Source organism: Ricinus communis, chromosome 5 (assembly GCF_019578655.1).
Source record: "Ricinus communis isolate WT05 ecotype wild-type chromosome 5, ASM1957865v1, whole genome shotgun sequence".
Classification (NCBI taxonomy): Eukaryota; Viridiplantae; Streptophyta; class Magnoliopsida; order Malpighiales; family Euphorbiaceae; genus Ricinus; species Ricinus communis.
The window spans coordinates 11542516-11600767 of NC_063260.1; the positions used below are offsets into that span (position 1 = coordinate 11542516).

The following is a 58252-nucleotide window of genomic DNA, read 5'->3' on the forward strand; positions in this document are numbered from 1 at the left end:
ATATTATAGCAATTGTATTTATATGTTTTTAAAATCATCTAAAGAAAAAATTGATGGATATGCTGATATCCAAAATCTCTTGAGAACTATTTAGAATTTAAAAAGAAAAAAGAAAAAGAAACCTTATTACTTTTATCAGTTTGCAAAGCGGTCGAGTCAATTTAGATTTGGTTTACCAGTCTATCTAACTAACCCTTCATAATTAGCTGTTAACCCTCTGCTTTTATTTTTAAGTGATGGGGAGAATTCAATGAAATGCAAAGACCGTTTTATCAAAGATGTTAATGGAGAGGTAAAACATGATGGAGAATTCTTTAATAAGCTATGGGAGGAAACTATTACTATCCAAAATTTAAAGAATTGATTAGGTCTTTTCCCTTTCTTACTCATCTCATCATGCTTAATATTTCAACAAACTCTTCCCGTCGTCTGACTGGTATTTTCTAGAATCAAATCTTTCGTAAGCCATGTGAGAGAACCGCAACCAAGAACTTGACACCATCTCCAACTCTGAAGCATTTTGTCTAAATCCTTCCCGCTTATATTAGATGGAAAGAACAAAAGAGAGAAAAAGAAAGGACGAGCAAGTTTCAACATATGAACAGGCGATGCATGCTCATAAACCTATTATTGAAACGGTCCTACATAAATCTTCTTAATTAACAGTGGAAAAGACTATACATACATATATATATATATAAATAAATATAAAGATATCCACCAGTCAAAAAGTCACTAACAATTGACTTAGTTATCAGTCGATTGTAATAATAAAAAGCTATCACAAATGATATAGTACATTTAGATGCGTGCCTAGGAATATATGACCCAAAAAGGACTACCAAAACAAATATATAATTGATTTACTTTATAAACTTCAATTCATAATTTTGAGGGAGAAAATATACACTGTAATTTACTAAAATAATTGGCGTGACTTTTGATGAATGACAATAGACTAAATAAAAAAATAAAAAATATAAGAGAAGGAAACGGAAATTGAAGAAATGAGAGTGATCAACAGCAGAAGAGAAGAGAAGAGAGGCAGAAAGAGAAAATTAATTGTCGTCCATGGCACGCCGAGGGTCGAACCCTTTACATCACATCCCACTAATAATAATTTCCTTTTCTTTCTGAAAAAAGAAGCCAAATGATTGGTAATGGCCTCACAAAACCCCGCTTTCTCTTTTGTCTCTCTCTCTTTTTTTCTTTATTTGGTTGTGTTTGTGTGTGAAGATTTTTAATTGCCAATTTGCCATAGGACTCAAAATGATAAAGAAAGCATGAAAATGTCATTTCAAAATGATGAAAGGATTCCATTGGCGTGCAAGCCTTTCATATTGGACTTAAGATGGGTTTTAATTCCTGCCTCTTGTTACACACTGTTGCATTTACATTGGTAATACTGATAATACTATATAGTTTTGGAGTAATTCATTTAATTATCTGAGACCTTTTGTTTTTACTCTTTTCTCTTGCACTCTTTCACTATTCCCACTGGAAATTCGTTTTGGTTTTATATTTTTATTGAAATCAAAAGTGTGAATAAAATTTTATTCAAAAATCATGAGTTAAGTTCTTTTGATTGAAAAATAAATTCATTAAGGAAAAGATAATTAAGTTGGATATTATTGCTCAATGGTACAATCTTCGCCTTAATTAACTTCAAATTCATACATAAAATACTTGTTATAAAATAATATGATAACTATAGGGTGAAAGAAAGGAAGAGGAATTAAAAGGAGAAGATAAAAATGGTTGGAAAGAAAAGGAAAAAAGAAAAAAGAGGAAAAGCACGAATCCCTCAAAAAATCCTGTTATATGGTCTATCCATCCAAAAAGGACTACTGAAATTAAAGTATCGAAAAGCTTGAATATGTAATGAAGTATACATAATTATATAAATGTTCCCAGAGTTGACCTGTCCACTATATATATATATATATATATATATATATATTAAAGGGTAGAATTATTCTGGTTCAGGTTTAAATAAATAAATAAAATAGCGACTCTTCTTTTGGTAAGCCAATTGAAAAATAAATATAATTTCTTTTTCTGCAAAACCTTAACTACAGTTTTTATTGGATGATGTGTGAATTGGGGGCGGTGATAGTGAAACTCTTATGATGGCCTTTTCCACACGCTTTTACCCCACTATTCTTTTGAAGTATGAAGGGAAAAAACAATCATTTTCTTTCTTGCTTTAATGAGTTAAAAGCCTATGCTTTTCCTTATCTATACAGTACAGATTAACCCACACAATAGGCAAAGGGCACAATTTATTCCCTAAATTGCTCGGGTACAATTGGACTCCCATACTTCAAAATGTCTCAAATAAACTTTTGAACTTTTTAAAAATGTACAATTAAACCCAAATTCTACTATTGTTAAAATATCAGTTAATTGTGGAGTGTACTTAATAATATATATGATGACATGTAAATATTCTATTTTATTTTTTTATCTAAAAAAAGTTAAAAATAGTAAAATAAATAAATAAAAACGCTTGTCCAGATTTAATGTATGTCTCCATTTATATACCAAACCGATAGATAATTGATATATATTTATTAATTTTAAATATATATATATATATGTGTGTCAATCTTCTAATACTAAAGCATAAAACACTCATAATAAATGTCACTCTTTTATTAGTTGTCTTGTATATACCAAAAATTACTCTATAAATAAATAAAATCACTTTTCTTTTTCTTCTTTTCTTCATATATTTCTTTAATCCATAACACATCTTTCCTCTTCTATGTTATCATTCTTCAAGCAAACAAACAAGCTCATGTAAAGCGAACAATAGTGAATGACGAGCAATAACAAATGGCTAGCCAATTAATTGCGGTGACAAGAATGAGAAGCGAACAGAAAAAAAATGAGCGACAATGAATGGCGAGTTTCCTCCCATTAGTCTTCAAATGGTTCTTATGATTTAAAGCCATCTCACATCGATTTTGCCCTTTGGAGGTGCATTATATATCACTTCTTTCAGTCTTCAAATGGTCTTTAGAACATTACGCTAATATATCATCTCTTGTTTGTTGTGCTTTTGGATTTGCTCCAATTCCATGTCATTTTTGTAATGCCCCTACTCGACCTTGGGTCTAATTATCCAATTTTGCTAATTCTCAATTTTTATTTTTTCACACCGTGGAGTCTAGTAACGCGAAGCTCTAACTGCTACGACTTTTATTATAATCCAACTCTTAGACATCCTGCATAACATTGGTGGGAAAAAAAATAAGAGTAAGTAAAATTTAGTGAGAGGATAAACAAATAACAAAGAGAAACAGACAAGGACTGAAATAAATATATATAATATTATACCGTTTTTCAAAATTTTCTGCTAAATAAAATACTGTTATTATTCTAAACATAAATATTTAATTAAAAACATTCTAGCTGGACAAATAAATTTATTATAAGACTAATTAAATAAAGAAGCACTTTCATATGTATCTAAAACTGCAAATCTTTTTCTGATATGAAATCAATTAACTGCATAATCTTGAATCCATCCAAAAAAATTCTGCTATCAATTTAAATTATGTTATCATACTAAGAAAAATCAATAACAAATAAAATAAATAATTCAATCGAAAACAATATACTCATAGATGTCCCCTACTGATCTCTGACAATTTTAGGCGCAAAGACCTCTTCACTGGCAACCCAAAGTGCAAATTCTAGTCATACGCGTGCAAAAAATAAGCCCTCAAAAGGCACCACATAGCATATGCTCCAAAAGCAGTGTGTATACTAAGTGTTATCTTAAAGACAATATAATCTAATAACATCCGACGTCCAAGATGTGATCTCATAGGTCATAGATCACATAAATGAGTGTATACTCATTTATCTAGCTATATAAAATCATAATTACATATAAAGTAAAACCAAAAATACCATTCTCTATCTCAATTTTTATAGAAAATAATAAAATATTAAAATGCGTTTAAAAAAACTAACTTTATGTAGAAACATTTTAACAATTCATAGGAATATAAATATAAATAGAATATTACTGAAAAAATACAATGTTATAAATTTATCCACTCACCTGGTATGCAGGACTCGACCGACTATATTTTCACTAAATTTTTCGTTAATTTCCTCCTAACTGCTATCAAACGCACAACCTTAAAATTCCACGCATAAACAAATTTTAACAATAAATTTTAACTCTATTTCTAATGATCCTTAAACGTCTATTACTGAAATCTTAATGTTATTCTAATCCTGTTTATTCTCTTTCTATTCTGATTAATTAATTCTATTAAAAATTCAGCAACATAACCAATTTCTCCATATCCATTTCTTGCTAAAAAAAAACCTTTTATAACCATAATCACACATATTAATAGTTAAGTTAAATCCTAAACTACTTACTATTCACAACTTATCACATTTCACAAAATATTAACAGCAAATTCAACTCAACGTAAATATTATTTAACTAAATTTTCCAACAAGATTACTACACAAGAATATTAACTATTTTAAATACTATCTATTTATAGTATACCTAAATTAATTTAATTAATCAACATAAATTAGCTACCAAGCTTAGTTCAGTCAAATTAAATATTTGATTGTCTACTAAAATCATTATTTATCAATAACTAACTTAAAATAATCATTTAATTTAATTTGAATGACTAGTTAACCCACTAAATAAATCTTTATTCACTAACCCTCCAATTAACTAAACATATCTCATTTAAATAATAAATTTTAAAAAAATCTAACTCAAATTTTTAAGTGTAGAGTAATGATACTTGCTTTTAATATGTACATTACTTAAATTCTTTACTTTAACATAGTCAATACATATAACATTTTACATCAATTATTAACTTATTATTTCCATATAATAAGCTATCAAACTATAATATCATTACTACAATTGTCATTCAAAACTAATTCTTTTAATTCAATTAATTTATTATCTATTTTCGTAATTTCTTTTATATTTCCATTAATATGAGATGAAAATAAGTTTTATAAAATTATTACTTCATATTTTTAAACTCTCATACATATTAACATATTCATCTATCAATTTACATGCAGTTTCAGATCTCAATACTAAAAAATTCATGACAAATATAATAAATATAAAAATATTCTAAATTTAATCTATCCATTTCAGAATCATATATATCCATCCTATAATTTATTGAAAATTTCCACTTATTTCCACTTGATCCAAGAATTAAAGCTACTGGAAGTTTACCATATAATATGAGAAAAAAATATTAGAAAAATAATTTTGACAACTTTAACTCGCCACTAGTCTCGCCACTTGGAGAGTGGGGCCCACGCACCGCCTTCCCAGTGGAGTCTATTAACCATCACAGACCAGCCGTGAATTTAAATATTTATCTGAAAGAGCATGATGAGGAAACTTTGGAGTGATAAGGTTATTAGGAGTGATAAGGCTGCAAGTGATCCTCTTATCATATTTAAGGGATGTATTTCAGTGATTTAGTTAATTCAAGATCAGCTCAATCATGGTCAAAGTGGTTATCTCCAGCTCATCATTTAGTTACAGCTGATTTTATGCAACAGATTGTATTTTTAAATTGATCTTCTTATCTAGTTAGTTGTGATAGCTTTACTATATATATTTTAGAATTCTTCCTCTAACAAATGCTTGCTCACGTTAATACAAAGAACAATTTCCAGTTTATCAAATTTCTTTTTGGTATCAGAGCGCCGAAGTGAGCAACAAAAAAAATCAACAAACATGAGTTCATTCTCACACAACATCAGCAACTTCATTACTCTTAAACTCAAACCTGATAACTATCCATTATGGAGAGAACAGGTTCTGGCACTTGCAGAAAGCCAAGATCTAATTGATCATCTTATAGGTGAAATAAACAACTCAGCAACAGACTCAACTACATAGACTGAGACCACTTCGACGAACAACAAGATGGTAGACTTGAGAAAATCAAATCGGCTACTTCGTGGATGGCCGATTGGCACACTTTCAGAAGAGGCACTTGGTCTTGTTATAGGCCAAGACACATCATAAGCAGTTTGGAGTGCTTTGAAGGAAGCATATGCTCAAGATTCTCAAGAAAGAGAATTCACTCTACGACAGCAACTCACCTATCTCTCGAAAAATGACAATATTAACATTGTTGAGCACATTCAAAAGTGCAAAGGGATCTGTGACAACCTCGCAGCCATTGGAAGTCCCGTTCCTCACAAGGAGAAGGTATTTTCCTTGCTCACTAGTCTTGGACCAAAATATGAATCATTTACCACAACCATGTTGAAGCCACCCAGACCATCCTACCCTGAACTTGTATCTCTGCTACAAGGTTACGAACAGAGACAAAACTGGTTCACCATACAAACACCGGCTCACCAACTAGCTTTCTATAGACAAAAAAAAATTCAGGCTTCACAAATCGCAGAAGTGATAAGTCACAAATAGTTATATTTATCGTGTTGAATTTCCTTGCAATTTGGTTGAATAATGTACTTAATTATGGAAATTATGTATATTCTGACTTAGGTGATGCAATATCAAGGATGGAGCAAAATCCAGCCTAAAGACATGTTTTAAGTCATCATTTATCAGAAACCAAGTCTTTTGGAGGAAGTGTGCGGAAGATCAACTGTCGACAAGGCATGACCACGCCTTGTAAGCTCCGCAGAAGCAGAAGACTCATAGGCGTGACCACGCTTGCACCCACGAGCCGCTAAAAGATGCTAAGGAGAGCTTCGAAATTTTCAGAGTTTTCATTATGGTGGACCTATCCCTAGTTAATCTCCTCTATTTTTGGAAGTGTTGGATTGATAGAACTTTCTTCCATGTATTTAAGGTTTTAATTTATTTAGATCACTTTTAATCTTATCCTTTCTTGTAGGGATAAGATTAAATAGGAAGCTTATTTCTTTTTTATAGGGATTCTATTAGGGTTTAGGGTTTTACTTCCTATATAAGGACGGCTAGATACTTTGAGCAGAGGCATTCAGATTCAGATTCAGATTCATATTCATATTCTTATTCTTCTTCTACTCTCTACAATTCTTGTGAATTCTTACTCCACCATGAGTGGCTAAGTTTTTAGTTTCTAATTCAAGAGTGAATAAATTCCAATTGTGATTTTGTGAGGCTTTGTGCTTAACAGAATTCTTCTTTAATTCAAGTATTCTTTATTTCTTGTTCTTATTATTTATGAATTATTGATATTGATTGAACTGACGACTCAACTTTGATATTGATTTTTCTATTGCTAAACTTTGAGTTTGTGATCCGTAATTGTCATGAACGATTGACACAAGTAGCGGAGGCGGCTCGCTGTGTGTGTGATTACGGCTTATTCGAATTACATAGCTTGCATGATAGGCTCTAAGGAAATAAAGGAACAAGGTTATTTCAATTGCAGTTATCTCAATTAAATTAATGTTGGTTTAGTCATTCTCATTATTCTTAATGCTATCATTAAGTTGAAATGGAACGCTATCGTGCCTAGTTGACTAATGGTAAGTTTTGATTTGGATGTTGGGTTCAAGTCAACTATATTAGGAGAATTACACTTGTTGCGGCTTTTTCGAATAAGTAGACTAAGTACTTGAATAGAAGAATTGATATTTTAGCCTATGATCATGATTACAATTGGATGGAATCAACACTCTTGAATTGGAAATTTGTTAAGATTGATTTTTATTTACTTTAAATATTCAGCCTTCATTATTTTCTGCCTATTTATAATTTTGATTCAAACATTCAAAAACCCCCCTTTTAATTTACTTTGAGAAGCTATTCACATTGGTTCTCTTGGGATTCGACCTGGTTTCACTTTTTCTACAAATTAGTTTAAGAAAATCAGTAATTTATTTTGAAGGGCTTCGACAACCCGTTCAAGAAGCCAAAATAGCTTCAACTCTAGTGGTCGAGGCTTTCAAGCACACAACCCAAGTTCCAGCAATCAAGGAAATCGCAATCAAGGTTATACAAACAGCAATAGGCAAGACCTCAGAGCCTGCAAACCACCTCCACCAGGACAAAGAAGGATGACACCAGAAAAAAGAGAGATGTATCGAAATGATACCTGCCAAATCTATGGTGTCGTAGGACATATTGTAAAGATATACTAGCACTTAGGTAAGCAGTCGTCAACTTTAAAATGCTGACAAATAAACGACCATATTTAGGCAATGACTCAGTACTCATAGGTAATGGTTCTTTGTTAGGTATTGACTCTATAGGTGATGCTAGTATTACCAATAGTGATAAAACTCTGCCTCTAAATGATGTCCTACATGTACCCAAACTAAAAAGGAATCTACTATCAGTTGGCCAACTTACAGATAACTACCTTGTTAATTGTGAATTTTCTAATGATGGTTTTTGTGTCAAGGAAAGGGAGACAGGTTACAAGGTGATGACAGGGCAATGTAAGGGTGATCTATACATTATTTCAAGTCCACATAAGTCACATTTCTCCCGTAGGTTCAAAGTTAGCACCATCAACTTGTGGCATCAACGATTGGGACATCCTCAAATGTCCACTCTTAACTTGTTACAATAAAAGGGTTTGATTGATGTTCAAGGCTCCAATAAGGCGCAATCTTTTTGTAATAGCTGTTAATTAGCTAAACTTTAGTAAATTACCTTTTTCATCTTCTGACAGTATTAGTTCTTCTGCTTTCAATAAAATACATTTTGACTTATAGGGTCCATCACATGTTTTATCACTTAGCCAATTTCGATATTATGCTTGCATTGTTGATGATTTCTCACGATATACTTGGCCCATCCCTTTGCGAGCTAAATATGATTTCTTTGATGCTTATTTGGCTTTTGAGAAATATGTTGCAAGGCAATTTGAAACAATTATGAAAATATTTCACTCCGATGAAGGTGGTGAATTTGTTAACTCCAGGCTTAGTTCTCATTTTCAAGCACAACGTTCATCAAATTTCTTTCCCACACACACCAGAGCAAACAGGTATGGTTGAGCGTCATCATCGTGTCATTCGAGAACTAGGTATGTCTATGATGTTTCACTGTAATGCTCCTTTATATTTGTGGGTTTCAGCCTTTCAAACTGCTGTGTGTTTTATCAATCGTTTGCCATCCACTACAGTTGATTCTGACACACCTTATTTTAAGCTTCATCAAGTTCATCCCAAATATTCCTTTCTTAGAGTTTTTGGCTCCAGATGCTTTCCATACACATGGGATACTCAAAAAATAAGTTTGATCTGAAGACTGTCCCATGTGTTTTCATAGGTTGCAGTGATCAATATAAAGGTTATAAGTGTTTTCATCCATCAACATAAAAAATCATCATCTCAAGACATGTTGTGTTCGATGAGAGTCAATTTTCCTTCAAGAACCATGCCCCTCATTTGATTAACTCTTCCACTAACAATTGGATAAGTATATCTGATTCTTGGACTGATCTTCCATTTACTAATGCTGATTCTTCCTCACAGGAATGCACTACTACTGATCCTTCCCTTCCGCTCCACTTAGCACAACAATCCATCACGCCTGAAATTGTCTTGAATGCACCTCTACCTCAATCAGTGTCTACTCCTATCTCAACACAAGGACAACTTAATACACTACTAAACCTAGCTCTCGTCAGTCCTGATCCACCTGACTCTTCTTCTCCAAATCATTCACCTTTCATTCTATCTTCACTCCCACCTCATTCTGATCATATTGCTTCATCATCTCCTTCTCTTGATCATTCACCTGGTGCATTCCCACCTGACCTTTCCTCTGAAGAGCCCGCATTACCTGTGCCCATTCCACCTCAACCTCACTCCATGATCACTCGCTCCCAAGATGGTATTTATAAACCCAATCCTAAGTATGCACTCTTAGCTATTGGATCAGACATTCCTCGCGTTCCTAAATCTATTAAGTCTGCACTCAAGCATGATGGTTGGCGATCTAAAATGAATGAAGAAATGCAGGCACTTCGTCATAATTAGACCTGGACATTGGTTCCTCGTGTCTCTTCTATGCATGTCATAGGATGTAAATGGGTTCTAAAACTGAAACTTAAACCTGATGGATCTCTGGACAGACTAAAGGCACGCCTCGTTGCCAAGGGATATCATCAAGTTGATGGCATCGACTACACTGACACGTTCTCCAGTTATCAAACTTGGTACTATTCGCCTTGTTCTCAGTCTTGCTCTCGTTGCTAAAGGATATTATCAAGTTAATGGCATTGACTATACTGACACGTTTTCCCCTGTCATCAAACCTGGTATTATTTGCCTTGTTCTCAGTCTTGCTCTCGTTCGCCACTGGGACATCAGACAACTAGACATCAAAAATGCCTTTCTATATGGAGTCATTATAGAAGATATCTATATGGAACAGCCCCCAGGCATGACTGATCTAGAGTTTTCTAATCATGTTTGCAAACTTCAACGAGCCCTTTATGGTCTCAAACAAGCACCTTGTGCCTGGTTTGATCGTTTCAGTACTTTTTTATTAAAATATGGTTTTATTTATAGTCTTGCTGATCTATCTCTGTTTATTCTTCATTGTTCCTCTGGCTCGCTAATCCTTCTGTTATATGTTGATGACATGCTTCTCACATGTTCAAATTCAAAATTTCTTTCCACTTTTATTCAGTTATTGCATCGGAGTTTGCTATGAAAGATCTTGGTCCCATTCATCATTTCTTTGGAATCGAAGTAACTTATACATCTTATGGCTTGCATTTGTCTCAATCTCACTATGCACTCACCATCCTAGAACGAGCTGAAATGGTTGATTGTAACCCTATGAGTACGCCATTTGAAGCCAAAACCAAAGGACTTCACAATCAGACTCCTCTTGATGATCCTACTTCATACCGTGTTATTATTGGAGCCCTTCAATATCTCACTTTGACTCGCCCTGACCTTACTTATAGTGTGAACTATATGTCTCAATATATGCATGCTCCCACTCAGTCTCATCTAAAAATGGCTAAACGCATCATGCGCTATATTAAAGGCACCCTCACTCTTGGTCTTGATCTTACCTCCAACACTACACTTGATCTTTGTGCCTTTTCAGGTTCACACTAGGCATGCTGCCCCATCACTCGTCGTTCCACTACTGGTTATTGCACCTTCCTTGGACGTAATCCCATCTCCTGATGTGTCAAGAAACAACATACAGTTTCACGCTCCAGCACCGAAGCTGAGTATCGAGCCATGGCACACACTGCTGCAAAGGTCACATGGCTGACTTATATTCTCCACGATCTTCAAGTCACACAGTCTCATCCTCCAATTTTGTTCTGTGACAACCTTAGTGCCTTACATATGACTATTAATCAAGTTTTGCATGCAAGAAGCAAGCACATTGAGCTTGATTATCACTTTGTTTGTGAAAGAGTTGCTCTTGATTTTCTTGTCACTAAATATATCCCGACTTCATCTCAAGTAGTTGACATCTTCACTAAGCATATGTCCAAAGCTACTCTTATTCTTTATCGTCCCAAACTACGCCTCCAGCCTCGGCTTAGTTTACGGGGGGATATTAACCATCACAGACCAGCCATGAATTCAAATGTTTGTCTGAAAGAGCATGGTAAGGATACTTTAGAGTGATAAGGTTATTAGGAGTGATAAGGCTGCAAGTGATCCTCTTATCATATCTAAGGGATATATTTTGGTGGTTTAGTTAATTCAAGATCAGCTCAATCATGGTCAAAGTGGCTATCTCCAGCTCATCATTTAGTTGCAGCTGATTTTATGCAACAAATTGTATTTTTGAATTGATCTTCTTATCTAGTTAGTTGTGATAGCTTTACTATATATATTTTAGACTTCTTCCTATAACAAATGCTTGCTCACGTTAATACAAAGAACAATTTCCAGTTTATCAAATTTCTTTTGAGTCGACGGGCGAGCTCCTCCAGATTTGTTGGCCACCTCAAGGGATTTCCAAAGCTAGTCTCACCTCTCCCAAGCTCTTCCTTAAACGCCAAAAACAAAGGCATTTCCGTTTCCTATCTCTCTGCTCCTAGCTCATCGTACCGATGTCGAAATAAGGTGATTCCGGTGCCGAATGAGCACTAAGATGACAAGCTTTCCAACGAGACTAACTTCAATTATATCTCCATTTTTGAGTGATTATAGTTTTTCTCTCTATTCAGGAAACTAGAGTTTTCTTTCTAAAATTATCTTTCTTTAGTTAGCCAACTGAAAAGTTGTTGTTCCTTTTGCTATAAATCTATAGATACTAAGAGCATTTAATTTGGTTAAGTTTTTGATAGGGTATGAGGTATTGATGTGGTTATGGAGAGAAGAAAAGGAAAAGAATTTAAAGAAGAGGGGAAAAAAAGAAGAAGAAGAAGAAGAAGAAGAAGGTGACGTGGTGGGGGGAAGATAAGTTCTCTTCTAGAAAAGCAAAATATGTATGTTTATGCACCCATTTATTTTATTTCATTTTTTTCTCTACTTTGGATAAATTTTCGTTAGACCCCTAAGCTTGATTTTTGTATTTCAATTTGGTCCTAGTTTCATTATATTTGGATTAAATTAGAATTATATAAAATGTAAAGTTCTTATTTTGACTTTACTTTTAACTGCTAGAATTACCAAACTACTCCTGCAGACTGCGTAATTTTACAAAAGTACCTAGAACAATATTGAACAAATAAACCCTTATTCTTTGACTTAATTAATTCTCAGTCCTCTTATTATCTAAAATACTAATCAAATTCCATCACTTATTTAACCTAAAACAATTAAGTCAAAATAATTCTAATTTCTTTTTTTTTTTTCTAAACTTATTATTATATAACACTATTGGCACTAAACAAATCCATAATAATATCTAATATTATATATATATATATATAGTAGCTCGTGACGATGCTTATTTTCCCATCACAGTGAAGTTTCATTTTCCCAGCGACAAACAATGTGGCAGGATATGAAGCAAGCATCGGAGGAATGGAAGCTTTGCTTGTCTTGGGAGTTAAAGAAGTAGAATATATATATATATATTGATTAACTCAACATAACTCACTTAAATTAATCCCTTTTTCAATATAATTCAAGATAATTTATTTAATCCCAGCACCAAAAACAAATAATCCTTTTGAGAAAAGAAATAAAGTTTAATAACTCTATGGTTATAATTTATTCAATTTAAAACAATCACTTTTACAAAAATCAAAATATCATCGTCATTGTCATAATTATCATTCCTTAAATATGGGTGTTCCAGTTTTAATGTTTGAAAAGAACAAATGCGGCGGCAACGACCGTGGTAGCGGGAGGTGGATAGAATGGTTGGGTTTAGGATGCATGCATTGTAATAACTTTTCTCAAAAAAAAAAAAAAAAAAAAAAACTTAAATTTTTCAGTTTTTATCTATTATATAATCTCACAAGGAATTTCTTGTCTTGTGGAAGAGTTGTTATGGTAGAAAATGTAAAAGAAAATTGAATGAGTTTGAATCTGGAAAAATTGATTACTGTATTTAATTTTTTCTTTTTATCTTTGTTATTTTTATTTTTATTTTTATTGATATTGAATATGATTTTATTTAGATGATTAGAAAATAAAAAATAAATAGAAAAATATGTATTAGTTTTTATTTTATTTATTAATTTTGGTTGTTTTAATTATTCTAGCAAAATTAAAATTAAATAGTATATAATGCAAAGTGTCATGTAAATTATAAGGGGCTCCGCTATTAACGAAGGAGTCAAACATGGTTATCAATTTAGGTGCAATTATAATTCTTTTGAAAAGTAAAGAGCCAATTTGAGATAAAATGAAACATACGGGTCTAATTGTCTCTTTTCAAATTGTACGGGGGCAATTTTCTACCATTTGCCGAAAAAATATGTGATGAACATTGCTTAGGGTGTGTCTATATATATATGTATATGGACGATGATGTATGATCCTACAATCCTGTTGTTGAAAGAATTTATCGATGCATGAAGGAATTGAAACTTTAATTGTTAATCACAACTTCAAATGTAAGCTTTTACTTTATAAGCTGAAATATAAAGAAACATTGTCATGTATAGTAATATCGTCATCCTAGAGACTATCCAAGACGAAGGAATGGCCAGGAAAGTTTTGTCTAATTCATCCAGGCTTACCTCCCAATCAAAGATGCCAAGAGTTTTTTGATTTTGTTTCATTATCTCCTTGTTAAAGCTCTTTAATATCACACTTGCCTTACACCCATATCTTAATCAATCACACCTACCAACATTAATGATTGGCTTAGGTAATTCATACATGTAATACAAACATTATAGAATTTATAGACCATAGGACACTTGAATTGGGAAAACGCCTTTTGGCACTTTTAACATCTTAACATAAAAATGACAAGAGTTTGGCGAAGATACTTTAGGATTTTGGCTAAATTGGGTTTGACTTATTACTGTTTAAAGATGAACCAAGATAAGCAACAACATGTGAAGAGGAAGCGCGTGACATCCTTATTAGGGATAACTGAATAATTCGTTTCTACTTAGGACAACTGAATGTCTTCATCCCAGAGGTCATTAGGAGACTTAAATGGGCCTTCATCGGAGACGAATTCCAGAGCAGGAAATCCTTTGCGTTGTGGAATTTGATTTATCTTGTCTATTTCATCTTGGCTTAGTTTCCAGTCAAATATGCCAAGATTTTCCTTCATCCTCTCCTTGTTGAAGCTCTTCACCAACACGCTTACCCCTTGCTCATATGCCCATCTTATACACACCTTAACATACATACATAACATCAAACAATTGACCTATAGAATCTTGAAAATGAGCTTTGTGTCTGACTCTGTTCATGTTTCTACTGTTTCGAGTTTGATTTTTATGTACATGACTTGGCTTGCTTCACCTTTTAAGCATAAACAGGAAAAAGAAAATAGAAAAGAGTTGGTTGGTACCTGGGCAATAGTTTTTCCTGTCGTATCTGCAATTTCTTTGAGGACCTTACAATCCATGACAAGGTTTGTGCCCCAGAGCGTTCCTTTGCCACCCAAAGGAGAGTAAGCACTTACATGTATGCCCTTCTGCTGACAGAATGTTCTCAGCTTCTTTTGTTGCCAGAGTGGGTTCATCTCCACCTTCACCATCAAACTCCAATATCATAATTTATTTTATTTTTCTTAAACAATATAAATCTAACAAAAAAAAAAATAGAATAATTATAACTAACTTGATTAACGGCAGGAATTATCTTTGCTGTAGCTAGCAGGATCTCAAGCTTCTTGATTGAAAAGTTGCTCACTCCAATGGATTTTGTCAGGCCAAGTTTTTGACACTGTTCCATAGCTTCCCACACCGACTTGAAATCCATCGGAAGAAGATCCTCTCTCTTAACCGGAAGCTCAGGTTCACCTGGCTTCAAGCTCACAGGCCAGTGAATCAGGTACAAGTCCAAGTACTCTAGTTTAAGATTCCTGCAGAACATGCACCACCAGCAGTGCGTACAGTTATAATGAAACATGACCTCCGTTCATATTTGCAAAATAATAAAACCATTGAAAGAACATCGGAGTGGGCTCGAAATTGTAACCTGTAGAACTTATTATAATATCACTCATCTAAAGTTCATAGTAATTTCTAACAAGATGTTTCAAATTCGAATTGCATTACTGATTGTTATAAGGGCGAGGAGAACAAGCAAAAATGTAATCACATGATTATGGACAAATTATTTGAAAAAAAAAGAAACAAAAAAAGAGAAAACAAACATTGTTCAGTAGGTATTACTTGAGAGTTTTTTGTAGGGCAGGGAGGACATGGTCATGATGAGCGTCGCTCAACCAAAGCTTGGATGTGATAAAGAGCTCGTCTCGAGAGCTTATTAGGCCATGGTGCAGGGCATCTGATATTGCTTGGCCAAGATGTTGCTCAGACTGGTACAGAGAAGCAGAATCAAAGTGTCTATAACCAAGTTTTAATGCATGAAGAATCGAGTCTTTCATGGTCTCAGATGACGCACCAAAAGGGAATTCAGCAGTTCCAAAACCTATAAGAGGAATTGATTTATCACTTGAATTAAGGGTTGCCTCAGGAACTTTACTCTCCATTTTTCCAACTAGATCTATATTTTCCTGTAAGTTCGCGTTGGTGTTCAATGTGTGTAGCATTGGTGTTTTTGTTGTTCACAGGGCAACAAAACACTATGTCGGTGTGAGGGCTGCCTGAATGACACAGGCGGTTGTGTTGTGTCTCTTTTATAAAAGCTGTATAATCTATTAAAAATATTTAAGAACTATATAAACTTCTGTCGGTTGGTTTTATCAAAAAAATTATTCACCAAAATGTAACTAAGCCCATTTATATTTCGCTTTTGACTTTTAAAACTCTTTCTCTCTGTATATATATTATATAATAAAAAAAATTCAAAAATTAAAGGCAAATTATCTTATGTTTTTCGACATTGAACCGGTAAATATTTATTACTTCTTAAAATCTCCTAATAATTATTGCTATAAATGTTATACTCTCTCTATCCATATTTAATAATAAGATTATTAATACACGTGCAAATAAACATTTTTATTATTTCTAATAACAACTCATCTGCTAGTAGAATATGGATTTTGAGTATGTGGTTCATTTCTTTCCTTCTCTTTTGTCTTTTATTTCTTTTAATTATACGGCGAATTCAATGCCACAAATTAAGACTAAGCGATAAAATAGATTTTATACTAAAAAGAATAGAAAACAAGGAAAGGTTTAATTATATAGTTTAAGTATTTTTCTTGTTTCTTATTCTTGGAGTTAAGAACTTAATATGTACCAATTCCATCTTTTTAGTTCAATTTTTAAATTAGCTATGTCCAGCATTGGGAAAGACAATAATAAAAATAAAAATAAAAAGAACACAAATAATTAAACCAAATATTCAAAACACAATTTGCTAGTCCACTAAAGGCGAATTTAAGAAATAATAAAAAACACTAATATCATTCTTGATTTTTGATTTTATTGCAGGATTGAAAAAAGCTTTTAATGTTTTAGAAAGTAATAATGAAGAACTTTTCAGCATATAATGAAATGTTAAAAAAAAAAATCTTTTTTTTTTAAGGTTAAAATGTTAAAAGAAGTTAATGAATAGTTTAAGGAGGAAGAACAGATGATGGTTCAAAGATTTTTATGATATTAATAATATAATATTAATTCTCGAGATTGAGATTGAGATTGGTGCGACGGCATTCTAGAAAATCTGTAATGTGATAATATAAGTTTCTTGAGATTGAGAATTCTGGGCCATAATGTCTTGGATTGAGATATTCTGCCGTATCTCTTACTTCATTACATTTCAAAGGTAGATAAAAAAAAAAAAATGCATAATCATTTTATTTTAAAGATTTTACTTTATATAATAAAAAAAATAAAAATTTATTTAAATTTAATATCACATATCTTTTTATTTTTAAATATAAAATAATTATTATTTATTCATATTATACTAATTACTTCTTATATCTAAACATATGTTTTACTATTCTTTTATTTTATAATTTTATACTAAAAACTCTTTTTTCATCAAATTTTTTATTAAAAATAAATTTAATTTTATACTATTTGCTCATTGATCTTTAATATAATATATATATTGTTCCTTTTAGTTTATTTATTATATTAAAATTCTATTATCTAATTTTTATACAAAAATCAATTTTAGTGTTTGTACAAAAATAATTCATTAGTATTTCTTATTATTCTAATCTTTAGTATCATCAAATGCTAATAAAGTTTAAATATCTTACAAGTACTTATATTAATTAAAATATTAAAAATTCATATAATTTTAATTTTATATTTTTAAAATAAAATAGATAGTATTACTATTATTAATTTTATTATAATATAATTGTAAAATATCTTAAATTATATTTTTCCATCAATTTATATTCTTATTTACATTAACTTTCAAAACGCAAGGAGATTTTAATATAATAAATAAAATATAGAAGGTAATTTATATATTATACAAAAGAATCAAAGGACAAATAATATAAAATCAAACCTTTTTAATTAACGATTTTCTAACAAAAATTTTAAAGCAAAGAACTTTTAGTATAAACTTACAAAATAGAATGATGAAAAAATATATTTTTTAAATATCAAGGAGTAATTAGTATAATATAGAAAATATATAGGAAAGATAGTAATTACCCCTTTAAATATTAATGATTTTATGTTTTCTTCTTTCTGTTTTTCTTTTCAACTTCTGTTATAGTAAATTTATTAAAATAAAGAGCCTATTATTAATTATTTATTAAATTATCAAAATTTTAGAAAAATATAGGCGCAGTGTGATTAAATTTAAAAGGAAAATAGTAAATAGTCGATATTCCTGAATCAATTTAGATAAAGTGACAAATATAATTTTTAAATCGCTTCTATAATAATTTAATTTTAAAGTGTATAAATTTTTATTATAAATAGCACTTATATAAAGAGTAAAATATTTTTTTATGTCTAATAAATTTTTATGTTTCATCATATATTTTATTTTATTTTTATAAATATAATAATTTTAATTTTTTTATTTATGTTTATCAATAGAAAAGTAAAAAGTATAAATATCAATTAAGTTAAATATATAGAAACTTGTAATGCATTTATTAAATATATAGTAGAAAATAAAATTTGGTCTTTTATATATATAGAAAGTCAAATTAACTCTTTATTTTATATTTATAAAAAAATAAAAAAATATTAAAATAATACTTTATGGTAGGAACTTTTAGATTAAAAAATATGCTATTAGTTGGATTGTTGTATCTGTTTCTGAAAATGGAAGATGAATGATTTAATTGTTTTGTTGAAAATAAGAATCAAAACAAAGTGTGGCTGAGAAATAATGATATAAACCTCTTTCTTGTTTGACCTATGCTCCCGAATAGTAGAAAGGCCCACTGAGCCCATAATAATTCCAAGCGACTGTCCTCTGACCTTTCCATTTTTTTAAAAGACAAAAGACTGGACCCCAAAAATAAATGAGCAGATTGGGATGGGCTCCTATCCTACACCAGTACCTGACTTGACTCATGAAAATTCATCTTCCTTTACAATAAGAAAAACTAGGGCGGCCTCGATCCATCCAATACAGCTATTTATAAATTATTAATATCGTAGTAAATATATTTTTTTAAAAATTTATCATATTAAACATAAATGGCTCCATATTGAATTGAGCTAATTTTTTTCAGTTCAATATAATTCGGTTTAGTATTATTTTTTATTTTAATATTTAAAAAAAATAAAACTTTAAATTTTACTTTTAATCAAATATATTAAAATAATAAAATTAACATCCGAATGAAACTAGTATGAGTATTGAAATTAGATAAAATTACAATCACATTCTTTAACAACTTACTTTACAATTTAATCCACTTATAAATATATTAATTTAATATTTAAATATAAACTATTAAAATATTTGTTATTGCTAGCACAATTATATTTTGTAGCATTAAAATAATAACCTACAAACTTTATATAACACTAAAATATAAGTCCAATTTTAAATGTGAGAAAAGCAGCTGGTTAGAGTCTATTAATTAATTGAGAGTTTAAGTGTGAGAAAATAAGCTTATAAATCAAGATTTGAGACATACAACTTATTGCTTTAGTAGATAGTATTAGTAACAAAGAAATTAGATGGTATTAGAGCTTTAGTAGATAGTAAGTAATATACTATACACTATACATCAAATATTACATATATATTATTAGATGTATGTAAAAAATTTAATTTTACAGTTTGATCCAGATCAGTACAAAACGGCTCGGTTGGAATATGGTTTTAGTATAGCTAGTACTAAAAGATCAGTATCATACCGTAATAGTAAAATATTTTCGAATCAGTTCAATTCAATTATAAATTTTTTAATTATTTCGATTTTAACATTTTTCAGTATATGATTATGGGTTCATATGTGAAAATTGCCAAAACCTATGCTAAAGCCTAACAAAAACAACAAACTACAAGGAAGCATATAAGCTTTTATTAAAAGAGAGGAGGATTACTCAGTAAAATATGTATTTGGATAAATTCCAAAGAGAAAAGAATTTCCAAATAAAAGGAAAAGAGTTGAAAACATCAAAGTAAAAACTGGTGCTTTCTATGAAATCAATTAGAAGATTTCCGGGTAATATTTATCAATTCAATACTAAAACCTTCAACTCTAACTGCTGTGGTCAAGGCAACTGTCAACTTGCGAGGAGAAATTCATAGCCCAGCAAAATAAATAAATGATCTAAGATTACGGATGACGATAAAATTGATTTTATAGTATTAATGAGGATATGATCTTCAGTGGTAAACTTTTTACATAATAACAAATGAATATACTTTTTATTTTTGAAAAATTAAATAAAAAAAACAAAAGTGTTTTTTCATTATAATATATCAACTCAGTTTATAAATCTTCTATAAAAATAACCACAATAATTCTCAACATGGACAAGCAATTACAGACAAATGCATATATAATAGCCTTTTATTTATCCTCAATCATCGACACCTGCAATGTCGTTTAGTAACAACTAAGAATAAAAAATACCTTTGATGCGGCTCTATATAATAGGAATTTATCAACCACTGACTTTCAACTATCGGGCAAATTGGGAAGAAAATTCTAACTCCAAGTCTATGTCGTATTTCTATATTATTATTGTGTTCTATAGTAAACACTATCGACATCAATATCATTATATTTAGGAATTCTAAATAAAGAAAAAGCAAGTTTCCATTAAGCAATTTCTTACTCTCTCATGGCCTTATAAACTCTTCCCCTTTCTTCTCCTCGATCCAATGGCAATGAACTAATAGTTGGTACGATCTGTTTCTAGTATTGTCAAAAAGGGCTAACTCGGCTATCGAAATCCAAAAGAGCAGAAAGACCCCCCATGGCGAGGTGCCTCTTTGTGGTCTTAGCTTGAGGATATTCACATGCCTTGAGTTTACAGCATGAGGACTATACCATGAACAGCTCTCGGCTCCCCTTGGTATCAGAGCCTTGGTGACAGAGAAGAGAAATCTAAACACCATGTCTATAGAAATTACTACCCACACTTCTGCTCTACAACTTTCTCCTTCATGTAAGAAAACCATATCTAACAAGATAGACCATCTTGTAGAAATCTCCCATATACCAGAAAATGTTCAAATAGAATACACCCTAGTACCCATTATGAACCCTTACAATATTTTCAAGAAACAAAACTTTGTCAGAAAAACCTTTAACCAGCTTATTCATAAACAACCCCTCACCATAAAAGAATATGTTCAATCTTCCTCACTTTCTCAGTGTTCACTTACTGCTACTTCTCAAGAGCAGTATGTTACTCTAGAAATCCCCACCTCTTTCATAGAACAATGGCGGAAACAAGGCTACTCTCATCTCCATCTTGGAGCCGTGAGACTTGTCCTTTCCTATCATGGAAGGATGGGATTGCCTGTTACAGCACGTATGTCGCTCCTGGACACTCGTTATCTCAAGTACGAGCATGCAGTGATTGGGACAATAGTCACAACACTCACATATCACATGCCTAATAGGACAACATATAATAATACACTCACATGCCTAATATGACAATATACAATAATACACTCACATGCCTAATAGGACAATATACAATAATTCTTTCCAGACTACCCTTGGTGTCGATTTTATCTCACGAACATCGAAGCATGAAACTTGAAGCAAACTCAGGGTCATATCTATGGAGTTTTGAACCGGGTAAGGAATCTCCATGGATATGACCCTGAGTTTGCTTCATTGTCAAAAGGTGAAGGCTTCTTTCTATGATCGATAGCACCATAAAACCATCTCACTTTTCTTTATCAATAGTCTAAGGTTGTATTGGGAGTGAGAAGGTTTGTTGAAAAATTGCCAAATAATGGAACATCATGTTCCGGGCAAAGTCAGTGACTTCTTTAGTTGTGAGGTTGTTGGGAAGATCTGGTGGTGAAGGAGGTTGTAGGTTGGTTCTGGAAGATGAAGAAGCCATAAAAATTATGGGGAGATTTATGGTAGAGGTGAGAAGGACTATAGGTTGATTCTGAGGTTTGGAAAGTCTGGATAAGAAATCTGGGATTAGGTTTCTTATCCCTTTTATATGCTCAACCTTAAAATCATACCTGCTGAACCATGACTTTAAACGCAATAGTTGGGGCTCAGGCAAAGTCTTCTGGTTGGATTCAAGAATCTTTGGGAAGGAAGAGTTGTCCATCCGAACCAGGAAGTGCCGATGCATATCCACATAATTGTTCCTTGTCGTGGAGCTTTTCTAGGAGGATGGCCCCCCATGCATAGTCAGATGCATCTGTTTGGAGAATAAGTTCTCCTATTGACGGGATTGTAAGAGGTGGCGGATTGTGAGCTAGCTCTTTTAGTCTTTTGACAGCTGTTGTTTGTTCCGCTCCTCATGGAGGAGGGTTCTTCTTGAGCATCTTTGAGAGGTGGCACGTGTAACTAGATAGGTGTGGAATGGCCTCTCGAACATAGTTCAGGATTCAAGGAATCATGAATTTGCTTCTTGATAAATTCCCTTCTGGAAAATTATCAAGTTCCTTTGTCAGGTGGGGACCATATGTGTACTGGCCATTCTTGAAATGCATTCCAAGAAATTCAATTTCTCGTTGGCCAATAGTGCTTTTCTTTTCTGACAGCATAATGCCATACTTCTGGATGATGGCAAGGAACTGTTGTAACAGTTGGTGATAGTCCTCTGCTGTTTCTGAGTATAGTAGGATGTCGTCGATGTAGATCAAAGAAAAGTAAAGGATAGGCCCAAAAATCTCAATTATGGTCTTCTGGAATTGAGATGGGGCCGTCTTGAGCCCAAAGGGCATAACAGTCCACTGGTATTGGGCATTAGGGATACAAAATGCAGTCTTGTATCTTTCTGTAGGCTGAATACCGAGTTGCCAAAAGCCCGCCTTTAGGTCAAATTTGGAATAGTATTGGGCCTTTTGGATATGGATCTTGAGATTTGAGATCCGAGGAAGAGGAAATTTGTTGTCTTGAAGGAAATGGTTTAAGGGCTTGTAGTCTATGACAAGCCTCTTTTTTCCTCGAATCCTTTCAGACCTTTTTTCCACATAAAAGGCTTGGCAAGCCCATTGTGAAGTAGTGGGCTCAATTAAACCTTGCTGTAACAGTGTCAGGCATTCTGATCGGGCAAGGGCTAGGTCTGTGGGAGACATCCCCATGTGTGTGGCTTTAGTAGGGTTAATGTCCTCATTAAGTTTGAAGGGGAGGCTGATATAGAATTGTGGATTTTTCCACAGAGGAAGAGGATGTTGAAAATGTGAATGAGATTCTGGACAGAACTGAAGGAATTTTTCTGTGTATGGTAGGAATGAAGGAATAGTATCATCTGATCTGATTTGAAGTTTGGTGTATGACTGTCTCTTGAACTTTATGCCGGTTGGAAGAATTTGGAGCTTTTGAGCTTGGTGATAAACATCAAACCCTATCAAGATATCCTTATTTGGAAGATCAATGATCCGAATCAAGAAGTATTCGAGATCGAGTGGTTTTGAAGGTTTGACCATTGGTTGCCCTGAAGAACTGATCATGGGGCTTCCAATACTCTGATAGGAGAACCATTGGGTTCATCATGCTTCTTTGTGCTCGTTATTAAGACAGGTTTGGAGTATTTTGAAGATAGGATCTGTATAGGAATGTATGGAACTGGAGGGGGTTTTGTAGTAATTTAAAAAGTTTCAGGAGGTGGAGAAGAGACAAAGAAAGAAGACAATAGGGTTGGAGAGAGAGGATATTGTATTACATCTTCTAGAATATTCTCCTGACTTTCTTCATGCAGACCAATCATCAAGATTGGTATTTCACTATCATCTGAGTCTGAAGAAGATTATTGTGAGGACTCTGTGGAGTCTGAGAACTCCATTTCTAACCCAAATAAGCTTTCTGGAGTAAGATCCTCTTGCTCCGAAAGTAGAGATTCTATCTCCGCTTCAAAAGAGTCTGGAAGAGATAAAGACATGCTGACTTGTTAAATCATCTTTGCTGATTTTTCTGGATTCCTAGGACAATTTTTTGCATAGTGTCCCTTTCTTTTGCAGATGAAACATCTGTCAGACTTGTACCCTTGATTCCGTTTCTTACGGAAGTATTTGAATCTCTTTGGGTTCTTTTCCCTCAACTTCGTTCTGCGTATATTTAAAATGATGTCCAGTTTCTTCTTATGATTTGAGCAGCAGTGCTTTGCACTTAATCTTGAGGTGGTTTTTGTTGCAAGCCTTTTGGACTATCAAGTCTCTCCGGGATAACCTTTTGAATAACTCTTGTTGATCACAGTCTCTTAATGGAAGAGTGTGAATTGCCAAATTCGCCAAGTGTAATAGAGGTGGTAGTCTCTTTGTTGCCACAATCATATTGTTGACCTCAGGTTGTATTTCATCCCAGGAGAGGTGATAAAGGTGTACTTTAGTGTATCGTCACCATCATGTCCTCCAATGACATAGTAGAGTTTGGACATAGCCGAATAGTGCTTTTCCAGATCCTTCATTTTTAATGAACAACATTTTCGATCAAAGAACTCTTGTTTACTGTCTTATGACAAGGTCATAACTCCCAAGGAAACTGGTTATGGAGGATTGATACTGCCTTTGAAGGAGTTGGCGAGTGACAAATTGAAGCCTAGTGTATTGATCAAACCAATCTCTTAAGCTTCCGGTAAACCTTGTGACAAATTCAGCAAGGACTTTTTTGAGTGTGGCCCCTTCAAGGGTCATCTGAAGATCAATCCATGCCAAGAATTCAGAAAGCTTATCCTTCATCAAAAGTGAACCAAGGTCCTGTGCTAGCTGGTTTTGACCTTGGGTTTGGAGCTCCAGTGGGAGCAAAGAATGACTGAGCATCCTCATCTTCAGGTTCCACTATTTCTGGACTGGGATCAGTAGCAGAAGTGTTCATGAGAATCTCAGTGATGTCCGCCATCTCTGAATTATCTGAAGAGGATTTTGAATCATACGGACTAATGAGAGATTGCTCTGGAAGTTTGTCTTTAGAGGCTAGAGGAGGAGGGATTTTCTTTGGCTGGGTTTCTGAGTTTTTTGGGTAAAGGTGAGAGAATGTGCCAAAGGGCTGATAAAGGGTTTCTTGTGGTTGTTCTGGTTGTGAAAGAAAAGGGAAAGAAGAATAGTACGAAGGAGCAATACGGTAAAGGATGGAATCATAGTAGACTGGTCTCTTGAAGATCATGCTCAATTTGATCTATTTGTTTCTTGGTGATCTCCTTTTCCTTTTGTATGAAGGCGGGTGTAATGGGCTGAGGTATCCGAAGCTCTCTATCCAGAGCCTGATACTTTGCTGTAAGCGATGAATAAAGTTGGGGTACTTCTTGTGAGAAAGTATCCAACTTATGATCCAGCTTTTGAGCCAGGTGTAAAGCTTGGTCCAGTTTCCCATCTATCTTTTTTAGATAGGTATTCTGGACGATTGAGTTGGAGGTTTGCCAGTTTAGCACCTCTTCTGGTGGTGTCAGCGGCTCTAGTGATCCAGAGAGAGAAATCCTTGAAGGAATGATTTCTGATCTCTTGTTCTCTGTTTTCCAAAGGAGGAAATCTCCTCTCTTTGAACATGTAGCACTCTTGAATTCTTTGGTTGTCTTCGATATGGAAGACAGAGATGAAGAACATCTAGAAGTTCGTGGCGTTATGGCTGTGGTTTCAAACCCTGTGGGAGCTGAGCTCTTGCAGGTTTCGTTTTCCAGCCTATAAACTCTTAGATCTTTCTGGATCTCTTTTCTGTAGGTTGCAGAAGGGGGTTTTCCATATTCAACCTTAAGTTGAGCCAGAAGTACCTTGAATTCATCGTAAGAGACATCAATGACTGTTTTTCCTTCTTTGGCAAGAAACTCAATTGCCTCATCGAACATTGGCAGAGGCTTTTTACTTTTCTTCTGGGAACCATCTGGATCCCGATCATCTGGCTTAGGATGAATTTCTGAACAAGAAGTATCCAGAGATATCTTCTTTGGGTTCTTCTTTGGATGCTGAAAACAGGGTTCAGCATAATCCATATCATTATTACACATGCATCCTGGCTTGCCATTGTATAGTCCTCATGCTGTAAACTCAAGGCATGTGAATATCCTCAAGCTAAGACCACAAAGAGGCACCTCGCCATGGGGGTCTTTCTCTTTGGATTTCGAGTTAGCCCTTTTTGACAATACCAGAAACAGATCGTAGCAACTATTAGTTCATTGCCATTGGATCGAGGAGAAGATAGGGGAAGAGTTTAGAAGGCCATGAGAGAGTAAGAAATTGCTTAATGGAAACTTGCTTTTTCTTTATTTAGAATTCCTTCCCCTTATATAGGGAGGAGAGACTTAACAAGAATGCAAAAGAAGACTAAGTGGGGATCCCACTCATTCCCCACTCTCCTACAATAATTCACTCCACTTACATATCACATGCCTAATAGGACAATATACAATAATACACTCACATGCCTAATAGGACAATATACAATAATTCACTCCACTCACATATCACATGCCTAATAGGACAATATACAATAATACACTCACATGCCTAATAGGACAATATACAATAATTCACTTAAAGTAATAAGAGTGGCCGACAGCTTCACATGCTCAGAAAATATCGTCATATTGATCATCATCCATTGGCTAGGAGTCTTGCCAAGGTAGGGTCATCCGTTGGAGTTGGAAGATCGGAGAACGAAATGTTCAATGGATTGTCCAGTTGATTGATGTCCATTGAATGTACATACTAATGGTGTTGAGACATTAGTCATCCTTGATTCATTTCACGTATTTGCTGTTTAGGTCTCCTGTGATTGTTGGCGAAGCAAGATGAAGAGGGCTATTAAGTGTTCTCCAATGGTAACAAATATTCTGAGTTGCATATGTATTTTCTGTCAGTCGGAGATAGGGCCTGTGTAATATGAAAATAGCATGGTATTCTGAAGCTTTGGAAATATTGTCTGAGAATAACCGATGCTCATGGATAAGTTTAAGGATATCTCTTGTCCATTGATTACTATAAAAAAATATTCTTACAAAACTGTATAAAATATTACTTTCGCATTCTACCATTATAGATTTATTTTTAGTTATAGATAATTAATACATATTATTTTAAATAATTCATCTACTAATATAAATTATTAAATAAATTTTAATTATTTATATAAATCAAAATTAAATTTTATGATTATTGAAGATTATATTTTAAAAATAAATAAACTTGATAAATAAAAATAATAAAATTATTACTAATTATATAATTAACTCATATAATATTTAATTATATTATTAATTATTAAAACAAAAATAATATTAATTGTTATACTGCCGAATGACTCATGTTACACTAGAATACCTTTTTATCTTCTCTTTTGTCTTGATTGGAGACAAGATTTAACTAAACCTTTTGTATAATGAATTAGATTTATTAAAACAATAGACTTCGTGAAGTTAGCTGTCAGTTTATCGTTTTATTTCTTGTCCGAATAGGGATTATTTTTCTTAGGTTACATTTTTTATTATTATTTATTAGAAGTCTAACAGACATAGGTTACAATATAAGGATTAATCCTTTCCCTGTTACTTATTATAAACACAGTAATTTACATTTTACACTAATATTGATCAGTAGCAGTAAATTTAAATTTAAAAGCCTTCCTAATTCTCATTACTGTGAATATTAAACAGGTAAATGCTTGATTAGCTCTTAGGTTAATTACGTATACTATTATATGAGATAGATATATAAATGTCTGTCATTGGATTTTTGCATTTGATTTCAATTTAATTATTAAATTTTAATTTATTTTAGTTTTAATTATAATATATAAACAAGTAAGAGAGTGGTGCATTGCATTTATTTTTAATCACTCATTCTGTGTTAATTATATTTATCATGTATTAGTTTTGATAGATTATGATTAAAATAAAATAAAATAAATTTGATTATTAAATTGAAATTACTTAAATGCAGCATTCGCATCATTTTAAATAATTTTCCTACATGGCATTGCTGAGGAGATTAAGTTCTGATAACCACCAAATTACCTACGCAATTAGGAGAACCATGAGAGCAGAATCCTGGCAGAGAAACTTCCTTAACGAAATAGGTACAATCCCAAAACGAAATATATTTATTCTCCAATTCCAATAAGTAAAAGGACGAGATAGCCTTACCAAGAAGATGTAATATAATTTAGATCACTCCTGTTCAACTCTTTTTTTAAATAACTATATTACAAAATAATATTTTAATACACTATTTATTTTTTAAATATAAAATAGAGAGTAAAAATAATAGTCGGATAAACATTTTTAGATATCTGACTCGATCAAACCATATTAAAACGAATTTCGATAATAATAAATAGATTTGGGACATATTTAAAATTTAATTTTATATTTGTACCGAGTTTGGGTCGGATTCAGACTTGAACCTGCGAATACCTATTACCCGAGTCAATTATATTAAAATTTACTATATTATATTATATTTATTATTTAAAATATTATTTAAAATTTTACAAAATTTATATTTCAATTGTATTAATATATTGAATATCTAATGTTAAATATTTAAATTTGATTAGTCTATATTTTGTATTCTTTTTTTACATTAATTTTTATTGATATAATTAGAATTTAATTATTGTAAACAGGTTCGATAAACGAGTATCTATTTAATTATCTGAATATTTATATAAACAGATAGGGTACCCGCTATCTATTTAAATATCCATAAACATATTTAATATTATTTAATTTATACAAATTTTAATCAGATTTGAATATTATACGAGTATTTCTATTCGGGTTTAGAACGAGTTGGGATAATAAAGACAGTTTTTTAAACGGGTTTGGGACGGGTTCAAATACATATATTTTAATTGGGTTCGGATTCGGATATCCTTAAATGTGCATATACTCCACCCATTGTGGGAGTCAATTTTGCTCTCCATATATGAAGAGCTAAGAGCATTTCCAATGCACTTTTTATATTTGTCAAAATTTTTATTTTAAGAGTCTTATCATAAAATAGTGCTTCAATGCACTCTTCATTATTTACATATGTAGTAGAGTTAATTTGACTCTCTACACATGGAGAGTCAAATTTCACTCTCTCCTCTATATTTAGTAAATGCACTATAAATTTTTATATATTTGACTTAATTAAAATTTGCAGTTCTTAACTTTCTATTAGTAAAAATTAAAAAGAAAAAAATAATTAAAGATATTAATATTCATGGAAATAAAGCAAGATATGGAATAAAATATAAAAGAGTTTAATAAACTTAAATAAAATATTTTATTCTTTATATGTGAATATCCCTTAAAATGCTATTTATAATAGAAATCATATTCTTTAAAATAAAGAGTACCATTAAAAATGCTCTAAACTACATTTCCTATTCTATATTTAATAAATGTACTATAGATTTTCAGACATTTAATTTGATTGATATTTATAATTTTTATTTTTCTATTAGCAAAAATTAAAAATTAAAACGGTTAATGCTTATAAAAATTAAAAATAACATATAAAATAAAATATAAAAAGTATATCAAAATTTAAATAAAATATTTTATTTTTTATATATAAAAATTTCTTAAAATATTTTTTATTATAATATATGGTCTAATATCACACGTCAAATACTCTTTATTTTCATAATAAATACTCTTTATGTTCCTCCACTCTGAAAACTGGTGATTCACGTGAAATACTCTTTATTTTCCTCCACTCTAAAAACGTGCGATTGATATTAGTTTTTTCTTTATAATTACATTATCAATTTGATCATTAACTTACAGGCACATATATCTTAACCGAATATATTATATTCTAAGAAATAAATTTATAACTAAGTTATATTTATTTAAAATATATTATTTATTAACTAAAAAATTAGTCATTTATTATTTGCAAAGAAGTTTATAATAAATGAAAGGAAATCCTTTGATCCACAATAAATATAAATCAAATTTTTATTTTGACATATAAAATTCTTATTTTGACATATTTACTTATTTTTGACACATGAGATTCAAGCTCACGTGTGATATTCTATTAATTAATTAATTAATAAATTACATTTGTAACTAAATACTGACTTTAATTCTAAAAAAATAAGATATTAATTATATTTTAATATTATATTAACTTATAAATAATTTTCTAATCAAACAATGATACTAATTTTATTATTAAGAAGCAATTAGCATATTAATTTATAATATTATATAACTTATTAATTTTTATAAATATATTTTTAATTTTAATATCTTAATAATATTCAATAAAAATTAATTTTTAATTATATAATAAATTTTTAATCTAAAATATAGTAATATATAATAGTTAAATAGTATAGAATTAATTAATAAGTATTTAGAATATTTTTATATTATTGCATTAATGAAACTCTAAAATTTTAAAAAAATTAAAAAAGACATTAAAAATAGTTAGTTTGTTATTATTTTTAAAATATTATTAAGTAATATTAAATATCAAAATTTTATTAAATTATAAAAATCGAAATAATAATAATGGTCGTACAACGTATATATAAGTGACTAGTTATTATTAGATTCAAATGCACTTTCATTTAAACGGTTAGCAATATATATTTAATATCAATATTATATTTGATTGAAATTATTAAAAAAATTATTTTATTTGAGAAAAATATATAAAAAAGAGTAAAATAAAATTAATAAAATTATAAGAGATATTTTAATACTATAAAATATATTAGCAAACTAATATAGAACTCACTTGAAAATCTATATATTTTATTAAAATTTAGTTTAGCTATAATTAATTACTTAGAAATTTAAATATGTCTAACTTTTTAAATTAATTTTCACTTTATTCAAAGTACATTAACTTTGAATTTACAATAAATTTCATATATTTTATAAATTTTAACTAAACACAATGTAAAAAATTTCTTTAGAGAAATTAAATTTAAAGTTAGTCTAGATAAAGTTGATCTCACCCAATTTGAACTAGACGTTAACGAGAAAAAAGCTCCGTATGTCGGTCTCTATTGCAGATCGCATATGCTTTCATAATGATATAATTTGTCTTCGTCATTTTTATTTTGCTTTGGATCAGCTGATATTTTTATTTTTATTTTATTTTGATTTTTTTTTTTACGTATTATATTTGTGTTGCTCCTCTAAATAAAATTATTGGCTTATAAAGAAAAATAGTTTCACAAAGTTTCCATAATACCATAGGTAACAGAAAATCCTAGATGTAGGAAGTTAAATTATCGTGCTGCATGCCTTTTCTTTTTAGTTCTTTCTTGCTCCAATAATTAGATAGAAGAGAAGAGCAAAGGCAAGAAAGAGTTTGAAGAGGCAAAACCATCAATAAATAAATCATATACAGAAAAATGGTGAGTATTCCAGTCAGCAGCTTAGGGCCAAGTGAGCTAAAATTTCCACTTCTAGGATTTGGAACAGCTCAATTTCCATTTAGTGCTGAAGCAGTGAAGGAATCAATTATTAATGCAATTGAAGTTGGATATAGACACTTCGATACAGCTCAAATCTATGAATCAGAGAAGCCTCTTGGCGATGCCATAGCTGACGCTTTGGAACGTGGCCTTATTAAGTCACGCGATGAGTTATTTATCACCTCTAAGTTATCTCCCGGTAGCGGCCACTCTCATCTCGTTCTCCCTGCACTACAACAGACTCTCAAGTAATCATTCATCTTTATACTTTTAGTACTTACCATATAAGAAATCAAATTATGAGTTCATGTTATTTTCGTATATAATGTTCAGTTTGGTTTTGTTATGTTATATTATAATTATTATTGTTGGAGCAGGAATCTTGGACTGGAGTACCTTGACTTATATCTCATTCATTTTCCTGTGAGTTTGAAGCCAGGAACTCACTTTCCTTTTAAACCAGCAGAAGATATTGTCATAATGGATATTGAATCTGTTTGGAAAGCCATGGAAGAGTGTCAAATTCTTGGCCTCACGAAATCAATAGGTGTTAGCAATTTTACCTGCAGGAAGATTGAGAAATTACTTGTGTCTGCAAGAATCCCTCCGGCCGTCAATCAAGTACTAATTTTGTTCTGCTTCACCCCCCCCCCCCCCCCCCCCCCCCCCCCCGCCTTTTTTTTTCAACTATTTATTTGATTTGTGTTGTTTTGTCAAGGTGGAGATGAACCCTTTATGGCAGCAGAAGAAGCTGAGGAAATTCTGCGAGGAAAAGGGTATCCAAATAACAGCTTTCTCTCCATTGGGAGGGAAAGGAACAATTTGGGGAAGCAATAGAGTGTTGGAATGTGAGGTGCTGAAAGAGATTGCCAGTGCTAAAGGAAAGACAGTGGCTCAGGTAACCATGACTTGTATAATTTGCAACCTGTTATTTATTTATATCAATAAGTAATGCTAATAATGTTCAATATTCAACTTCAGTAATTGTAATTGTAATTTGACCCCACGTCGGATGCGACCCCGTTTGATCATAGATAAATAATCATAAATTAATGTACAATCCTAAACAAATTGTTTATGGATCTTTCTTCATTAAGATCTCAAGAAAGATTTGATAGAGTTAATTAATATTTTGTGTGTTGACTAAGGTTTCCTTGAGATGGGTTTACGAGCAAGGTGTTAGTATCGTTGTGAAAAGCTTCAATAAGGAAAGAATGAAAGAAAACCTGGAGATATTTGAATGGGAGCTAAGCAAGGAAGAGTTGCAGAAGATAAATCAAATTCCACAGGAAAGAGTTGCTCTAGCAGAGATGTACGTCTCAGATGAAAGCCCTTACAAGTCCCTCATGGAACTTTGGGATGGAGAGTTGTAATTGTTCTTGCATAACAACTATAGATATTTGAAAGAATTATTTCATTTCTATTAACAATATTGATTATGCTTATCATTGATTTTCTTACCTTTTTTTTTCTTTTACTTTTGTTTGATCATCTATACAACGATTAATAGTTATTATCCGAACATGAGAAAACTATTTATTTAGATATATAATACTCATCATTTTTAAAATTAATAAAAAATAATTATATTTTATAATTTTTTATAATTTACAGTTGATAGCCGGTAAAATTAAACTATTTTTTAAAATTTTATTAATTATTTCTATTAATATATATTCTATTTTAATCATTAAAAATATAATTTATATTATATATATATATATATATATATATTATTTTAATAATAAAAATTAACAAAAATATTTTATAATAATTAAATATTATAATTAATTTATTTAACTCAATTGTATTTATTATTAAAGATATTTATAATTAATTTATTTAAACGTAGAATTAAACATCTAAACTCTACTAATAAAATAAATTTATAATTTTAAATGCTATACTTATAAATATTATAATTATTTAATTTTAAAATAAAAATAATTATATAATATAAATTTAAAAGAAATTATTATTAATAATTTTTAATAAAATTAATATATAAACTAAAATAATAGAATCAACCATTGACTCATAAATGATTGAGATTAATTCGTTAATATTTAAATTGTAAAAATGAGTTTGATATAACTGTCTGAAAAGAAACAACTACCGAGTATAACAAATCTTAAAGCCATGTGCTCACTTAGATTAATATTAATAGTTTCTTGTTAATTATATAACAGGCAGATGCAGATGCTTTGTAACATTTTTAAGATTAATTAATAACTCCGTTAATTAATTGAGAGAAAGAGAGAAGTACCCTTCTAAGAAAATTAAAGTTCTTCCTACTTTCTTATTGCGCCCATCTTTCTCATAATCCTACAGGTAATATAATTATTATTTATTATTTGCACCATCAACCATATGCTCATTGCTATCCAGAACTATTTTCTAAATCTAAAAACATAAAAAGAAATAACTGCTCCAAATCTATTTAGACTTCTCCTGCTAATTCTTTTATTTTCTTGTGCAAGAGAAGCATTCAAGTCAAAAACCAAAAGGTTTTTTTTTTTTTAAAAAAAAAAATTATATGTTTCGCTGACAACCTGATTATCAACTCTTGAACAAAGTTTTTTTTCGTTTTAAAGCTGTTTTTGCTATGAAAACATGTATGCATTTACAGCAGATATATCTTTTGAGTTAGTTACGACGAAATTTGACAGGAATCCAAAATAATTTTACTTTTACAGTATTAAGTGATCTGAAATATTTCATTCTCAAAGAAGATGTAGGAAGAGAGAAAAGCTGCTTCTACGAAACCAAAGTAAGATGCAACACAACATCCGCACTGGAATTTGTATGTATGCTAATTACATATAGCAAAAATTGTTGATAAACCTCATGGTTTTGTTAAGATATCTAAAACCTACGCCGATATGTGACCGAGATCTGAGTAGACCTCGTCAGGGAAGGAAGGGCTAAAGCCTCTTCTTGTAGCCAATGCAATCTCTCGTCTAACTCTTTAACAAAAATCATAGATCTTCCTCCGACAGAATAATGAAAGATAAGAGGAAGAGCCAGAAAACTACTCACACTTAATCGACCTGTATATGTGACGAACAAAGAGCAGGGAAGCACGGAAACCCACTGTCCCAAGCATGAGGAAGAATCCATAGCATATGCAAGCCATGTACCCGAAGAAGAAAGAGGTTTGCATGAAGCCAGACATGTCGGATCGTGCATAGTAGTAATACAAGCAGTAAGCATAGATGAATAGCCCAGTTGATCCACCACAGAGAAAAGATCTGTCAAAACCAACACGAAGTTGTTCAGAAAAGCAAAAAACAAGGATATCACATGGGAACACACGCAGTTCAATACCCTGGAGACAACAATGAAAACCTTTTAACTCGCATATATGGAACAATTCATGGTTTAGCAAAATAGACGGCATGAAAGTAGTAATAGAGGAGGACATGATTGTCTGAATATTGAATTTGGTATTCACAGTTTAGGTGACTGTACAGGTTTAAGAGCTTCAGCAACCGAAGGGCAAAAAGATACACTTGTGAGAAAATTACTGCAGGGGACTCATCAAACAATCCATTATGGCTCGCTTTTGCACTCTCAAAACTTTTTGATGGAGTAATAGATTTTAACCATCCTCCTTGCACATATCGCTTCCTGACAAAAGGGCATTCTAATCATCAATACACCTTTCTCCAATTGTCCCTACCAGCCACACAACTTATGGTTCCTGAAGATTTTAGCACCATAACACATCTGTTTGACAATCCCTGTTGCCCTATTACCATTCTTTGCCAGTTGTTCACATAAATCTCTCCTCCTTAGCAATATTTAGATGGAGAAAAGAACCCGTTAAGTATCCAATTCTGATTAGAAAGTTGATGATGCTAAAGTTTAAATACCCAACTATAATTACTAAATCCCAGTCAAATCTAACAAGCGCATATGGAAAATAAAAAATCTTAATTTTCGTTTAGCAATAAGCCAAACATAGAACTACTGATGAAATTTTGAGACTGCAATAACTTCAAACATATTTAATAACCAAACAGAAAACCAATAATGAATGGGACAAAACAGAATGCAAAAACTTATGTACCTCCACCACCATTCGTGGTCTTCAGCAGCAAGTTGGAAGTATGTCAAAGCCACAGTTATAAAAGCTGTAACAATCAGAAGAATAATGAAGACAATGAACAAGATGCTGTAAATGGTGTAGATTCTGTGGCCCCAGACACTGGCAAATATGTAGTAGAGCTCAATATAGATAGCACTAAAAGGCAAGAAACCCGCCATTCCCATCTGAGGAAGAGCACTCCTGTACCATGGCAACTGTGGGACCTCTCGAGGATATTTTGTGGTACGACAAGGTGCTTGAAATTCAGCCTTGCTGTTTTTCCCAGCAATACCACCCAATACAAGTAATGGAGAAGTCACTAAAGTCCATATAAGGAGTATCACCAAAATAGTTCCAAATGGTAATGCTGCAGTTGCACTGTAAATAATGGCAACAGTGTTCAGGAAGCAAAACGTGAGGAACAGAGGTCCACAGAAAAGGCATCCTGTCAGCAAAAGATTCCTCACCTGTCAACCCAAAATTTTGAAACTTAGTTCACTTCAAAAGAACATTGCAATTGGAAAATATCATATACAAAGGTAAATGTAATGCAAATGGAAGCCAGATAAGCACACACCCAGTTTGTTCCTTCAAGCTGATAATAGAAAGAGGTTGCAGTATATCCAGCAATTCCAGAAGTAAGTGCATATATGACCACCAGCGCAGTAAATAGAGCACCTCGATTGTATGGATAAAATACACCGACCAGGGCAAGCATAAAAATAAAAACAGTTCTGGAAGCACATAAAAGATTAGATGATGGAAGCTAATCAATCTAACCCAATAAGTATATAATTTGTAATGGGGTTCCTTACAGTGCAAATAACTGGGTTCCAGATCCAAGGGCAGCAGCAAATAAAGATTTGTACTTTGGGTATCTAAAAACATCACCATGGATGTACTTCCATCCAGTCTCCTCCTGGTCATCAGCTGCTTCCTCATCTTGTGCATACCTTGATGAAATACACATTGTATCAGAAGTAATGCTTTCTTACATATAAAACTTTTTTAACAAAAATGAAAAACCAATTAGGAAGCAACTTGGTTGGTATTCTCACTAATGAGAATTGGAGAGGTCTCAAGTTCGGGCCTTTTCATTCACCAACCAACAATACTGGTGAGAATTTAACACTCCTTTGTAGTGAAATAAATATATAAGGAACTGACTAACTCTGATGTATAGCCACCACATTGGACATTCAACGAGCACAAAAAAAATTCTACAAAAAGAAAAAGTTAATCTTACTTCATGAAGTCATTCTTCAATACCCGCATGAGAATTGTGGCAAGAAAGCCAGTCAAAAGGAGAACTGTGACACAAGAGTTAATAATAGAGAACCAATGAATTTCCAAGTGATGAGGAAGTGAAGAAGAGAAAGAATACTTATCCATTCTCTTCTCGAAAGGAATATCTGTTTCCTTCCATTTTACAGTATAAAGAAACTCCGCATCAACATTTTTGTCCTCAGTCAAATCCAACAATGACTGAGGATCCATCCTAGTATTCACTTCAATCACACGGTCCTTATTATAGAGAACATCGAATTGAATGTGCTTGTAAAGGAAGTACTTATTATCTTGCTTATCAATCTTGCCAATGAAGCCCCAAACAGGCAGGTCGTCATAGTACATTTGGAAGTAATAATCTTTGTCAACTGCAGATCGAAATCGACCAACCTCCTCCTTTGTAAGTTTTTTCCGACAGACAACCGCCGTGTCCTTCTCATCTCGAAAATTGAGCTTGTAAGGAGCACTTACTAAACGGTCTCCATTTAAAACCTCACCGAGTGCTTCTGTTTTCTCTTTCAGGTGATCTAATCATTAATGATTTTCATATTCAACCCATCAAAATTAGAAAGTAAACATTCATATTCAAATAGAGTGTAACTATTAAATAAATAAGAACCTGGAACGCAAAATGGGAGATCAAAATAGCGATATGTTTCACTGCAAATTCATACAACAAATACAAATTTAGATAATCGACAAACAAACTTAAACAACTATTACTAATTTGCTATTGAAATTGGGAATTGCGAGATAGGAAATACAGATCTCGGATAAAAAGTAATTTTTTTTTAAAATACATTTCACCTGGGATTGTGGAAGGGGCCCACTTTGTTGGCGTAGAGAGGAACAGGATCGCCGTCTTTATAGCGATGATCGGAGGCATCTGATCTCACGTGAGTGACAGAACATGCGATTATTAAAACTGACACAACCAGAATTATAAAAGGATTATTATCATTCATTTTCTTTCTCTGGTGTTTTTTACTTCTGAAGCGAAAATTGGATGAGAAACAAAGAAAGATTGATATAGTTTTCTGAGCAAACAAGGAATTTGTTTTTATTGTATGTAATAATGATTGGATTAACGAAAGAGAAAAAAGATATAAAACAAACGGCAACAGAATGTGAAGACAAATGGAAGAAAGATAAAAGGAAATAGTTGCAACTTTCCTTTCGTTTTTTCTTAATGCTACTTACAAATAGAAACTTTTTTGGGTATTAATTTAATTTTTAAATTCGCAAAAACTATAACTAAAATCAGGATAATAGAAAGGGTTTGAATTTAGTAAATGTCTGATCCATCTGCAAATGTCAACAATAGATTAATCCTATCCTCCTCCTTCTCCAAGTGTAGAAGTAGAAATTCTATCTGATTCTGACGTTACATTGCCTTAGTCAATGAAAACCAGTTAAATATAAAAATAGAAAGAAGATTCCTATTTGCAACCTACTTTTGATAATAATGATCAGCCTTTACCAACAACAAATCCACCTTTTGACTTCAATGTGGAAATAAGGGTTCTAACAAAATGAATTTGTTTCTTACAACAATAGGTAAAACCTGACACATAGATTTGATTCTATAAAGTTGATTCTGAAAGTACATAGAATGAGGGGAGATGTTGCTTCTACAAACTAAAAAAGAAAAAAGAGGGTATACGTAATAATACAAAACAAAGCATTTCAATCTTCTACATGTCAGGTACTTCAGGTCAATATGCCCCAGGGTTTCTGTAAACTTAGTAGCTCAGGTCAGGCATTGCTAAGGTCTCTCAAAGTTCGCATCTTTTGTTTCTAGTAATTAAGCAGTCTCGGCCCTCAGCTCTTAACAAAATCGTACATTTCTCTTTGACAGAATGCATGTAAACTGAAGAGGAAGTACTGCCCCGCTACTCGCATTTAATCGACTTGTATATGTGGCGAACAAAGAACAGCGATGCACGGAAACCCACTGTTCCAAGCATTAGAAAGAAGCCGTAGCATATACAGGCCATGTACCCAAAGAAGAAAGATGTTTGCATGAAGCCAGACATTTCAGATCGAGCATGGTAATAATACAAGCAGTAGGCATAGATGAACAGCCCAGTTGATCCCCCACAGAGAAAAGACCTGTCACAATCAAAATGTAATTTAGTTCACAATAGTTGCACGCCTAGGATATCACATCCGATCATACCAAGTCTCACTAACTTGCTTAAACTATGAAAATAGTTAGCTCATAATTATGTATAATAACTCATAGTTGAGAAAAAAATAAGCAACGATGATTCCTGATGATTCATCTACCTGAAGCATACAGCAATTACCAAGAACGTGATTGTCTAAATAGTGAACTGAGTTTTGAAAAGTAGCCTAAGGTAATGATACCTATACTACTGGCATGCAAGAGAGCAAAAAGATTGACTAGTAAACCAATTTTAGAGGAAGACATTAGTCAACAACAAGGTTCATGATCACATTTTACATATGAACCTCCAGGAGACTCAGAGTCAGTATAAAAGCTTCTGTCCCAATAACTCTTCTAGCAGACAACTAATCATGTGAACTTTTCCGGGTGCATATATTTCCATTTGTCACTTTGCAAAATTAATAGGCATCATTCAATTAGCTGACTGCAATCATTACATAATCTAATTACCCCAATGACATGGAACATTTGACTCATTTTGGACTTAATACTATGAAATATTCTACATATATTTATTCTTCAATTCAGCTAGGCAGTTAGAACTGCTGCCACATGTAGTCTGATTGGCAGAGTTAATTAGCTGATGTAACTCTACTAATCAGTTAGAACTGATTAGTAGTGTAGCCTTCTAATTTGCAGGGTTAGTTAGCAATAGTAACAGCTAGAATAGCAGTTATATAACTAGTTAGTTCTTCATCTATGTGTTGTAATCTTTAGAGAAATGAAAGTATTCTTTCTAATTCAATTTTCTTTGTGAAGATCTTTATGTTTTTGCTTTGTTCATATAATCCATAAATTCACTACTGATTTTCTTCTCAAGGACTCCTTAAGGATACCATTGCACCTTACCACCATTCAACTAACCTAGAACTTCTCTTCTAAAATTGGAGTTCTACATCACCCTTAAATGTTTCAGCCATTCTTCTCATCTGCTGCACAGCACTTCAGTTCTAGCTCCCTAAATAAGATGCTCTTCCATTCACTGATGCAGCATAGCAGCAAAAATTACTGCCCTAGCATGTACAATCCAAAAATAGAAACATGGAGCTGAACTTCATTTTCTCTGAATTGTACTGAGTTTATCTTAAGGGATTCATATTAGATATTTGGAATATCTAACTCGAATAAGTTTCAGAATTCATAGATTGTCTTCAGTTGTACTACAGTCATGATGAAAGGATTTTATGGTTAATCTTTAATACCAATAAAAGGGCATAATTCCAAATATAGACTTCAAGTACTGGTTGAAGCGAATCCAAGTTCAATAGGATGAACTATGAAAAGACTACAAATTCTTGCATCTCAAATTCGACATTCAAAAGCAACCCAAAAGTGTTCTATTGCCGGATATTAAACCAACACAATGAAATTGCTTAAGAACATTGTTATCTCACTCATATTTTATCCCAGTTGATTACATGAATCTCTATCTTACTTCAGCAATTTTGATATATGAAAAGATCCATTACTTAAAAGTAACCATGTTAAACCAAGAAGTTCATGGCACTAACTTCTAATACACAACTTGCATTAGCATTTCCAGATTGAACTATAACAAGCAACATGCATACAAAGGGACAAGATTTTCTTTAGTAATGAGCAGCAGGCCAGATCTACAAGTACTACATACAATAATGTGATTGCTATAACTTTGAACATATTAATCATGATTCAAAAAGTCAACAATAAGGGATGAAAACAAGACATGGAAACTCGTACCTCCACCACCATTCATGATCTTCAGCAGCAAGTTGGAAGTACGTCAAAGCCACGGTTATGAAGGCAGTGACAATCACAAGAATAATGAAGACAATAAACAAGATGCTGTAAATGGTATAGATCCTGTGACCCCAAACGCTGGCAAAAATGTAGTAAAGCTCGATGTAGATGGCACTAAAAGGAAGAAAACCTGCCATTGCCATCTGAGGAAGAGCACTCCTGTACCAAGGCAATTGTGGAATCTCTCGAGGATATTTTGTGGTACGGCAAGGAGCTTGAAACTCAGCCTTGCTATTTTTTCCAGCAATACCACCCAAAATAAGCAACGGAGAAGTTACTAGTGTCCATATAAGGACTATGACCACAATAGTGCCAAAAGGCAATGCTGCAGTTGCACTATAAACAATGGCTACAGTGTTAAGGAAGCAGAATGTGAGGAATAGAGGCCCACAGAAAAGGCATCCTGTCAGCAAAAGATTCCTCACCTGTAAAGACAGAAATGGACAACTTAGTTCACTTTGAAGAGTCTCTGTTAATCCCATCAAAAGTTAACTCTTTTGCAGACAGAATCTGTATAAACTTACCCAGTTATTTCCTTCCAGCTGGCAGTAGAAAGAAGTTGCAGTATACCCAGCAATCCCAGATGTAAGTGCATATATGACCACCAGTGCAGTAAATAGAGCTCCTCGGTTGTATGGATAAAATACACCAACCAGTGCAAGAATAAAAATAAATAGAGTCCTACAAGCACATTAAAGAAATTTAAAAAAAATAATAAGTTTTTACGCCAAGAGCTAGAAAAGAAACATAACAAAGTCAAAATCATTACTCATATTTAAAACTAGAGTGCTAAATGAGTTTCTTACAGCGTGAACAGCTGGGTGCCAGAACCAAGGGCTGCAGCAAACAAAGATTTGTATTTAGGATACCTAAATACATCGCCATGAATGTACTTCCATCCAGTCTCTTCCTGATCATCAGCTTCTTCCTCATCTTGTGCATATCTTCGAGAAACAGAAGTAATATAAAAAATATAGCACCACAAAAGTAAGATAAATTATGGCACACTTCAGAAAGAGAACTTACTTCACAAAATCATTCTTTAAGACACGCATGAGAATTGTGGCAAGAAAACCAGTTAAAAGGAGCACTGTCACACATGAGTTTATAATAGAAAACCAATGGATTTCCAAGTGATGTGGCAGTGAAGAAGACAATGAGTATTTCTTCATTCTATTCTCAAAAGTATTATCTGTTTCCTTCCACTTCACAGTATAAAGAAACTCCACATCGACTTCCTTGTCCTCCGTCAGATCCAACATTGAATTAGGATCCATTCGGACACCCACTTCAATCACGCGATCCTTATTATAAAGAACATCGAATTGGACATGTTGGTAAAGGAAGTATTTATACTCACTGGGGTCATCCTTACCATCTTTAACAACTTTTCCAATGAAACCCCAAATTGGTAGATCATCGTAATACATCTGGAAGTAATAATCTTTAGCAATTGCAGATCTAAATTGTGCAACATCCTCCTTCGAAAGTTTCTTCTGACAAACGGGTGCTGATACTTTATCATCTCTAAAGTTAAGTGTATATGGAGCACTAACTAAACGGTCTCCATTCAAAACCTCACCAAGAGCTTCTTTTTTCTCTTTCAGATAACCTACCCAATAAAGATTTAACTCATTAGCCAAGTCAAAAAAATGTAATGATCTAACCTTTTAACAAACCAGCAATATATATATATATATATATAACAGATATACATGAAAAGGTTAAAAAGCTGAAAGAACCCACCTGGAACACAAAAGGGTAGATCAAAATAGCGATATGTTTCACTGCAAAATCAAGAAACAAGCAATATAAAACTCATTAGCAACACAAAAGAGTAGACTTTGAAACAGCAGAAATATACACATATTCTAAGTTTAACTAAACTAAAACATACCCAATTCAAGAAAAACAAAAGGATAAGTAACATATAGAGCTCAATTCAAAAGAAAACAATAAAAAACAAAATTGAAACGGGTAGATCTAGAATTTACCTGGGATTATGAAAGGGACCAACTTTGTTGGCGTAGAAAGGAACAGGGTCACCTTCTTTGTAGCGGTGATCGGAGGTATCTGATCTAACGTGGAGTAAAGAACTTGAGATTGAAAGTAAGAGAATGAGAATGGTTAATGGATTATAGCTCATGGTGTTCTTTTTTCTTCTCGTTTTATTTTTTTCCTTTGGAAATGAAACCGATGAGACTGAGAGGGCTGGTGTTGGGTCAACTGTTTTATAGTTAGAAATCTGGTGAGATCTAAAATTTTATTTACTTTGCTTAATTTTTGTTATTTTATTATTAGTACAAAGGGTTAAATGCCCCGAACTTTTACTGTGATTCAAATAGGCTCAATTTTCAATTTTTCAAATAGTAAAATTTAATTAATGCTAAAATAAATAAACTAACTGTTTAATAATAATATATATAACTAACTATTGATTTGTTAACTATTTTTCTATAAATTAATATTAACTGTAATAAAATATTATATTTTAAAATAAAAATTTAGCGTCAATTGTAAAAGTAATCTATTAGTTAACATATTAATTATATGCTATTTATAGTATTGGAATCATTATTTAATTGGAATAAGGTTTTAAGAGATTTAAAATAGGCTTTTTTAACTTTTTAGAATTATTTTAATTAGAAATTTACTCATTTTAGTTTATATTAGTTTTTTTTAGGAGAGTGAATTACACTCTCTCTATTAACATAACCAATTCAATACAAAAAGTAATTAAAATTATCTTTTAAAATTAAATTTAACAAATAATAATTAGCCACTGCTAATTACATTAAAAATTATAAATCTTTAATAGATATCAACTACTTTTATTTTTATTTTTATTCTTTTTTTTATTTTTAAAAGAAATGAAATCTTAATTTCATTTTAAAATAAATTAAGTTAAGATATTAACATTTTAAGTTAAAATGATTCATAAAAAGTCAAAGATTTATTTAAGGCTTATTTAAACATTATTTTGTATTTAATTATATAAATAATATACTAATAAATGTATTGGGTGTTGGGTGTTGGGTCCATATACTCAACGAGAAACAGAAGCAACAAAAGAGAGGAAAGCTTTGAGTTGGTTCAAATAAAAGCGAAAGCTTTGAATTGGTTCAAAGATGAGTTTGTTGAAATATAAAAAGGGTGTATTTAATTAAGGTTTTTAAAAAAAAATTATAGATTTTTTTAAAAGATTTTAAATTTTTAATAAATTTTATAGAGTTTATGATTTTATGAATTAATTTTCACATACTTTGCTTAAAAATATTTTTACAAATATTGATAGACTTTTATTTATTTTTATATATTATTATTGATCTAGGGTAAAACTTAAAAAATATATTGTGGTTTGGTATTTTTACATTTGAAGGATAAATGTAATTTTTATAATATGTGTTTTATATTTTAGTACTTTTTAGATACATTTAGTTTTTTTCTCATTTATTAGATTATAAATATTAATAGAAATATAAAAATTTAACAAAATAAGTATTTTTAATTAAGTTACCATTCAATTATATATTTTGTAATCACAAAAAAATTGTTAATATATATATTTTTTAATTCAATTAAACTTAAGAAATAATTTTTTAAATAAAATTTTAATATATTTATAAATTTTTTAATGCATTGTTAAATGTCATATTACTCATAGAATTATAATTTAGTAATAGTTCATATCAATTACATGTAAAACTATATAAAAATAATATAAATATAAATATATATCTAAAGAATAAAATGCGTGATATTCCTTTGATACAAAAAATATCTTCATTTCTCAAGTGAAAAAAGCGTCAAATTACAAGATAGTTTTTTGAACTTTACCCCTTTATCTATTATTTAATTTAAATTATTAAATTATTTTAAAATAAATTTAATTATTTTACTTTTTATCATTTTCTTTATTTTTTTACATTTATTTTAAACATTATTCCACATAATGTTTTATGCAACTCCATAGACAAGTAATGAGTTTAGTTCATTGTTGTATTAAATTTATACTATTTTTATATTTTTTATCTCTCAACATGAACACTATTTTTTTGTCAAGAGAATAATTCCTTTTAAAAAAAAATTATCATATTACAATTTATTTCCAATTAAACCACCAAATTCATGTCATACTCGTTATATTTTATTATTACTTATTTGATAAATATTTAAATAAATAATAATAATGCTTACTAATTATTTGATAAATATTTAAACGAACAATTACACTTACTGACAGAAAAAATTATCTAAATAATATTTCTAATAAAACCTAGAAGTCTATATATAGTGGGGTTGTTTGCTCAAAACAATCCATTAAATGCTTTATTTAAAATTTATATTTTCATGAAGGTCCTTTTAAAGTTAAATTAAATTTTTTTAATTAATGTTTTGTATGTGTGAGTACAACAAAATATTATTAGTAACTAATTTTTTAATTTATAAAATCTCATCTAATTTCTTATATATTTTAATATAGAGAATATAGTAAAGAGAAATGAAGACGATAATGTATGAAAATTTGAAAAAAAGAAAGATGGGTTTTAAAAAGAAAAAAGTCTATTGAAATTTTGAAAAAAAGTAAAAGAGAAATCCTAAGAATTTTTATTCATAACAATGCATAAAAAGTCATTAAAAGCATATAAAATTTTATGTCTATAAAAATCAATCAGTTTTTGAATATTAGCTTACTTTTAAAGGCTTTATAAAAAACTATATTGAATGCCCCATGACTTATACAGAGTATTTACAAACTCTTTTAAAGTTTTAAAAATATATATTGAATACCCTATGATTTATACAGAGTTTTTCAAAGTTATTATTGAATATTACCCTGACTTTTAAACTTCATCTAAGTCTTTAAAAGTTTTAATCGAATAGACCCTCTTACATGTAGGAATATCTCATTATTGTCATGCATTTTGACTAAATAAAATTTATGACTATGAAAAGGTTATTACTTACTGAAAACCTGAATATTGACTTTTTTTAACTTAATATTCAAATTTGTTAGTGAAATAATAGCAACTAAAGAAAAAAAATATACTAATATATTGTCATATTATATAAATAAAATTGAATAAGATAAAATATAGCATAATATATATTTTTAAAAATATATAAATAAATACTACTATATAAAATAATATTTTTTTTAAATAAAACTTAAAAAATTTAGAAATTTTTTAAAAGTATCCTAAAATTAATAAAAAATATTATTTTTACTGTGTAAACTACTTTTCTAATTTTTCAAATTTATGGTGTAGTTATTTTTTAGTTATTTTCAGTTTTTTTTAGTTTCGTTTTATCTAAAAACAACTAAAAGAAAATTAAAAATAATCAAAATTATAAATTTGAAAAAGAAAAAAGAAACTATATTTTTTTTTATATTTTAACACGATAAAAAGTATATCATAAATTCGATAAAAAATTATAGATATTTTTTTATATAATTTTAGAAATTTATAATTTGTTATAATATAAAATTTATTTTTATTTATAATTTACTTAAAATGATGGTGAAATTATATATATATATATATATATATAGAGAGAGAGAGAGAGAGAGAGTATTCTAGCAGTAATAGTTTCGGCTTAATTAGTGACTCCTGTAAGTGTCTTGCTGATTTCTAGTTTGCTAAAAATCTGCGAATAAGGCTGCTACCTGCTACCTTCTTGCTAGGGTGGTCTGTTATTTGTCAGGGTTTAAGGATTGTAATTGCTGCTGATTTCATGAATTTATATATGCTTTTGCCTTTTCCTTTTTTTTTTTTTTTTTAAAGAGCATTCAGTTATGTTATTTGTCTCTCCTAACTTAGAAGCCAACTCAAATTAACTTTCTTTTTTCAAAAAAAAAAAAAAAAAACTCAAATTAACTTCAATTGTACTATTTGGTTTCTGTGATATTTTATTCCATTGAATTATTTCTTCACGGTCATTTGATTTCCTCTGCCTTGTGAGAAATTAATAATCTAGTGGGTTTCTGTTGTTAAAACGTAATCTAAGCAAAATGTATGTTCATGGCTTAGATTGTACCCCTAAGCAGGATATTAAAAAAAAGTATGCCACTTATGTAACTCACTCCAGATTATTGCACCCCAGTTGATAATTTATTTTGCTTAGCCAATGTATTTTGACAATGCTAAATTCTAAGCTATAATCAACTATATTCTCAGATATTTCCCTCTTAAACTTTTTCATGCAAGCTTACTCTAAAATGGGAGAGTATCAGAGTACCCATATAAATAATATTATAGTTTAATTTTTGTTTTATTGAAAAGAGAAGGTTAATCCTTTAGATAAGAGGAAAAAAAAAAAGAAAAAAAAGAAAAAAGAAAGCCCTTAGAAGAGAACTCTATCTCCCCTTTACGTCATGTTCATGTGTGGTTTAGCCGGATTTGATTCTCAGCTTTTGCCACTATAAAAGAAGTCGTTGCAATTAACCGAGTTTTTGCTACTCTTAATTTATCTCATTAGTTTTATGATGTTTTGTGAAAACAAATTGAGGCCCGTAGCCTGCATCTACTACTTCACCATGTTAAGCCACTAACGGCAATTTTCAGAGAGATGGCAAATTTACATTTCAAATTTTCTCTTTTTTCAAGGAAATATGTCAACTTCCAATCTCGAAAATCAAGGTTTCTGCTATATATGTTTTCATTGGAAAATTTGACATGGAACGCCAGATTCCTTACATGTTAGCCTCTGTAAAACAAGTAGCATGCATGTAAACTTTTCAGTTTAAATCAACATATAGGAAGTGAGGAGTGGCTTCCACAAAAATAAAGGTATATGCAACAGCGCACGAGCATTTTCCCTTTGTATATGTCTGATAATTACACATGCCCAAAATGTCAATAAACCACATGGTCCTTGGAAGGTTCCTAAAACTAAACCAACGGATAACAGAGATCTAAAGAGATCCCCCCCTTTTCTGCAGAGGCATGGCAAAGGTAAAACCCTACTTTCACATTTAAGAGCTGATAGTACAGTCTCCAACCTAACTTTGAACAAAATGACCGATTTTTGCCTGACAGAATTCATGGAGAAGAAAAGATGAGAAAGATTACCCACTATTCGCACTTAATTGACCTGTATATGTGGCGAACAAATAACAGCGAGGCACGGAATCCCACTGTGCCAAGCATAAGAAAGAAGCCATAGCATATGCAAGCCATGTATCCAAAGAAGAATGAAGTCTGCATGAAACCAGACATATCCGACCGCGCATAGTAGTAGTACAAGCAATAAGCATAGATAAAGAGTCCAGTTGATCCACCGCATAGAAAAGACCTGCGACAATCAAAACTAGGTTCAGTCCCAAAATGTGGAACACAGGAGTAGTATTCCACTTACACAAGAAAACAACAGCAAAAACCTTTAAAGAGCAATTATACAGAAAAATAAAACACTTGGTAATAACAAGCAGATTATAGACATTATGACATTACCAAAGTATTAATAAAGCACACATGATTGTCTGAATATTAAACTTATAGCTTTTGCCAGTATGAGACAATAATGAGATTTATCTACAAGATCCCAAGACATAAACAACCCAGGCACATAAAACAAAGGTAATGGCCAACAGATCAAATTCAATAGAAAAGAACAGACAAAATAACACTCAGCATTAATCACAGTTTCTTCAGGGGACTCGTATGAGGTCTTTTGAAAGCTTTTATTCCTTCAAGCTTTCCTAGTAGACTATAAACCATGTGAAATTCTAGGGAACTCATTGTCCCTCTTTAAATGGATACTAAGCATCTGCTAAGTGAATGTTGTCCTCACTTACTATATTTACTCTGTTGTCCCTCTAATTTCTTCTCCTCCCCATCAGAGATCACATCATCATTTATCTAATTTGAACTAAAACTCAACGTCAAATTCCATATCCAGAAAAACCTCGAAGTTTCTTTATCAGTAAGCATTAAGTCAACAGAACTAACTCGTCTGCTACCAGAGAACTGCTATCTTATTCATATGTTGTCCAAGTTGATTTACATGAATCTTTCTGATCAGAAATATTTTGCATAACAAAAGATGCATTAATCTTCAACAATGGTTAAACAAGAAGCTGATGAAAATAAGTTTTGATATGAAACTCTAACTAAAAATCTAAAAATATAAGCACAATAGGTAAGTGCATACATGGATACAAACTATTTATTATTTAGATGTGATGCAAAAAGCCAATAAAGGGTACTAAGAAACAAACAGGAAACTTATTTACCTCCACCACCATTCATGATCTTCAGCAGCAAGTTGGAAGTATGTCAAAGCCACAGTTATGAAAGCAGTGACAATCAGAAGAATAATGAAGACAATAAACAGGATGCTGTAAATTGTATAAATCCTGTGACCCCAAACACTGGCAAAAATATAGTACAACTCAATGTAGATAGCACTAAAAGGCAGAAAACCTGCCATTGCCATTTGAGGAAGTGTACTCCTGTACCAAGGCAATTGTGGGATCTCACGAGGATATTTTGTGGTGCGGCAAGGTGCTTGAAACTCAGCCTTGCTATTTTTTCCAGCAATGCCACCCAACACAAGCAATGGAGACGTTACTAATGTCCATATAAGGACTATTACCACAATAGTTCCAAAAGGCAATGCAGCAGTTGCACTGTAAACAATGGCTACAGTGTTAAGGAAGCAGAATGTGAGGAATAAAGGTCCGCAGAAAAGGCATCCTGTCAGCAAAAGATTCCTCACCTATCAATGCAGAAAATGGAAAACTTAGTTCACTCTGAAGAGTATCAATTTTGAAAATCCCATTAAAAGGCCAGTCTATCCCAAACAAAGTTCAAACAAACATACCCAGTTATTTCCTTCCAGCTGACAATAGAAAGAGGTTGCAACATATCCTGCAATCCCGGATGTCAGTGCATATATGACCACCAGAGCAGTAAACAAAGCTCCTCGATTGTATGGATAAAAAACACCAACCAGTGCAAGAATAAAAATGAATATAGTCCTGGAAGCACATCAAAGGAATCGCAATATTAAATATTAGTCTTTATAACCAAAAGCCAGCATGATAAGAAATTAAGTATCAAGATCCAGAATTGACATGCAGATGAGTTCCTTACAGAGTGAAAAGCTGGGTGCCAGAACCAAGGGCTGCAGCAAACAAAGACTTGTACTTTGGATATCTGAATACATCACCATGGATGTATTTCCATCCAGTCTCTTCTTGATCATCAGCTGCTTCTTCGTCTTGTGCATACCTTGAAGGAATACACATGTATTATAAAAAAGTAGAGACAATTAAGCATAAAAATAAACTATCACAGCAGTTGATCAATAAATCTTACTTCACAAAATCATTCTTCAAGACCCGCATGAGAATTGTAGCGAGAAAACCAGTCAAAAGAAGAACAGTGACACAAGAGTTAATTATGGAAAACCAATGGATTTCCAAGTGATGTGGGAGCGAAGAAGATAGAGAATACTTGTCCATTCTCTTCTCGAAAGGAATATCTGTTTCCTTCCATTTCACAGTATAAAGGAACTCGGCTTCGACTTCCTTATCCTCTGTTAGATCCAACAATGCTTGAGGATCCATCCGGACACTAACTTCAATCACGCGGTCCTTATTGTAAAGAACATCAAATTGGATATGCTTATAAAGGAAGTATTTGTATTCGCTGGGATCAGTTTTGCCATCCTTGTCAACCTTTCCGATAAATCCCCAAATAGGGAGATCGTCATAGTACATTTGGAAGTAATAGTCTTTATCAATCGCGGATCTGAAGTGAGCAACATCCTCCTTCGAAAGCTTCTTCCGACAAACACCTTCCGAACTTTTCTCATCTCTGAAATTTAGTTGGTAGGGAGCACTAACTAGGCGATCTCCATTCAACACCTCACCAAGAGCTTCTTTTTTCTCTTTCACATGATCTATCATTCAAAATTCAAACAATCATCAAAATAATTGAATAAAAAAAACTTCTTATTAGTTCAATCACAATTTTACTCCTTCGCCTCAAAGCTTCTCAAGTAGTTTCATGCATTAATTGTGAAATGTAGCAACTTAAAAGATCTAATTTCATTATATTAACAGCAAATAAAAAATCCATCTACATATAGTTCGAGATAAAGAACCTGGAACACAGAAGGGCAGATCGAAATACCGATAGGTTTCACTGGAAAATTAAACAATGAATATCATCAGAATCAATAAAGCACAACCTACCAAAGTATAAGAAAAAAGCCTAATTAACAATTACCTATTAAAGCTACATTTACATTGCTTATCTGATACCCAGATCTAGAAAACAAAAAAAAAAAAAAGAGAATTTACCTTGGGTTATGAAATGGGCCAACCTTATTTGCATAAAGAGGAACCGGGTCACCTTCTTTATAACGGTGATCGGAGGCGTCCGATCTGATGAGGGTTATAGAATATGAGAATAAAAGAGAGAGCAAGAGAATGGTTAACGAATTATCCATGCTTCTGTTTGTTTCTCAGTTCTCCACTCCTGCTTCTTCTTCTTCTTCTTCTTCTTCTTTCTTGTACTAGTAATTGAGGTATTAAAGGCAAAGAGTAGAATGCAAAATTAAGGGTGGTGTTTGTGTTGTTTTTAACATTTAACTTCAAAATTACTCGAGTAAGATGTAAGGTATACTTTAGCTTTCATGCCCAACCTCTTCTATTATTATTTCTGATCCCCAGACTAGATTGGTGGAAATGTGTGCATTGAATTTCTTTTTTTTTTTTTTCTTTCATCAATTTCCTTTTTTGGAAAATATGAATGAAAAATTCATGAAATTCATAATGGTCAATGGACAGTTATAATTTTACATTAAATTTATAGCAATAATACATATTTGATATAATAAATAGTATATTCGTATCTATTTTTATGAAATTACTTATTTATTTAATTAAATTCGTACCATTTATATGAATTATAATTATTTTATTTTATTAATTAATTCATTGGGGTCTGTAATGGCGATCCTTGTTCAAATGAAGAAGGGAGGGACGAAGAAAAAGGGAAATATTTGCTGAACTCCTATCAAAAATAATATTCAAAAAAATCATTTTTCAATGCCTGGGGCAAACCATGTCGGTGGTATTTGAATAATTATTTTATCAGTTCCTTATGCAAATTTTAGCATAATAATATTAGGCTGGAGATCGAGATCTAGCAAACTCAATGCTACTTGTTTCATTTCCAACAAACACTTCTCTTACTTGCCAAGAAATATACAAAAACAAAAATAAAATTGCAGAGGAGCCACTCATGCCTTAATTGACACAAAAAAAAAAAAACATAACGTGTTTTTTCAGCAGAACTAAATAACATGATTATAATAAAATATTATTTACCACAATTAAGTAATTAATATAATTGAAAAAAGAAAAATGTAATGCTTTATTGACCTAACTAAATCTCCCACCAAATTATGGGGCCAATTCCACACAGTTTCATGGTGTTTAGAGAGAACGGTTAATTATTTTGACCATACACTCAAAGCAGTAGTATTCTGGAATTTAATCTGGAGCTGCTCCGAATGAAAGCACCCCCTTTAGACTTCATCAACTTCCCCATTCTTTTTAATGAGTGATTTGAATAAAAATAGAGCTGCTGGCAATTCTCATGCACTGACATTGTGAGGACATTAACTAGGCAATCTCTCCTAGCCTACCTCAGTCAAACTGTACCAGAGAGACACATCAAATTGTTCTACCTTTAGAGGAACAGGACTCTAATTATAATTTTGATATTTATTTGTGCTGGGGGTAGCTGTCCTAGGAATTGTTTCTTCTAACATGGACATTGTTCCATTCCATTAAAGGCCTGATGAAAGGCCCAAATATAGAAGCAACAGAACTGAAGACTGCAATTACCACAAAACCCAGACGATTAAGCTCATAAATCAGAGCCCAACAAAACCAATTAGCAAACAGCCAAGTCTGCACGTATACTCGCGCCTACTACATCGCACTCCCCCAAGCTTATGTAGGTGTCTGCAGCCAGCGATCGTGTTCGGTTCCGTGCGATTTGAATTTTATTAGAAATATATAATAATTGATTTTTTCAATTTTATTAACCAAACAAAGCTGAATTGGAAATGTTCGGTTCCATCGATGAGTTTGAATTTTTTTAATTTTTTATTTTTAATTGTACTATAAATATTTATGGTTGAATATATATATATATGTTAACAATACAAAAAGTATTCAAATTTATAAAAACTAATAGTTAAATAAATTAATTTTTCTTTATATAGCTAAATAAAATTTTCAATGTTTATAGAAATTTTAGTCAATTCAAATATAATTAAAAATTTTGACCAAATATCGAATTGGATATTAAAGTTAATTGAACTAAATTAATGCAAGTCAAGCTCGGCCCTTAACTTATGCTCCATAATAACATATGACATAGGCTACAATGTTATCCGTAGGGATTCCCAGAGCATTATTTGTGTAAAAGCTTTATTGAAAATGAGAGAATTCAGGTTTTTTTTTTTTTTTTTCTCTATGCTCGGTGAATTTTATATTTATAGTTATAAAAAAATAATTTCTTTCTATTGTGTAATTTATAGTCTATTAGCTTTTTTATCAATAAAAAATAATATATATATATATATATATTGAGCTCTATAAAATTTATAAAATTTATAAAATTTATAAATTTTTGATATAATAATGATGCATATATTATTCTTATAATATATATATATAATTAATATATTAATTGATAAAATTATTTTAATTTTATATTAATTTTAATTTTAAAAATGACATATTAATTATATCTTTTATTAATTTATAAATATAACTAGTAAATAATGAATAGTAAAAAGAGATTCTGAAAATATTAAAATATTAAGAATCCTACACAAGCAATTTTAAAATATTATGATTTTTTTATGTTTTAATTAAATATAGTTTAATTTACTATTAATAAAATTCTATATATATTAATTATCTCAATAAAAAGTATAATTGTAATTTCTTAAATTAAAATTATTTAATTATATATTACCTGAATAGACGATAAATTATACTAATTCCTAAATAAAAATAAGAGATTGGAGCATGAAGAGAACAACTTATTCAAAACAATAAAATAAAATTATATAATATCATATGACTATCAGATATCTAATTTAATATTTTTATAATAATATTTTATGTGAAAATAATTTTTATATAAAAATAAAAATTATAGTTTGAATTTAAATTAAGTATAAACAAAAATAAATTTTTATTATAATAATAAGTTTCTGAGTTTATTTTGAAAACTATTTATCTATATAACAATATTTATATATATAATTTAAAGAATATATGTTATATTATATTATATTTTATTAATTTTATTTATATAATATAATAAATATTAATATATTTATTTTTAATTTAATTTACTTTATTTATAAAATTGAATATTAAATTTTAAAATAAATATGTAATTTTTAAAAATTATTATTTTTTATAATTATAAATATTATTACGTCAAAAGTGTACGAGTAGAGAGCAGAGAGAGGTTTGCCTGTATATGGACTCTCAATGCTTTAGTACAAATTCAAAACCGCCCTTCTCTCTCGCTCTCCCTGTCCATTAATGTCAGCCAAACCTTATTAATAAAACTTGCTTCAAATTCACAAATCAAATAACATTGCGTAACGTGATTGATTTTTTCTTGTTACTTTTAAATTATTCTGCTACACCTTAGCTTCAATATTTTAGTCAAATATCGCATCGCTGTCACCGTATAGAATATTATTTCAGTTGATAACATGATTATTAGACGCAAGCATGTGTACGGTGAGAGGATCTTTAATACACATTTTATTAATAAAGATTATATTATAAGTAATAATCTATTGAATTCAAACAAAGTATTTTAATTTTTTATATTTAAATATTCTTTTATAAAAATTATAATATTTAAAATAAAGAGTACTGTGGAAAATTCTTAAAGAGTTTGTAGTTATAACTTATGACCATCCTTTATTAGGTGAAACACATGAATAACCTAAAATATGCATTGAGAATATGTTGCACATGAAGTTGTGCTCTTGTTCCATCTTAAAAAGGAGTATATAAACTTGTGCTCATGTCTCATCTTGAAAATAAATAAATAAATAAATAAAAAAAGATTAGCATGTTGATTATTATATTAAGGGATTCAAATAAAATTATTATCATCTAAAATGCGAAAATCTTTTGTTTTTTCCTTTCAATCACATGTCAATTTTTGTTATTATAATCACTATCGGTGCAAATTATAAATAAGTAGGTAATATATTCTTCAAAAAATATATAAATGTTTCATCTGGATAAATAAATATATTTAAATTTTAAAATATATAATATCCACTAATATAATTTTGTATAGAAAAGTACTTCCTAATAATCGTCAAGTATATTAACAAAATAATTATAAATTATAATCTATCAAAAATTACTTACGTTGAATAATTATATTAAGTCACAAATGAATTTTATTTGTGTTTTACATGAGTTTCAATTATTAAGAACTTATATTTAATCTTTTTATTACTTTCTTTAGAACCATCTAACCCCATCAAATTATAAACTGATATGTCTTTTTTAGTACTCGCAAGTGCACGAACCGTTCTTATAGTAAGGGTAAGTTCACCACGAGGTCGATCTCTCAAGAAACCATGATGCTACTTATTATAAAGACTAATTATCAACACAAAACAATAAAAGTAAATCTAAACACTCTAAATTAGTATTTTGAGAGGATAATATTTATAAAATAAATATGCAATGCAAATACAAATGCAAATATTTATGATCTAAAACTATATGCTAAAAATAGTATTTAGTCTAGTCATTTACTTAGTAATCTCTTTGTTTTACTTTAAGCCTATATCTAATTAATAAGATGGTGATGTACCTTTTTCTCAAAATCACTCAAGCTAGCGATGCAACCTAGGTTTCTTATACCAACATAGATTAAAGTAAATATTATGTTTCTAATACTTTTAACCTAAAGATTTAACAATTACTATTGTTAAATTAATATAATGGTTAACTACCAATAATAACTGAAACTAATAAAGATACGAAGGTAAATAAATCATTCATTAAATAAATAAATAACAAGTTTCATACAAAAGTAAAAAGACTAAACTAAACACTTATGAAAACTAGTATAACATATTTAACCCAATGATCATGGTATTAAATAGAAAGATAAAATAATAATAAAGTAAAAAGCTCCCTCAGATCCAAGATTTCTTCAAGTAGGAAGAAGATTGGTCCTCACTTTCCACTTCTTGAAAAACACCTTAGATCCTAAAAAGAGTAGATTCTAAAAAGAGTAATGAAAACTAGAACTAAATGTTTATGAAGAAATGTAGAGAATTATGGAGAGAATAATGATGGGTAGGTGCAGAGAGCAGGTTGGAGAAAACTTCCCCTCCTTTTTTAGAATTATATAGAGAAGAATCATACTCTAAATAAATCTCCATAGAGATTAGTACATTAATATAAGTCTATCTAATAGATAAAGACTTTAAGTATTTTTATCTCTACCAAATACTATCCCATAAATAACTCTTAATATAAATCCTAATAATTATACAAAATGACTAAAATATTTCTTGAGCCTTGTAATTAGCATTCCATGCGCCTTAATCTTGGGTCTTGACACGAGCATGTCCAATTAAGATTCTTTTAGCTTAATATTTTCCTCTTTTTACTAATATTTATGAACATAGACACTTAACATATTTTCACCATTTTATATATAGAAATATATATTTAAAGCTCTAAAATACCCTTAAATATCTATACATAATTTGGACCGACAACAAACAAATAAAAAATGATTAACAATGAGTAGTAATATAGTAATAGATAATACTTGAGCTGTTACTATTGGGAGTGAGAGATCTCGAGTTCGAATCATCTCTTCTGCACTAGGTAAGTTTTCACATTTTATGATAAATGTAAAGAAATGGCTATCCTTAATGCTATATTTGGCTTAAATTCATAAAAAGAATTCATTTCATTTGTAAAAATAATATGAAAAAGAAGATAAAATAGAAATGATAAAGTTGAAAGAAATATTTTGGTATTATAAAATATATTGACCTACTAATATGGAATTTCTAAAAATAATTTAATTTAGTTATAATCAATTCCACTCAAATTTAATTATATAAAATACTATATTAATCTTTAATTTATTTAAAACATATAAATTTTAAATTCATAAATAAATTTCGTAAAGTTTATAAATTTCGACAAAATACACTATAGAAATGTTTTTTCCACAAATTTATTAAGCGCCATTCAACGGAAGTTTAGCATGATATATGCAAATGGAATCAAAATTTATATACCACCCAGACAATACGATGTAAAAAATATATATACATTTTATAGTTAATCGTGAATGGCACATCATGTTACGTAAAGAGTGTTAAATGTATTTAAATTTACTTCATCTGTATTATTTTTATATTTTCTAAATAAATTAATCAAGATATCCCCACATTTTGTGTACACATACGAAAATTACATTATGAATATTTCACCTAAGAAACTGAATAGGGCATTAGGCCTTTGACCCTGTGATCGCATGTCATCAAAGCAAGTAGACAAATTGGGTTTAATTTAAATTATCACGTTTAATGTTTAATTAATTTAGTTGTCTATGTCTTGAAGTCATGTGTTATAGGGCATTATATATATTATATATCAAAGGATTTTATTTTGGTCCAAATAAAGGATTAATTGGACTTAATTATATGCAATATCATATTGGTAAATGATTTCTCGAAGACGGCTTTTGTCTCTTGCATTGTTTTGATCTCTTCATTAAATTATGATAAATTTTAGCAATTTAAAGATGCTTTAGCAATTTAAAGACGCTTTAGCAATAGTGTCCCTATATGTTTTGTTATTTAGCATTGTTGAATCTTTTTAAAAGTGTAAAATTCTTCGTTTCCTCCTTCTTAAAATAATTTCTTTTTAATTTTCAGATTCACTGTAAGACCATAATATTTTCTCAAACATTAATTTATTAGATAATTATTTAATCTACTGTTTATTAATGAACTGAGATATTATTATATGCATTTAATTTATTAAACTAAAAATAAATTATTTTTTGAGGCAGAATAAGTATTTCTTTTATAATACCAGGTTATTAGAAGAACTCTTCTTTTTAATAATAAAACATTTAGAATATAAGAATTGGACTAATAAATTCATCGAGCACCAAAAACGTTGTTAATTATTACTGATTTGAAAAAAAAAAAAAAAAAAGGTAAGGAGCATGAAGATTATCATTCCTATCTTATATTCAGAAAAAAAAAAAAAAAGCTTACAAAAATAATTAAACTCGAACTTGTTGAACGAGTGCTTTATAAATTAGCATATAAAAACAGTGCAAAGCTAAAT

General features: G+C 30.8%; 5 protein-coding genes across 7 annotated transcripts; 1 reads left to right on the top strand and 4 right to left on the bottom strand.

Moving 5' to 3' along the window:
• Positions 1-14314: 14314 nt before the first annotated feature.
• LOC8268143 (non-functional NADPH-dependent codeinone reductase 2) lies at positions 14315-16237 on the bottom strand. The gene is made up of 4 exons (XM_002521856.4): positions 15747-16237; positions 15190-15433; positions 14918-15097; positions 14315-14740 (listed from the first exon to the last, which is right to left on the bottom strand). The coding sequence occupies exons 1-4, from the start codon at positions 16124-16126 to the stop codon at positions 14507-14509; spliced, it is 1038 nt and encodes a 345-aa protein (XP_002521902.3). The 5' UTR covers positions 16127-16237; the 3' UTR covers positions 14315-14506.
• A 14978-nt stretch (positions 16238-31215) lies between these two features.
• On the top strand, positions 31216-32952 carry LOC8268142 (non-functional NADPH-dependent codeinone reductase 2). 2 transcript variants are annotated; one of them, XM_048373529.1, is made up of 4 exons: positions 31216-31740; positions 31921-32113; positions 32211-32390; positions 32641-32952. In XM_048373529.1, exons 1-4 carry the CDS (start codon positions 31430-31432, stop codon positions 32863-32865), a joined length of 909 nt encoding a protein of 302 aa, XP_048229486.1. In that variant the 5' UTR covers positions 31216-31429; the 3' UTR covers positions 32866-32952. The 2 variants fall into 2 exon arrangements, with proteins under 2 accessions (XP_048229486.1, XP_002521901.1); XM_002521855.4 differs by having other exon boundaries at positions 31233-31740; positions 31870-32113.
• A 1273-nt stretch (positions 32953-34225) lies between these two features.
• Positions 34226-38044, bottom strand: LOC8268141 (transmembrane 9 superfamily member 2). Of its 2 annotated transcripts, XM_048373786.1 has the most exons (8): positions 37677-38044; positions 37489-37529; positions 36829-37396; positions 36398-36535; positions 36160-36316; positions 35565-36049; positions 34964-35122; positions 34226-34743 (listed from the first exon to the last, which is right to left on the bottom strand). In XM_048373786.1, exons 1-8 carry the CDS (start codon positions 37832-37834, stop codon positions 34524-34526), a joined length of 1926 nt encoding a protein of 641 aa, XP_048229743.1. In that variant the 5' UTR covers positions 37835-38044; the 3' UTR covers positions 34226-34523. The 2 variants fall into 2 exon arrangements, with proteins under 2 accessions (XP_048229743.1, XP_002521900.1); XM_002521854.4 differs by lacking the exon at positions 34964-35122 and having other exon boundaries at positions 37677-38035.
• A 300-nt stretch (positions 38045-38344) lies between these two features.
• LOC8268140 (transmembrane 9 superfamily member 2) lies at positions 38345-43062 on the bottom strand. The gene is made up of 7 exons (XM_002521853.4): positions 42834-43062; positions 42586-42626; positions 41866-42451; positions 41646-41783; positions 41364-41520; positions 40780-41264; positions 38345-38981 (listed from the first exon to the last, which is right to left on the bottom strand). The coding sequence occupies exons 1-7, from the start codon at positions 42983-42985 to the stop codon at positions 38762-38764; spliced, it is 1779 nt and encodes a 592-aa protein (XP_002521899.2). The 5' UTR covers positions 42986-43062; the 3' UTR covers positions 38345-38761.
• Positions 43063-47631: 4569 nt separating this feature from the next.
• LOC8268139 (transmembrane 9 superfamily member 2) lies at positions 47632-51593 on the bottom strand. Its single transcript, XM_048374406.1, has 7 exons — positions 51152-51593; positions 50953-50993; positions 50163-50748; positions 49938-50075; positions 49666-49822; positions 49076-49560; positions 47632-48135 (listed from the first exon to the last, which is right to left on the bottom strand). The coding sequence occupies exons 1-7, from the start codon at positions 51298-51300 to the stop codon at positions 47916-47918; spliced, it is 1776 nt and encodes a 591-aa protein (XP_048230363.1). The 5' UTR covers positions 51301-51593; the 3' UTR covers positions 47632-47915.
• Positions 51594-58252: the final 6659 nt, after the last annotated feature.

Bases quoted from the DNA above. Each gene is read 5' to 3' on its own strand.
- LOC8268143 (XM_002521856.4), bottom strand. From the start codon at position 16,126: ATGCTACACACATTGAACACCAACGCGAACTTACAGGAAAATATAGAT. The intron at 15,434-15,746 runs GTAATACCTACT...CATGTTCTGCAG, and splicing joins GCCCTACAAAAAACTCTCAA to GAATCTTAAACTAGAGTACT. The intron at 15,098-15,189 runs GTTAGTTATAAT...TTGATGGTGAAG, and splicing joins TAATTCCTGCCGTTAATCAA to GTGGAGATGAACCCACTCTG.
- LOC8268142 (XM_002521855.4), top strand. From the start codon at position 31,430: ATGGTGAGTATTCCAGTCAGCAGCTTAGGGCCAAGTGAGCTAAAATTT. The intron at 31,741-31,869 runs GTAATCATTCAT...TTGTTGGAGCAG, and splicing joins GCACTACAACAGACTCTCAA to GAATCTTGGACTGGAGTACC. The intron at 32,114-32,210 runs GTACTAATTTTG...TGTTTTGTCAAG, and splicing joins TCCCTCCGGCCGTCAATCAA to GTGGAGATGAACCCTTTATG.
- LOC8268141 (XM_048373786.1), bottom strand. From the start codon at position 37,834: ATGAATGATAATAATCCTTTTATAATTCTGGTTGTGTCAGTTTTAATA. The intron at 37,530-37,676 runs GTGAAATGTATT...ATGAATTTGCAG, and splicing joins GGCCCCTTCCACAATCCCAG to TGAAACATATCGCTATTTTG. The intron at 37,397-37,488 runs GTTCTTATTTAT...ATTAATGATTAG, and splicing joins TCTCCCATTTTGCGTTCCAG to ATCACCTGAAAGAGAAAACA.
- LOC8268140 (XM_002521853.4), bottom strand. From the start codon at position 42,985: ATGAGCTATAATCCATTAACCATTCTCATTCTCTTACTTTCAATCTCA. The intron at 41,521-41,645 runs GTAAGAAACTCA...ATGTGCTTGTAG, and splicing joins GGCACCCAGCTGTTCACGCT to GACTCTATTTATTTTTATTC. The intron at 41,265-41,363 runs GTAAGTTTATAC...CTGTCTTTACAG, and splicing joins AGCTGGAAGGAAATAACTGG to GTGAGGAATCTTTTGCTGAC.
- LOC8268139 (XM_048374406.1), bottom strand. From the start codon at position 51,300: ATGGATAATTCGTTAACCATTCTCTTGCTCTCTCTTTTATTCTCATAT. The intron at 50,749-50,952 runs GTTCTTTATCTC...TTTGAATGATAG, and splicing joins TCTGCCCTTCTGTGTTCCAG to ATCATGTGAAAGAGAAAAAA. The intron at 48,136-49,075 runs GTAAATAAGTTT...TGATTGTCGCAG, and splicing joins GATCATGAATGGTGGTGGAG to GTCTTTTCTATGCGGTGGAT.